At 30.5% G+C, this 62,487-nt stretch overlaps 7 protein-coding genes, 1 long non-coding RNA gene and 2 other non-coding genes across 14 annotated transcripts; 3 read left to right on the top strand and 7 right to left on the bottom strand.

Annotated features, from left to right (window-relative positions):
* Positions 1-5,196: 5,196 nt before the first annotated feature.
* Positions 5,197-10,687, bottom strand: LOC101259227 (psbP-like protein 1, chloroplastic). Of its 4 annotated transcripts, none has more exons than NM_001347337.1 (9): positions 10,565-10,687; positions 10,259-10,346; positions 10,066-10,177; positions 9,248-9,331; positions 8,990-9,072; positions 8,568-8,690; positions 8,336-8,407; positions 6,311-6,407; positions 5,197-5,491 (listed from the first exon to the last, which is right to left on the bottom strand). In NM_001347337.1, the coding sequence occupies exons 2-9, from the start codon at positions 10,322-10,324 to the stop codon at positions 5,388-5,390; spliced, it is 741 nt and encodes a 246-aa protein (NP_001334266.1). In that variant the 5' UTR covers positions 10,325-10,346; positions 10,565-10,687; the 3' UTR covers positions 5,197-5,387. The 4 variants fall into 4 exon arrangements, with proteins under 4 accessions (NP_001334266.1, NP_001334267.1, NP_001334268.1 ...); NM_001347338.1 differs by having other exon boundaries at positions 5,203-5,491; positions 10,570-10,687; NM_001347339.1 differs by having other exon boundaries at positions 5,205-5,491; positions 10,259-10,335; positions 10,570-10,687.
* Positions 10,688-11,342: 655 nt separating this feature from the next.
* Positions 11,343-14,103, top strand: LOC101259522 (pentatricopeptide repeat-containing protein). The gene is made up of 2 exons (XM_004236018.5): positions 11,343-13,195; positions 13,768-14,103. Exon 1 carries the CDS (start codon positions 11,586-11,588, stop codon positions 13,152-13,154), a length of 1,569 nt encoding a protein of 522 aa, XP_004236066.1. The 5' UTR covers positions 11,343-11,585; the 3' UTR covers positions 13,155-13,195; positions 13,768-14,103.
* Positions 14,104-17,304: 3,201 nt separating this feature from the next.
* On the top strand, positions 17,305-20,109 carry LOC101259823 (COBRA-like protein 1). Its single transcript, XM_004236019.5, has 6 exons — positions 17,305-17,542; positions 18,218-18,297; positions 18,514-18,970; positions 19,117-19,276; positions 19,380-19,657; positions 19,737-20,109. Exons 1-6 carry the CDS (start codon positions 17,437-17,439, stop codon positions 20,030-20,032), a joined length of 1,377 nt encoding a protein of 458 aa, XP_004236067.1. The 5' UTR covers positions 17,305-17,436; the 3' UTR covers positions 20,033-20,109.
* A 221-nt stretch (positions 20,110-20,330) lies between these two features.
* LOC101260119 (COBRA-like protein 4) lies at positions 20,331-22,999 on the bottom strand. 2 transcript variants are annotated; one of them, XM_026030099.2, is made up of 6 exons: positions 22,869-22,999; positions 22,003-22,082; positions 21,475-21,931; positions 21,247-21,394; positions 20,893-21,170; positions 20,331-20,816 (listed from the first exon to the last, which is right to left on the bottom strand). In XM_026030099.2, exons 2-6 carry the CDS (start codon positions 22,027-22,029, stop codon positions 20,533-20,535), a joined length of 1,194 nt encoding a protein of 397 aa, XP_025885884.1. In that variant the 5' UTR covers positions 22,030-22,082; positions 22,869-22,999; the 3' UTR covers positions 20,331-20,532. The 2 variants fall into 2 exon arrangements, with proteins under 2 accessions (XP_025885884.1, XP_004236068.1); XM_004236020.5 differs by lacking the exon at positions 22,869-22,999 and adding an exon at positions 22,167-22,477.
* A 10-nt stretch (positions 23,000-23,009) lies between these two features.
* On the bottom strand, positions 23,010-25,006 carry LOC101260415 (COBRA-like protein 4). The gene is made up of 6 exons (XM_019213065.3): positions 24,727-25,006; positions 24,549-24,628; positions 24,024-24,480; positions 23,802-23,949; positions 23,495-23,730; positions 23,010-23,398 (listed from the first exon to the last, which is right to left on the bottom strand). Exons 1-6 carry the CDS (start codon positions 24,782-24,784, stop codon positions 23,172-23,174), a joined length of 1,206 nt encoding a protein of 401 aa, XP_019068610.1. The 5' UTR covers positions 24,785-25,006; the 3' UTR covers positions 23,010-23,171.
* Positions 25,007-29,054: 4,048 nt separating this feature from the next.
* MIR482a (microRNA MIR482a) lies at positions 29,055-29,146 on the bottom strand. The gene is given in 1 exon segment (NR_108009.1): positions 29,055-29,146. It is a non-coding gene; the product is annotated as a microRNA MIR482a (primary transcript).
* An 11,947-nt stretch (positions 29,147-41,093) lies between these two features.
* LOC138347309 (uncharacterized) lies at positions 41,094-41,616 on the bottom strand. Its single transcript, XR_011220114.1, has 2 exons — positions 41,506-41,616; positions 41,094-41,424 (listed from the first exon to the last, which is right to left on the bottom strand). It is a non-coding gene; the product is annotated as an uncharacterized lncRNA (long non-coding RNA).
* Positions 41,617-43,443: 1,827 nt separating this feature from the next.
* Positions 43,444-45,436, top strand: LOC138347308 (probable UDP-arabinopyranose mutase 2). The gene is made up of 4 exons (XM_069295314.1): positions 43,444-44,281; positions 44,397-44,647; positions 44,722-44,890; positions 44,971-45,436. Exons 1-4 carry the CDS (start codon positions 43,970-43,972, stop codon positions 45,295-45,297), a joined length of 1,059 nt encoding a protein of 352 aa, XP_069151415.1. The 5' UTR covers positions 43,444-43,969; the 3' UTR covers positions 45,298-45,436.
* Positions 45,437-45,705: 269 nt separating this feature from the next.
* Positions 45,706-45,777, bottom strand: TRNAD-GUC (transfer RNA aspartic acid (anticodon GUC)). Its single transcript has one exon. It is a non-coding gene; the product is annotated as a tRNA-Asp (tRNA).
* A 241-nt stretch (positions 45,778-46,018) lies between these two features.
* LOC138347307 (squamosa promoter-binding-like protein 6) lies at positions 46,019-51,849 on the bottom strand. The gene is made up of 4 exons (XM_069295313.1): positions 50,594-51,849; positions 50,288-50,382; positions 46,535-47,380; positions 46,019-46,376 (listed from the first exon to the last, which is right to left on the bottom strand). The coding sequence occupies exons 1-3, from the start codon at positions 51,229-51,231 to the stop codon at positions 46,539-46,541; spliced, it is 1,575 nt and encodes a 524-aa protein (XP_069151414.1). The 5' UTR covers positions 51,232-51,849; the 3' UTR covers positions 46,019-46,376; positions 46,535-46,538.
* Positions 51,850-62,487: the final 10,638 nt, after the last annotated feature.

The following is a 62,487-nucleotide window of genomic DNA, read 5'->3' as shown; positions in this document are numbered from 1 at the left end:
AACAAATTAAATAATCAATAAAAAATAATGTTATTATAACTAAATTCAACATAACTATTGTTTCTGTTTTTATACACTCTATTAAATAGGAAAAAAAAAAGGTAGTGGTAAAAATCCATTTAATGTATATAACATACAACATCAAGAGAGTAATATACCTTAATCCATGTTGAGGAAACAAGATCCTCATAAGATCTACTTAAATATAAATAAAAACCTTTTATACTCTCCTAAACAATTTTTAAACTCTTCTAAACATCTAATTAAAACTAATGATAAAATGAGAACTTGTCCCTTTTATCAACTTTATTCTTGTTAGCTTTATTTTGTGCTCTCTATTAATTCTTAGCTAGAAAGCATTGGCTTTTGAAATATTAAAGTAAAGCAAACAAAACTACTGAGATTCTTTTTGCTCTCTCTATTGCTTAAGGGATTTTTTTTTTTAAAAAAAATAATCAGATAATAACAAAACAACAATGTGGTAGAGGAGCAAACAAATGATTGAGGAATAAAATTATATATGGTATATATCTATATTCTAAGTAGCTATCTATATATAAAAAATTGTACTAGTTATTACTAGAATAATTTTATTTTCTATATAATTATATATACACATACATAATAAAGCTTTTCTCCTTTTTCACATTTGTTTATATATAAAAAAAAGAAGATGCATTGAGGATTTGAATATCCAATATTCATTGTTTTGTTGTTTACACCATCCAATTAAATGCAACTTGCCTTGGCTTCTTCTCTTCTCATCTTTTATTTATTCCTTTTTCTTGGTTTCTCGTTTTTCGATATTCAAAGCTTATATTAGAGCTCAATTAAATTTAGATTGTGTGAAAATGAAATTTCATCTTCTCCATGAACTAATAATGTAGTGCCCATTTTTGAGCAATTCATCACGTCAATGTTCAATAATGGGTTGGCACAAGACTCGTAAAACGTACAGACTAGAATTTTTTTATCGATTTTTATACAATTAGAATTCAACCACTGTTTATTTTGGTTAATTGGGTTTGGAATCTATTATTTATAATCGGGACCAGTGAGAGGATCAAACTATTAAAGCAAGGGCTTTTGGAGTTTCAATTTTCTTACTCTTTCGATATTTTGTATTGAATATCTTGATTAATTCAATTTAGTACTACGTTAAATCGATTAAAGAGGAAGCTCTCCTTAGAAAGATTTTTATTTTTCATCATGAGACTTGAAACGGCCAAAAAGATTTTTAGATAAGAAGAAGTATGAGACCCAATATTTAGCCCCTCTAAACCCTTACCATGATTGAGAAGAATATTATTAATTTTATATTTCAAAAAGCTAAAATAATATCTCATGATAATATATATGACGTTTCATAAAAAAATAAATAAGATCTTCATTAAAATTTTAACTTTAGACAATTAATTTTATTGAAATGCCTCTGTTTATAATTCGAGCATAGCTACTTATTTTAAATGAATTCATAAGTTGACACTTTCATCTACCCCTAAACATCCAAAAAATGAAATCGAAATAATAATTGAAAAGAAATCATAATAGCTTTTATATTTCTTTTTAAAAAAGGAGAAGACATAGGATCAATATTCGATTATGATCCACTAGTTATCAGTTCAATTTAAATAAACATAAAAACTCGAAATATGAACTATTTTATATATTAGTTTGATACTTTTTAACCTAACACGTTCATTTGACGCACCTGTTCATTAGTACCAAGTACTACTTATTAGTCTTGTTGTTTCTCATGGTGTGCTACATGAAAAACCAAACAGCATATCCGTACGCAAACTTTATCCAAGAACGTGTATGGTTGGGATTTGGGATGATATATAAAAATTTGGATCTTTCGATAAAAAAGATATGGCTAAAAGTTCGATAAAGAAATAAGAATATTGTAAGGGAAAATGGCATCTATGATTATTGGTTACTTTTGGTATACGTTCGATATTTATTTTGAGTTTTGATTTTTTTTTTTTATGTATTATGATATGAATAATATGATGAGGTAGGAATTGCAAAGGGAAGGGAATATATTACATATATAATAAGTGGACAGGGAAGAGCAATTATTCCTTTGACCACCAATAGTTTTTTTTCTTCCTATTATATATATATATATATATATATATATATATATATATATATATAAATTGTATTTACAACTTCTCTTCCAAGTTTTCTCCTTTAAAATTTGGAATATTAGCAACCTACACCACATAATTTGCATGGATTCTCTCTTGGGATTGTGTTAGATTATTTTCTTGCTTTATTAGATTTGTTAAGGTTCCCTTTGTATTTATTTAATATTATAATTATAATATAAAGTTACAACATGACTAATAAGTAGTTTGTTCCAATTCAAAGGAATAATTAAGCTCAAATTATACTAATTAACAAGTAGTTCTTATATATATCCAGGTTAGATAAGAAGAGCCTTACTAATATTATATCTATTTGTTAATTGTTTTAGTACAAATCAAATGGGCTAGTTATCTATATATCTATATATATATATATATATCTCACTCAGCCAACTATTTTATCAACATGATTAATTTTTCAATTAAATTGTAGGTGCTTAATCCAAAACTAAATCAAAAGGTTAATCAAGATCTTAAAGGGTGATTTAATTGAAGAAATTAAGTGTAACAATAGCCACATGGTGAATCGACATACTACCATATGAGGGTCAACAAGGAGTACATAAGTTGGATGCAATAAAAGGAAAAAACACCATGATGTCTTCTCCCAAATATTTGATTTTGGAACGACGAAAGCATGATTTTCGTTAAAACTGTTAATTTCGATCTATTTTACTTTTAAATGACCATTTCTCAAAATTAAGGGGACTTTGGCTTTTAAATGGAAGTTTGGGGATGAAAATGATTTTCATTCATTATGTCAAAGAGATTAATACATATATATGAAAAAAAATTATATTTACATAAGTATAATTTTCAATTATTTGCACATGAGTCTCTGCCTTCGTTTTTACTTTGTAATTAAATATAAATTAAAGTTATTTTGTTTTTTTTTTTATGAGTGGGGTTATGTACAAATATTCGTACAAAATATCTAGTGTACTTTTTTTTTTTTTCGATTTGGAGGCAATGGAATATCATATGGTGAATATCAAATAATGGAAAAGTAATTTCCCTTTGGAATGTAATGTGGAGAATAAATTCTTCATTGTGAAGTTACTCTAAATGATAAAAACACAACAATGAGAAGTGGCAGTGAATATACCACATATTTACAAATATGGGTACATCCAATAAAAATGAAGAGGCATGGCAATTATTATATTATAAAGTGTTTAGCTGTATACTGATTCTACTGATGATCATGAATTTCAAGCACATTTCTTATCATATTTTTTTATGAAGTTGACAGTCACTTACTTGTGGGATGCCCTATGATGATGATTCTCAGTCTCATCTTGGACCCCATCATAACTTGTTGCATGTACTATATAACAATTTATTAATTCACAATCCCTGAGGATAGTTAAGTTGGTGCAATATGAGGTATAATATACGTAAGGAAATTTATATGTTATATTTTTCTTTTGTTGATTGAGTTCGTTGCATATGACTTATCTAAATACAATTTATATCTTATATGTGATTTGTAAGATATTGCATATGAATAAATTTATCAATATGCACCCAAAGACTATCATTTTACGTGAGACTTTTTAGATTTCAAGATTCAAACAAATTTATATTTTGACCATAAATTTTGCATAGATCTTTTAAACATTTTGAATTAATTATTAATGTGACTTATGGTACTTTTTACGTAGTTTACAAATATATAAATTTTATTTCAAAAAAATAGAAGATTCCATGCATAACAAATTTTAACTGTTTAACTTATAAAAACGAAAAATGTCACGTAAATTAAAATAGAGCGAATATTAATTTATCTCTTGATCCCTAATCTCAACAGATATGATACTATTCATTAATGAATTAACCCCACCATATATAATTAAACTAATTAAGGGTCATGTAAATATGCGTGTGTTGTCAAAAGAGCCATACAATGAGGAAATAATTTTGTTTGCACTAAAATTGATTGTGTTTTATTTAAATTTTTTTTTATGCATCTCGTGTGAAAAGAGGTTACACAACAAATAATCTTAACAGGTAATTAAAAAAAAAAAGTGCTAAGATGCAACAACTGCTAGAAAAATCAAATTTTTCGAAAACTTTATGAATTTATATCTACAAAACTGTATAATTTTTATATTAATTTAGTCCCTATGTGCGGTTGATTATTACATACACTAGAGGTGCTTAGTGTTTGTAGGACATGTTAAATAAACCATAAACAAGGGGCACCCTTGCTTCTTATCTTTCATACATTGTATGTCTCTGTTTGTGAAAGAGCAAAGTTTATGCCAATTACAAAAAAAGTGGACAATACAATACAATATATTTGGCCATCACTATGTGCTGTTCTGAACCAATTTTGACACATATCTAAAAGGTATATTTATATGAGTTAATCTTAATTATTAAACAGGAGTTTGTGCTACTGGCTGCTAATGTGAATGGGGATCCCATGAAACGGCCTAACCTGGCCTTTTTTTTTGGCCCTTTATCTAGTGACAGCATTATGGCATATAATGATGTTTAAGGGCATAAATTAAAGGTAGCATGCTTCATCTGAAAGAAACCTAGATAAAGTAATGTTTATTATACATGGAAAAAACTGCTGTGTGGAACAGGGAAACATGATCTTGTACCCATGAAAATGACACAAAGCTTGCCTTTTTTATTTAGAGGGTAACTTAATATATATGTGTGTGTGTACGTACATATTCTTTTAAGATCATCATTTCCTGATGAGCTCCAACCAGGAATTTGGCTCAATAAAGAAAGACCACCAGGAGAAAATTATGGGGTCAAAGAAATAATAGAAGAATCATGCTTTAATAGAATTGCATGCCATTCTCATTCTTTATCTGTTAATTTAGAGCACATATGCTGTGAATGGTAAAAACAAATCACAAAGCTTTTTACGCATGATTTCAGGGCTTATACATGCCATGAAAATGATGTGCTCTAATAAAACGAATGTATGAAATTTTACTGTAAGAAAGAAAAATAGTCGTGTTCGTAGGGAATGTTTTCTTTACAATAAGGGCAGTACAGAAAAGAAAAGAAAATACAGGGATATTGAAATAGAACAATGAGTATTCTATAAAGGCTGCGGCCATAAAATCAGTAATGTTATTTTGACAAGCAATGGGTGAGAATAGGCACGACACTCATATCTACATTAATTATACAACCTCTGATCGCAGTTATTTAAAGATGAAAACTGGGATTTTAACAACAAAAAAGCAAGTGTTACTGAAGTTAATACTAAACATTGAAAATTTGGAAGGAATCAACCACAGTCTGTAGTCTATCCTTCATCTTCCCCCATCTCCTCTCATTTGCACCAGTTGTCAATGTATAGAACTTTCCTGCATTACGATTCACCATTCAAATATTAGCAAGTTTATGCATATTCAAGTCCACGTAAAAGCAGTTCTGAAAGACAGTGATTTTAGACGCAATGAGTTGTAAAAATAACAGGAGGGGATTAGGATAGACATAAAATGAAACCAGGGAAGTCTTGGGCTGACCGGCATTAGCCTTATGTTCAAATTAAACAATGGGAAGTTTATCGTCAGTTCAAGACATTTCATAGGAAAGATTCAAATTATAGATACAATGCACTCAGGGCTGGCAGATAAAATGAACAAATATAGCAGTTGATAGAAGTAGTTGTACTGCTTATATAATACAAGCTATTGAATGCATCAACGTTTTAGTTTTAAGGGGTTTGAACCCCCTCTTCCAATAACTAAAAAAGAAGTGAATTATTGGAAGAAGGCCTAATCTACTAGCATGCTGACAACAAAGACAGTCACTGATAGCAGATCACTTGCATGACTCATAAGTTTTGAGGTAGAAGTAAACTAATAAACCTTATTGTCCATGTAGATAAATCTATCTTTATACGTTAGCATATTATCCTATATGGGGATATAGGAGACTGAATCGGTTCTTGCTAAGTTGATGACTCCGCAGGTTAGGGGAAAATTACTGCATGTCATTTTTCAGGTTCAGAGGAATGTCCTCGAGATTTAAATTGCTGCATCTTTTAAATAGTTAGTGCTTAACTACAATAATTTAAGAACTTGCAGGTAACCAAGTTCTATTCCAGAACCAAGCCAGCAAAGAAGAACATTCTCCATAGCATGCACATCATCAATTAAAACCTAAGATACAATTCATACCATTGCCAATGCAGACTACAGTGAGGGCATGCCGAGTATAATTTGGGGCTTGTGCAACAAACTCGAACGTGTAATATGTTTTTCCATCAACGACGCGCTACAAAATGATCAGACAATGATCCCGAAATAAAATTAGATACATCCAATGGTTATGTAAAAGCTGATATTAGATAATACAAACATGATAAAAAGTAGTAAGCATATAAGGAAAATAATAGTTCGCAGAGTTGTGCAAATTTCGGGATGAATCTTATCCCAGTTCTCATTTTACTAAAAAAGCCATGATTTCCTTAGTCAGTAGAGCGCACCAGGAATATGCTTTCTTATGAAGAATCTACACATGGTTGAAGTAAAGCACGTAGAAAAGTCAAACTATGAAGCTGTTTACTGGCAATATCAAAATTCCATGTGCATCAGATTAACTGCCTTTCTTGATAGGCTAAAACTTTATTCCTTTCATTAGTACAAAGGTGAAAAGACGAGCTAGACGATCAAAATATTATGACTCTCACCTCATGACTGTAAGTTAGTCTCTCTCTCTCTCTCTCTCCTTCATTCATTGGGAGTTGTGTAGGTTGAAGTTTTTATCATTTCTTTTTTTTACAAAAATCTCATTACCTCCCGGAAAGACTGCAAAAGGGAGACGAACTGGGTGGGATTACTTGTCATATTTCCTTGTGATGTATTCAAGTATGAAATAGCTAAAATGTCATTTCTAACGATGACAGCAAAGGCAGAAATAGCTTAACTTTGCTCCAGTGAAACTAATCTAAGCAATTTATGACCTCAATCCAAGAATATCTAGAAATTGAATCATAAATATTGATCATCGTTTATCTTACATGATACAAATTGTCAATAGCTGATCCTTAGTAGATATAATTCAATACCTCATATAGTAACTAGTCTTTTTTAGTGTAGTAATTTTATCCAAAGCCAGATGGCTTCAAATATTTTCCAAGAATTGTGAAGTGGTTGGCATTTAAAACTAATTAGGAGGACAACAGACTCATGACTGCTAAACTTATTTGTCATTTCTTGGTACTAATCCAAAAACAAATAGGAATCATTCCTTGGTAGAGATTTTAAGAGAGGCCGCTTTTTTGTAAACCAAATTTCTCCTACACTTATGCTCTCTAAATAGACCTGAGTGCCACTAGAGAGCTATGAGAATGTTGGAACACAGGTCAGCAGTCAAAGTAGTGCACAAACTCATATGTCACAACATGAACTGTAAAAAGATGGAGATAAATATATGTTTTTCAAAGGCAAAGTTCAGAACTTCTGAAAAGGTTTACCTAACTAAAACTAGAAAATTTCAGGACTAACTACTACACAGAATTAGACCGATTATGTTGTTAGGGGTGGGGTGTTGGCCAATCTAGAATTCGCTTGTTCAGAAGTTGAAGGTAGAAGAAATAAGAATGTTCGGATAGATGTGCGGGCATACTAGAAGTGATAAGTTCAGGAATGAAGATATACATGGCAACGTGAGAGTAGCTGTCGTGGTGGACAAGATGTGGGAAACGAGATTGAGAAGTTGGCGACGATAGGTCTGAGGAGAGGTAGAGGTAGACTGAGGAAGCACAGGGGAGAGGTGATCGTACAAGACATGACACATCTGCAACTAATCGAGGACATGATCTTAGATTGAAAAGCATCAATGTGAAAGATAGTGTTAGACGATTAGTAGGTAGTAGAGTGTTTCCTTTGCACAGATATAGAACATCTGTATTTCTTAAACAAGCTTCAGACTAGATTTGGTTGTTGTTGCATCAACGTAGCTACACAATACATGAGCTTTATTTTTTGCAAGGCCGAATGGATTTTTTTAAGGGCATAAAACATTAAAATATGTTGACCAAATGATTCGATCCAGAAAGAAGATATATAAGTGAGTTAATTCAAAGATTCTAAGGCTGTGAAATGTTTATTCAACAGTAACACCAGTGATAGTTCAGCATGACAAGCAGTCAAGGATCAGTTACAAATTTTCAGTAATGGAAGAAATATCAAAATACACACCTCTGATGATTCAATTAGTTTTGTTTTCTGAGAAGGCGATGCTAAAAACTTTTTTATTAAAGTTTCAGCAACCTGCAATATGCATAGTTTGTGGTTAGGACACATTCATGAGTGCCCACAATCAAGAAATCCACCTGAAAATCTAAGTTCCATTGGGCAAAATAATCCAAACAGTTACATGAAGCCTTTTCATGTAAATGTCTAGGATAAGTGATTTAGCACTTTAACAAACCTGTTGTGGCGAACCAAAATCCCGTATGTCCTCTTTACTGCTTGGTACCAAATTTACACTAGCACTTTCTAGTGGTTCAATAACATCTTTGAAAACTTTATCTTCACCTTCAACAACGACTTCCTGGGCAAAGGTAGAAAATGAATAAAGAAACAGCTAAAGAAAAGTATAAATGGATAAGACAGGTTTAATTTATAAGAGGGTAAAGTGATTCAGAAATTAGCTAAAAAAAATTAGTTAAATTTTATAAAAGGTGACTAAATTTATTTTATGAAGTGAAAATCTGAAATCGCTAAACCCATAAATGCAGCTCCATACTCGTGTTTCCCAAGCAAATTATTTACACAACTATGACATTAGAACAAAAGACAGACGTAAATGAAAACCAACAGAGAACATTATAGTCATTAAGTGAAGATGACCTGCCACCCAAAAGGATAGAGGAAAGAGTATCCATCCTTCTTGTCTGTGACAGGCAGAAATCCCTTCTTATTTCCTGCAGCAACTGAGCCATATCAAAGGGTCTACTCTTAGGATTCCAGTCATTAAAATTTAAAGAATCAACAAGATACATGAATGGAAGTGTGACTGTGAGAAATGCATCACAACTTCATTTCGTCAAACATTAAAACAAGAATGTAGGGAATTAACAGGGTAAGATGCTGCATAAAGACTTTTACATGATGTTGGTATCTGAGAAGTCATCAGCAGCAACGGGACAATTGTTGGTCCCACGGCAAGAAATTGACGCCTCCCAAGTCTATCTGTAAGGAAACGGATAGAGGAAAATAGTGACTGGTCCTGCTTTAATGCCAAAATGTCAATCAACATCGGACAAAATTATAAACTGCCAGGACTATTCCCACATCTTATAATCAAAAGAAGAGCCTATAATGAGCATATCAGGAATCTGGGATGACATTTAATTCAAGATAAAAGAACTGAAACGGTCATCCAACAAACAACATTGCAGTTCATGTATGCAAAGGTGTTACTATCAACCAATTCATGCATTATTACTTATTTTTTTCCTTCAAAATAGAATAAAGTTTACTTCAAATTCCTTTATAAGACAGCAATTTTGAGCTCATTTTTCTTCATCATTAAAACATTATTCCTCTACCTGGAAGATGATCCCATTTATGCTCATCAAAATAGCAGGTAAAGCGAACCGAAATAACATAACCATATAAAAACTAGAGGAGATTACAATATTGAACTAAACATCCCTGCTTTTTTCAGTATAAGACTGTTCACTACGTTAAATGGGATCCCCCACAGAATTCTACAGGAACTATGAAACTGTGTACTCTTCCTTCACTTTACCTATAATTGTAATCATAAAACTAGAAATAAATTAAGACATTGTCTGAGTAAAGTCATTGAACTTTAAAGTTTTATACTCGGTCACATTTCATTTCTTTAGTCAAGGCCTTCTTAGATATAACTAATTTGACAGCTCGATCAGACTCTGTTACAAATTCAAAAGTAATCTAACCTTGGCAAGAGGAAGTGGAAGTTTCAGTCACATTCTCTGACCTGATAACACATCCAGGAGCCCTACGGTTGTGACCACTCCTAAACCACCCCAGTTGATGCATCACATCCACCTTTATAAGTGAAAATGAACTTTTAAAATTGGGATACATTATCAATGCTAAGCAAGATGGAAGAAGAATCCGACACGATACCTGAGATGAAGATGCATTTGGCAAGTACGCCTGACACGGAGTGATATAATTTTGAACTAACACCATCCCTCAAAATCCTAAGCAAAAACTGTGAAATCGTGAAATCATGAAAACAAGTATACACACTGTTTATCCAATCAAGTTAAATGAGTTCAGTAAACAGCTCAATTAGGTTTTTCCAATTGAATTCTCAGAGAACAAATAATCAACAGAATCAGTGACTCTAGTATCCGTACGTTCTACGTGCCTTTTACGACGATAAGTAAGTAAAATATGGAGAAAAGCATGAGTAGTTGATACAGTTACCGTACAATGTCGCTACCGGTGAAGAAGCGTCGGTTGCCGGGAGAAGAAGACTGAGTTGGTTTCAGTTTATGCAATCTTCACATCATCCAATATCTCCCTCTCAAATCTCAATTATCCACCCACCTCTCCTGCCCCTCCACCCATTATATTATATAGGGAAATGACTTAAATACCCTATACGTTATTTTAAATTTGAATAGGGAGTAAAATCATATTATTATCTTTATATTTACTTATGGAGTAATACTACAGTTTACTTTTGAATATAAATAATCGAAAATAAACATGCAAGTTAATAATGTTGAATAATGAAAATATAAGCATACCACGAATAAATTTAACGATAATAACTGTAACGAGAAATTTATTAGATTTAAAATCTACATGCTATAAAGCACAATTATTATAAAAGAAGAAGGTAGATATATAAGAAAATATTCATTGCAACGAACTAAAATTTACTATTCTAAAATATTTAATTAGTAATAATCAAAATTTAATAAAGAGGAAATGAAAGAGTGGTAACAGATTATGAATTGCCTTCCCTTTGGACCCTTGAGAATTGACTAGTTGGTCTGGTGAGTAGTTTCGCCCATGGAAAACGCACTAGATTTTCTAGTGCATTTTATATCTTTCGTAAAGTTTGTGAGCTATGTTTTGTATAGATTTATGAGTAATTACAATATAAATATCATTAATTTTACAGCAAGTTACTTTGTTTTCATGCTTTTTTATAAATTTTTAATATAAAAAATGTTATTAAAATTCAAACTTCTAATATTTATGTTTTATTTGCGCTTATTTAGCTGTAATTAATTTTATATACAATATATTCACATATATTAACTACGGAAAAACTAATTCCTATTTGTGAAAGACCCGTCAATTTTCAGGTTACCCGGAAGGCCCAAAACCCGAAAGACAAAGCCCAGACCCGCTGTAGCAGTAAGAGAGGGTTTAACACTCGACCATTGCCGTCGCCGCCCTTTCTTCCTCTCTCACTACACAGTACACACTAAAAATGCGTCGAATCACCACCCCATCAACAATCCGGACACTTCTCCGTCGCTGCATTTCTTCGTCGGCGACCAATCAAACGCACCACCTTCCTTGTTCCCAGATTTCCCTTTCCAAAACCCATTTTTTCACTTCACCACTTCCCCACTATGATTCATTTTCTTTTTCGCACTATTCTACCAGTTTCAGATCCTTTTCATCCCAATCCGGAAGGGATCAAGAAGAAACAACCGCTCAGTCTCTTTCATCTGAGCTTGTTAAGGAGCTCGATGCAGAATCTCTATCAATTCCACAAAGTCTCGATCTTTCTTTCTCCCATGTCAATTTGACGCCTTCCCTGATCCTTACCACACTCAATCTTTCCCCAGATGCAGGCCGGACAGTATTAGGGTTTTTCAAGTGGGTTAAGTCTAAGGAAAGTTTCAAGGTTGATGATGAGGTTGTGTCTTGCTTTGTGGATTATTTTGGAAGGAGAAAGGATTTTAAAGCTGCCCAGGATGTACTTATTGATGGGATAGGGTTAACGGGAAGGAAGACGTTAGAATCCATGGTTGATAGACTTGTTAGGGCTGGAAGACCCACTCAGACAGTAGCATTTTTTGAAAATATGGAGAAAGATTACGGTTTAGCGAGGGATTTAGATTCTTTGAAGTTGGTAGTTTCTAGGTTGTGTGAGCATGGATTTGCTAGCTATGCTGAGAAAATGGTTAAAAGTTTGGCTTGCGAATTCTTCCCGGACGAATATATATGCGATATGCTGGTAAGGGGTTGGTGTATTGATGGGAAACTTGATGAGGCACAGCGGTTAGCTGGGGAGATGTATAGGGGAGGGTTCGAAATTGGGGCTTCAGCTTATAATGCAATACTTGATTGTGTTTGTAAGCTGTGTAGGAAGAAGGATCCTTTCAGGCTTCAATCTGAGGCAGAAAATGTGTTGCTAGAAATGGAGGAGAAAGGCGTTCCTAGAGACGTCGAAACCTTTAATGTTTTGATTACTAACTTATGTAAGATTAGGAAAACAGAGGATGCTTTGAATCTGTTTTATAGGATGGGGGAGTGGGGTTGTAATCCCGATGAAACAACGTTTCTCACTCTTATTAGGAGCTTGTACCAGGCTGCTAGAGTTGGAGAAGGTGATGAAATGATTGATAGGATGAGATCTGCAGGATTTGGGGATGCGCTTGATAAGAAGGCCTATTATGAATTCTTGAAAATATTATGTGGGATTGAAAGATTGGATCATGCTATGAGTGTCTTTGCAAAGATGAAAGAGGATGGTTGCAAACCGGGGTTAAAGACATACGACTTGTTGATCGGAAAAATGGTTGCTCATAATCGGGTTGACAAAGCAAATGCACTATATAAGGAAGCCGAGAGCAATGATCTGGCAGTTGAACCAAAGGCCTATATGGTGCACCCAAAATATGCAAAGAAGAAATCCGCCCCTGCCAAGAAGGAGGAAAAGAAGAGGGAGACGTTTCCAGAGAAAATGGCTAGAAAGAGGACAAAACTAAAGAAAATTCGCCTTAGTTATGTGAAGAAACCTAAAAAGATGGCCCGACGAGCATTTTGATCCCTTCTGTATTGGATGATTTTGAGCGAGATTTTCCAATGGTATGTTGACATTATTTCCCCCTCATTTTGTTATGTCTTGACCATACTAGAAATAAAATTTTGGCTTACAACAATGCTCTCTACCTTATTTTTTTGACCTTTAAATTTGTAACTCATGAATGAATTTATATTTTTGTATCTCATGAATTGATTTAAAACTATAAATTCTGAATGTGTCTGTCTATTCTTGCTATAGTTGGTAATGATGCGTACAGAACAGACTTGCCATCATCTCTCCTATAGTAACATTCTTATATACTTTGGATGAACTTGAGTTGTATGGGTTCTCGTTTGACAGATAAATCTATATAACTTGTGACTAGATTAATTGACAGTCCTTGGTGTTGAATTCACTGTGCATTGTCTGTATATGCGCACGTGTATAGTATTGGTTTGTTTGAGTTGTGGATGCAAGAACAGTAGCACAGGAAGCTCAAAATGATTGTTGGACTCCTCACCCTCCGCTATGCCCTTTAGTCTTAAAGCTGACCATATCTTGTGCATTAAGTCTCTTCTCTATGCTGTCAATTAGAATAGTTAATTTACTCTCTGATGCAAAACTCAAATCCCAGATGTCCCTTGTGGTGCAAATGTTGTCCACTTCAGCTAGGTTGTGGTTGTGTGGAGTATGTACTGAACTTGGCTGTAATATTCTATGGTGTTTTTGTGATCGATAACTCGGTTTCTCAAATGAGGCTTGCCTAGTTTGTGCCCTTCTGCTAGAGGCAACATGCTATTGAAGCTGAGATACAAATGATTCATCTCAAACTGGATTTTGTGGTTTGTACTTTGTTCTACTATTCTTTATGGTCTTGCAAACAACTTATGGTAACAACCATAACACAAAAAATGGTGAGACTGTAAACTCACTTTTAACTCATTAATTTTTCAACCTATGATTGACCTAATCATATAGTATTACTCAAACATTATTTTTGAAGATTCTTGCGTCTCAGATTATGCCATGTGTCATGTCATTCAACAATTTTTTAAAATGTAATAGTACAAGTAGAAGAAAAATAAGCCAAAGTACTTGACCAAGTATGAATAATGATAATTGCCACGACTTTTAGCCAGAAAACAATACATTAAAAACCCACTGTATAAATTCTCTAGGAATATATACTAACACGGTATTCTCTAGATATACAAACAAATTTAAAGTATCTTCACAAACTACATCAATATCACAAATAATTTTCACATGTAAAAGAGGAGATAAAGTTTTCTCCATCCAATATGGAATAATGTACAAAAAATTGTGTCAAATATCTCTCTTTAAGTTACAAAAAAGGAAGAAGAAGATGTGCCTTATTTAAATGTAGATTAATTTATAACAAACCATAAGAGTTTGTTGAGAAGCCAATTCTTATACTAATTTTGCTACCATTTTTTTAACTTTTTTTTTGGAAGGTCAAAACCATTGTTATATGATGTAGCGCTATATATATTAGTCATTTCTAGATACATACAATCTTCAATTTGATCAGAATTCCTTATAAGAAACAAAATTGACGACCTCAAATAATTTTTTTTTTTCTAAAGTTCATTTATACTTTTTTTAATGAATAGTTTTTGCCTTTCTAAGCCCAGAAAAGTCACGTGGGCAAGTAAGTATGAAGAAGAAAGAAAATTTCAACAGTTAGCCATTTTTAGGGTGTGTATAACCCTAATTAAACCTATTTTGGATGCTAATTACTCATTAATATGTTTCCAACAAATTTTAAACATATGAAAAATAAATAATTCATACAAATAAAATATGAAGAAACGTGATTTTATTTGTCAAGATTGTGAATACAAATTTGTTCCTCCCTTGATTCTACTCTCTAAGATGATTTATCCATGATTCGAGGGCTGTTAGTGGCGTATTTCTCGAACTAGGATGATTTAGATTTGACCTCTCTATATAAATAATTCATCAATTTGTGAAGTATTTGAGATCTTGATCTATTTGTGGATTTTTCAAGATGTCTTTTAAGGGAATTTAGTACCCTTTATATAGGTATAAACTAGGATTAAGAATTGAGTAGCCTCCAAGAATCATTATCTAAATTAAACACAATATGTAAAATTCCAACTCGAATTGAACGCATATCGTAGAGTCTCCGAAAATTTCAATATCTACCCATAATATTGCATGTATAGGGGCAGCCATTTACCCTCTCTGAGACTCTGACTCTTAAGTTGTCACATTTCCAGAGGTTTTCATTTTTTAAAAATAATTTACCCTTAATTTCTTTTTAAAATTATTTACTTTTTAAAAAGAATTAATATTAAGAGCAAATGAGAAAAAGTTAAAATACTTCTATCTATATTTTGTAAATCAACAAGCATTTTGCCACATATATTTAGGACCCATTTGACCCCAAATATATTTGGGAAAAACTTTGAAAAATGGTATTTGTCCATGCAATTTGTCATTATTTAGTAAATATTTTTATCAAATATTCCAAGTTTTCAAATACTAGGAAAAATAAGTATTTAGGTCAAATTCTAACATTTGGAAATTTTAAAAATTTAAAAGTTACCTCAAAACTCTTACATTTTATAAAAATTAATCATCATTTATTAATTCCAATTAATATTTATCTATCAAATTACTTCACTGATAATTATCTATCTTTGTTATTTATATCGAACGTGTCGAAAAAATAATTATTATTTTTAATGCATTATAATTCATGTTGAATCAGTGACAATTTCGAATTTGCGATTGAAGTATTGCCTTTGCCCCTATTATTATTATTTTGTTGTGGTTAATTATCATCAAATATGTTATAAGGTTATTTATTAACATAACATATTTATCATAAAATGACAATTAAACCTAAAGGTATTTTTCATAATTTTTAGACTTATATGTATAGGTCATATTTCTAAAATATAGTTAATTATTTACCCAAAATTTATGATCAAACACGTAATAATACTTTGTTCAAATCTTCACATAAAAATGATAGCCATGAAAATATTTGAGAATTTAGGGTCCAACAACCATTAATATGGGATGGAAAGAGTAATATATAAAATTTATTCATGAATTTTTTTTTATTATTAATTCTTCCGTTTCACAAAGAATGAAATTGATTTAACTTGACACAAAATTTAAAAATATAAAGAAGACTTTTGAATCTAATGGTCCTAAATTAAAATTAGGTCAAATCCATAAAATTACCCTTTAATCTTGTGTCCTTAAAGATGTTCACGTGAAAAATTAAAATTAAAATATTATTAAAAAAAATTATTCTTTTTTTTAAAAAATAAAAAATAAAATGAGCTATTTTTTTTTAACAAAGGGAGTAATTAATATGAATTACAAGACATGCGCGTGAAGCACTAAAGAAAAACAATTCTTATTTTCAGTATTTTTATGCGCGTGAAGCACTAAAAAAAACATTCTTTATTAAATATATTTAATATTTTTATTAAGATTTGACTTTATATCACCTATTTTATTGAACAAAATGAGATTTTAAATTGATACTAGCTAAATTTAATAAGTAGGACATTTATTACTTTTACTAAATGGAAAACGCTGAAAATTGCCTTGGAAACTACCATATATACTTGGGGCTCGTTTGATTCAAGAATTAATAAATTGCTTCAAAATTGGTATTTTCATTTTTAGTATAAAAGAAAATATATATATTATTCTCGAGATAAGTTATCACGTAATTCTTTTAGCAACTAAAGAAAGGATAAGCTAAAATTCTAAAATTAATTATTCTTTTATCTAACGTAACTCGTTTTTGACTAAAATTGTGCAGATATTAATAATATAAAGATTAATAAAGAGCGAATCTATGTATTATTTTTTTCGTTAGTAGTTATTTACATTCTATCCGATATAAAATAACACATAAACACTCTCACAATTCAATCAAGAATAGTTACGCGAGTTTTGAAATTGTCAAATAACAATACGTGAAAATTAATACTATATGAATAACTTATTTCTTATTAAAAAGGAAGCTTATTGACCATCCGGTGACAGTTGGCTCTGTAAAGTCTGTTTCACCCCTCCCTCCCCTTTCCCCATTTGAAAAACATTTAGTAGTCTTATATGTAAGAAAAACATCACAAATAAGGTAAACTCTTCTTTGTCACAACACATTCTAAAATTCCTTTTTTTTTTCTATGTCCATTCCCAATACAACACAAAAAAGTACTATTCCTCACCCTTCCCAAGTTTTTCAAAAAAAAAAACACATTTTTTTTTGAAATTTATTTACTCATCAATGGAGGTGTGTCTCTGTTCCATCTCAAGATCATCAATCAATAAATTTGGAAGTTATGCAATTTTGATAGCCTTGTTGTTTTCTCTTATGTGCTATACATCTACAGGTGATTTTTTTAATTTTTTTTCAGTTTTGTGGTCGTCTCTTTTACTATTATCTAGCTACTCAAGTGTTACCTTTTTAAAAAATGTAATCTTTTTTTGTTGTTATCTTTCAATTTTGATATAGCTGATTTAATTTGGACATAGAAATGTATATTTTGGGGTTTGATTCAAAATGTAACATTGTTAATAGAACTGTTCCATTGGAAAAAAACAGAGTCAAGATTACATAAAGGGATTATATTATAATAATCTTGAAAAAACTAGTTTTTTTTTTTTTTTGGGTATGGTTTGATTAAATTTTTGGTCAAAGATAGTTTGGATTTTCGAGTTTTTGAGTGTGGTTTCTTTATAATGTGCTAACATTTTGACCATTTTATAAAAGGCTTTTTTTTTTCTCCCTTTTTTGCTCTTTTGTGGTTTATCCTTCATTTTATCCTGAGTTTGTCTATGATTTCGATTTCGATGTGTTTAAATTGTTGTTGGTCAGGCTGATAAGTTGTTAGTTCAGATTACTCATTGTTGTTGGCTCAGTCATAAGGACGAGTACTAAGAATTTTATTTGTCTCTAGGAAGAACACATTTTGGTATACGAGAGATTAAATTGCTACTACTAGTCTACTACTATTACTTATTGTTTCGAGCTAAGTAGTTTACTGTTTGCTGCAATATTATTGCAGATGCTTATGATACACTTGATCCCAATGGAAATATTACTGTCAAATGGGATATTAAGTCTTGGACTACAGATGGATATATGGTGAGTGTATTTGCTCTTATTAATACTAATGAAATGTTCTTTCAGTTTGCATCATTTCTTAATCTATTTGAATTAGTGTAAAGTGGAAGTTCAATAATGTTTTTTGGGTAGGAATATTACTTGTTACTTAATATAACAATCATAGTTTGTAATGAAGTTTATCACAGTTGTGTTTGACCAAAAAAGGATTTTGTTTTTTTCCTTTGGATGAAGCAGGCTATTGTAACAATATATAACTTCCAAATGTATCGTCATATTGAAGCACCGGGATGGCAACTAGGTTGGACATGGACAAAAAAAGAAATAATTTGGAGTGCAGTTGGAGGTCAAGCCACAGAGGAAGGAGATTGTTCGAAATTCAAAGAAAATATCCCTCATTGCTGCAAAAGAGACCCATCCATTGTAGACTTGTTACCAGGAACTCCATATAACCAGCAAATTTCAAATTGCTGCAGAGGCGGAGTAATTAGCTCGTGGGTTCAAGACCCAGAGAACGCTGTTAGCGCATTCCAATTAACTGTCGGTCTAGCAGGAACAAGTAACAAGACAGTAAGGTTGCCAAAAAACTTCACTCTACAAACACCGGGACATGGATATACATGTGGACCTGCAGTGAAGGGGAAACCAACCAAGTTTCTAACACCAGATGGAAGGAGGTTCACTCAAGCGTTGAGTAAGTTATGTTCGTTTACTTTTTCAAGACACTAGTGACATGACACATCCGCAAATGATGCATACCTCTTTGATCATGAAATTTTCTGAGTCTATACTAGTAAAGTTAAAGGTGTAATCATATTAATTGTATCTTTTTCCTTGCAGTGACATGGAATGTTATTTGCACGTATTCACAGTTTTTAGCTCAGAGGACACCGACTTGTTGTGTCTCACTGTCCTCTTTCTACAACAACACAATTATAAACTGTCCCACTTGCACGTGTGGTTGTCAAAATAACATTACACAACCGGGAACATGCGTAGAGTGAGCAGACGCTATCTTTAATCGCATAGTCTCCCTTTCTTTTTTGTTTAAGTTTCCAAAAGTTCTTAATATTCATTTGATACTTTTGTATGTTCTCTGACAGGCCGGACTCTCCTTATTTAGCCTCAACACTTCTAAGTTCCGGAAAAGATGATGACAGTCCTGTGGTCCGATGTACTAAACATATGTGTCCGATCAGAGTTCATTGGCATATTAAATCCAATTATAAAGCTTACTGGAGGGTAAAGATTACAATCACAAATTTTAACTACAAAATGAACTATTCCCAGTGGAATCTTGTTGTTCAACACCCCAACTTTGAGAACCTCACCCAGATATTCAGCTTTAATTATGAGCCACTGCTCCCCTATGGTTCCATTAGTGAGTACTCTTTTCCCTTGACAACGAAATACAACTTACGTATACATTTTAGCTGTCTAACTGATTTCATCTTCTTCAGATGATACTGCTATGTTTTGGGGAATCCAATATTACAATGATCAACTAATGCAGGCTGGACCTTCTGGAAATGTGCAATCAGAGATCATATTTCAGAAAGATAAATCGAAGTTTACCTTTGAAAAGGGATGGGCTTTCCCTCGAAAGGTTTACTTTAATGGCGATAACTGTGTTATGCCACCTCCGGATGCTTATCCATACCTGCCAAATGCTAGTGCCTACAGTAGGCTTACTCTACTGCACTCTTTAGCTGGATTTTTGGCATCTCTTGTTCTACTATATTCACATAACTTGTAAAGCTAAAAGAAAGAAATACATTTGAAGAGTTTAATTGCTTCCAATGAAGAGAATTTTCCGGACCTTGTTTATATCAACATTGAATATCTTCAGTAAAATATAAAAGCATAACTTCGGCAACATCACCCTGAGGTTCCAAAATGTGAAGGTTTACTTGTGATTTTGTAGATGTAACCATTGACTTGGTGTGTTCCAGTTCGATTGCTCGAGGTTCAATATATACATTGTACTGGTGTGTTGGTGCACTAGACTGAGAATTTTGATGTACTCTATTGAGTATTCTTCAGAGAACTTCTTATATATGAAAACAAAAATCTTATATATAAGGAAAATTTTATCTCTAGTTATACAATAAAATGAACAAGTTTCCATTTCACTATTCTCTCTGCATGCATACAATATATAACAACCTAAGCAAACTCTTGTTGATGGAAGACAATCTAAATGTCATCAGAAGCACCAGTAGAATATATGTTGCTGCCATCAAATGGTTTTATCCATTACCAAGTGAGGAAAATCATCAAAATAGTGCAAATTGCAGTGTTTGAAAATGAAAATGGTCCTTTTTCAGCAGAGTTGGGTAAAATTGGGTATGAATCTGGTGGTGGAAGTTTGCATTCATCTCCATTAAAGTAGACTCTCCGGGGAAATCCCCATCCTGACTTCAGTGTGAATGTATTCTTATCCTTTTGCATAAGCACCTCAGACTGAACGTTCCCCGAAGGTCCAGCTTCCATCAAGAGATCATTGTAAAATTTCATACCATAGAACATGCCAGTGTCATCTGTGTAGAAACAAATGATTGTTAAGTTCCGTTCAAGCTTGAGAAAGAAATTAAATTCACTTTAGTATGCACTCACTAATGGATTGGTAGGGCACGAGAGGCTTGTAGTCGAAGCTGAAAACTTGAGTGACATTGTTGAGATTGGGATGTTGTGCCACAAGTGTCCAATGTGTATGGTTCTGCCTGTAATTGAAGTTAGTGATAGCAATTTTGACTCGCCAATAATCCTTGTAATTGAGCTTTACATGCCAATGCACACGTATTGGGCACATGTGATGGGTGCATTGCAGTAGTGGTTCATTATTCTTTCTTGGAGTGTTAATTCCCTTTCTTTTCAGTTTTTCGGAGTCTCCCCTGCATCATCAAAATGCACAGTAGACTAATTAGAAAACGTTGATGGAAAGTCTCAACGTATGCAAAGGATACCTACATGATGCAGTTGTGTTTATGGTTGCAACCACAAGCACAAGACGGGCAAGGAGTGATGGTGTCGTTGTAGAAAGTTGAGAAAGAAACACAACAACTCGGGTACTTCGATGACAGAAACTGTGAATAGGTGCATGTCACATTCCATGTCACTGCAAGTAGATATTACATCAACCTGATAAAAATACCGATGAACAGAGGAAAAAACAAAAGCATAAAAAGGTTAACTTACTCAATGCTTGAGTTTTTCGCCTATGATCTGCAGTGAGGAAAACTGTGGATGGAACTATCTTTGCAGGGCCACAAGTGTAGCCTGGTCCTGGACCAAGCAGAGTGAAATTCTTCGGTAGTTTTACTGTCTTGTTTGATGTTCCAGCAAGTCCAACACTAATCTGAAAGGAAGATACCGACTCAGAAGGATCTTCGCCCCAAGACGCGAGAACACCACCTTTACAGCAGTTGCTGAACTGTTGGTTGTAAGGAACTCCAGGAAGCAAGTCCACAAGTACAGGATCCCTCTTGCAGCAATGTGGTACATTTCCTTTAAACTTAGAACAATCACCTTGCTCTGTTGTTTGTGATCCCACAATGGACCATATCACTTCTTTCTTTGGCCAGTTCCATCCTAAAGTCCATCCAGGGCTCATAATATGCCGATACATTTGAAAATTATTCATCGTTACAACAGCCTGGATAAATATTTCAGGTTGTTACTACTCATATAATCATTTGCCCCAATCAGTATTATTAAGATACTTACCACATAGCCATCTGGTGTCCAAGACATGACATCCCATTTTATTGTGATATTACCAAATGGATCCAATGGATCAAAAGCATCTGAAGATCCAAAAGGAAGAGAAAAATAATATATAGTGGGAACACAAAAAGATAAAAATTCTTATCTATAAGCATGTACTTTACCTGCATGAGGCAAAACAGAAGACAAGACGACTGCGAAAAAAGTTAACTTTGCTAGAGGAAATAAGAGTTTGTTTAAGGATAATTTTTTGTGAAACATCCTTAGTATAGTATATCTGATGTTTAAGGATCTTATGTTTTTTTTCTTCTAAAAGAATGAACTTATGAGTATTAAAAGAGAGGGAATTTTAGCTGATCATGATGATGCCACACCTAATGGTTGTTGGGTGCTTTATGCCATAATATTATTTTTTCACTTCCACTCTATAATTCTCTCTCACCTATTTTGGTACCTTTCAAAGGGCCATCAAGTTGAGAAAGGGGAAGAGAAATGGGACATTTAAACACAATAGCTAAGCAGTCTTTTCCTAGGTGGGATATATTATCAGTTCTGATTAGTGAGTTCACTCTAGGCAAAACTGTCCCTTTGCAGTACATTTTAAGTCATAATTGTTCTTGATTATATATAGCAAAAATTTCAAACCTACTAGCTCTAACAGTGAAAAAAAACCTAACTTGATGGGAATATTAAGCAGTCATTATCGATAACAGTGGTTAAACTATGTCTTCCTTTTAACTTATTTTTTGAGATCATTTCTTGTACTGCATTGTTAATAGCAGGGTAATTGTGTTTCAAGTGAGCTTTTAACATTGTTAAATAAGTGAACAAAGGATGTGCTAACAATTTGAATGACACCGACTCACCATCTTCAGAGTTGTGCTTCTTTAAACTGATTTGCTCTAACAGAACCAATTCAGGACTAGTTTATCGAGTTGAAGTCAGAGCAGGTTGATCAACGTTTTATAGCACTCATTGAATATCTATAAGAAAATTGGAGTGTGCTCTGGATAAGAACCTTATTTTTCATAAAAGACTTGACTAGTTTTAGATATAGTCAAGTGCATTGTAATACTTTTTGTTCTTGAATAGTGAATACTTATCACTAGTTACAACCATCAGCTAGGAAAACCAAGAGAAACAGAACAACCAGAGTTGGACAATGCTCTTTATTTGGCGCCGGCAGAATTTGGAAGATATGGGCAAGATTCAGGAGATGGCATCACACAAGGATTGCCGTTGAAGTAGACCCTTCGAGGGAAAGCCCAACCTTTCTTCAGTGCAAGTGTTTTTCTGTCCTTCTCAAGTGTTAAATCTGAGTGGACATTTCCTTTTGGTCCAGCTTGCATCAGGACATCATTATATGCCTTTCTCCCATAAAACAAGGCTGTATCATCTGCATTATTAAAATATCATCAGCCTGGTGAACGGTGAAATGATCGAGTATATGTCTGTTCTGTTAATGAATCAAATAAAGGGACTTGGAGCTTACTGGTTGATAAATTGGGCATGAGAGGCTTGTATACAAAGCTGGAAACTTTAGTTGCTTTGTTGAGGTTTGGATGTTGAACGACGAGTGTCCAATGTGTATAGTTGAATCGGTAGTTGAAGTTTGTGATGGTCATCTTCACATTCCAATACTTGTTGTAGTTTGATTTAACATGCCAATGCACGTTGACAGGGCACATGTGTTTTGTGCATTGCAGCACTGGCTTATTTACTCCTTTCCTGCGATTACACTTCTCAGTTATGATCTGTTGAAGGAGAATTGTTCAAAGGTTTTATAGCTATAATCTTACATGACACAGTTGCTACTTTTACGGCAGCCACAAGAACACGAAGGACAAGGGGTGACACTTGCATTGTGAAAAGAAGACAAGGAGACACAACATGTCGGTTTGGGGGATGCTATGAACTGAGAGTAAGTGCAAACCACTCTCCATGTCACTGCATATTAAGCAGAAAGATTTCAGGCTTATGAAAACAGTATTTACTTTCAATGTATGGTTTAAAAGACTTACTCATAGCCTGTGTTATTCTTCGACCGTCAGGTGTTATGAAACGAGTGGGACGGATGATTTTAGCAGGACCACAAGTATAGCCACCACCTGGAGCAACAAAAGTGAAATTTTTAGGAAGTTTCACTGTCCTGTTTGTAGTCCCAGCAGCGCCTACGGCTATCTGAAATGCAGAAAGAGCAGCAGAAGAGTCCTTTCCCATCGATGCTATAACGCCGCCTTTACAGCAGTTAGCAATTTGCTGGTTATAAGGGGTATTTGGCAGCAAGTCAACAATTGCAGGCTTTTTCTCACAGCTGTGAGGAATGTTGCCTCTGAACTTTGAACAATCCCCTTGATCTGTAGCTTGTGCTCCCATCATGGCCCAAATCACCTCATTCTTTGCCCATGTCCATCCTAAAGTCCATCCAGGGCTCACAATTGGACGATACATTTGGAAATTGTTCATTGTCACTACTGCCTGAAATTCGAAAAATTCATCAACTTTAAAATCTCAAACTAGTAATAATAGTTCCAAGTTATACTTACCACATAACCATCAGGGGTCCAAGATATCACATCCCATTTGATTGTTATATTTCCATTTGGATCCAATGCGTCATATGCAGCTGTAATTCGAATTTTTTTTTAAAAAAATCAATTTTAAAAAAAATATGAATGCAATAGAAGGTCTAAACATCTCCATTTCAACAATATAATGAATTACCTGAACGAGAACATAGCACAAAAAACAGAAACACTATGGTATATGAGTTCAAGGACATGTTGGATAGTGTAATAGAAATTATGTTAAGCTTCTCTATAATATCTATCGGTCTTCACAACAGAATATCTCGTTACATCAATATATTTTCCCTAGTTTGAGATGCAATTGCTCATATCTATGTCATTGTATCTATTTAAAAATACTACTAATAATAAATAATAACAAAAAAAAAATAGAAAGTAGAAAATGCAGAAGTATGGAATAAAGAAATCATTGAGGCAGCTTCCTAGAGAAATACTCTGCATGCAATTGTCAAACAACTATTAAAGAGTTGACTTTGACTTGCAGCGAAGACTTTAGACTTTTTGTATTCTCTTCGTTCCTATTTAGTTGTTTGGAAAAAACTTTACACCACTCTAATAACAAAATTAAGTAATATATATATCTTACATGACAACTAAATTGGAATGGAGAAAGTATACATGTCTTAAAAGAAATTATTTTTTCAGTTTGTTTATCATACTTTTTTTAGATCTATTTTAAAAGAATGCGTCTTTTTTTCTTGACAGTATTGTACTTTCAACTTTTCATATGACATGTTTAAAATTGAAATTTTGATATATTTTACATATCTTTAATTTAAGATCACGGGATTTAAAGGTATTCATTGTTTTCATAAATTTCGTACTAAATTAATACAACACAAACAAAATGCTCCCTTCGTCCAACAATACTTGTTCACTATACTAAAAATAGATTTCTAATAATACTTGTCTAATTTATAAAATTTATAATAATTTTACACTTTATTTCTAATTTATCCTTATTCCTATAACATTTTTCAAAACATTGTATTAATTATATTCAGAAAATGATAAAGTAAAATTATCATTCTGTTGGCTTGAAAAAAAGAGTAAAATGGAGTCAGTAATAATGCTCATTACGTTGTTCAATTGAACTACACCGAATTGGTCTTTTTATTTTTCTTTAGAAAAAGTCTCGTAAAAGGATCAAACTTTATAATATTTTGAACAGTTAAAAAACTAAATTCGATAAACTATATAGCTAAGGAATTATTTTATATCTATTTTAATAGTTTAGGAACTATTTATGACATTTCTTCATAATAAACTCCTATAACTCATAATAGAAGTCAAAGACATTTCACTTGAACAATTCCAAGAGCCAGCAAGTGTTGAGAAGATGAAGAGATCAGGCTTGAAGAGCTAATAATTAGAGGATAAAGTAAGCTATAATTTGAAGATCATCAAAGTTTGTCACAAATCCTTCATACATAATAAATTGTTAATTTAATTCTAGAGAGCAAACCATCAGACTATGTAGTACTTCATTCATTCTAATTTATGTGACACTATTTGACTTGATATAAAATTTAAAAGATAATTAATAATTGAGACCTCATTAATTTAAATTCAGATATAAAAATAACACACTTCATCGGATGATTATTTAGTGCTCGTTTGGATATAGAATTGTTACAATATTCGAATTTGAAAATTTTCAAAACCAAAATCACATACAAAATTTAAAGGCAATTCAAATTGGTTTCATATCTAAACATGACTTTAATTTTTAAATCTCATTTTCAACTTGCAAATAAATATTAATATTTAAAAGAAATTTCACAATTTTATATGCAAAACCCTACTAAAATTCAAATATATTAATAAAAATCTAAGATATTTTTTCTATACTAACACACAAAAGATATTCCAAAATTATTTGAAAAACAAAACTCCTTCCAAATGACTATATGAATCCTGCGGTGAGCTTTCGATATTTTGATCGGGAATCACAGAGTTCAATTGTTTGATGATTGGTAGTAGATATCAAATATCAAAATTTTAAATTCTAATTTCGATAATTGATAAATTAAACTTCAATTTAATATGGTATTCGATAATATCGTATTGGAATTGTAGTCGATTGTATTACAAAATTAACACTATTTCTTCAATCAATTCTATTTTTTTACGTGGAGACAAAATATAATAAAAGATCAACAAGTAAGAAGACATCAAGAAAAATAAATTGATATAACTAAAAGACATATATTTAAGTTGTTAATGTTTATTCTTTAACTTTCTCTTTAGATTCATACTGATGAGTAATGGACATGTTAATATACGATCTTCAAAGTAAATAATTCGATATTTAGGAAATATAGGATACCAAATAGTACTAATATTCCATACCTTAATTAAATTCGAATACCATAATTTTAAAATTTTATTCTTGAATATCATACCAAATATATAAAAACTTTGATTTGTTTCAATAATTTAATTTTCGGAAAAAGGTCAAAATTACCTCTGAACTATGTGAAATAAACTACTTGTACCCTTCGTTACATTTTGGAATAAAAAATGCTCCTATTGTTATCCTAAGAGATTTATTTTTATTGACTTGATAAGCCACGTGAGATCAATCCTTCCATCTAAATATTGTCAATTAAGATTTATTATAAAAAAACTAAACTTTTAACGGTGATAATAATCGATACAAAAGCCCAAAAAAATCATCATACTATTCGAAGATTGAGGAACTCAATTATTCAATAAGCGCTAATAAAGGAGACGGTCCCCAATGTCGAAACAAAAAAGGTACAAGGTCAAAATAGTCCAATTGCATACGAATGTAAAAAAGTACAAGGTCAAAATAGTCCAATTGCCAATCAATGGCTACAACAAAATATGGGCCCACCGAAGAGGCCACACAGTGTAAACTTTTTCTACTGATGATTCCACTTTTAGTCTTCCTACGGGTCTTCTGAATCACCCTCTCTTCCGATGAAAACGCGGCATCTATCTTATCTCATTTTATGTGACTTATTTTTTTTAATCCGTTTCAAAAAAAATTATATGTAATTTAATTTTGATATGTTCATTTTCACTTTAATAAAATGATTTATAACTATACAAGTTTTTGTCTTTGATTTTAAACGATAAGTTTCAAAATTCTTTCTTTTAACAGCTTATAGAAACTTGCAAAGCGATCTTTTGCATATTTAGTAGGCGTTTGATCCTGCGATACCATCACTATATGAAATCGTGAGATAGAATTAGCGTTTGGAAAAGCAATTTTACGTTGATTCTGTCTCATGATATCATATCATGATATGTGTTTCCATATTCTCCAAATCTCATGATATAATTCGAAAATTGATCAACATGTTTATATTTGTTAAAACAACATTACATTTAGACGTACTAACCATTTATGTCATATGTAAATGGAATTTATAATCATATTATTACTTTTTAAAATTTATTATTCACACCGATATAAAATTTATCGTTTTCACCAATATATAGTCACTTTAACTCACACTAATTAATTGTTGAGTAATAAATATGTTCTTTTCATTTACTCCAACACCTAATTTATTACTTCTACCATGATTGGAAAATACATGTTCAACGTGAAAAAATTGTTCATATTATGTGAGAGAATTATATTAAAGACTAGAGTACTATAATTTATGTTTAATTTTTTTTATTGAGTTAAAGTTTGATAAATCAAAATTATATGAAATAATTATTTAAGTGAAGAACAAATAACTTTATAATAATTTATCATGCAATTTTATAATTTTATATAAGATTGAATAAATAATTAGGACTATTTCTGTAGTATTACATCTTATGAAATTTTTATGTTTATTAGAAAATATACCAACACAAAAATTTCATATCGCATATCCAAATAAAATTTTAATTTTATCTCATTATTTTATATTATGATATCATTTCATATCATATCATAATACCATATCTCATAACCAAAACGACACTTTCCCTTTCGTATCCCAAGAGGAGAATATTACTATTGCTGGTCAAACTCTCACATTTTGATTACTGAGTATCTATTTTTCTTAGAGAAGGAAACATGTGTTTGCTGAAGAGGTCTTAACAATACACGGAAAATTAATTTTATAAGCCAGTTATTGTTCAATTGAAAATTAAAAAGAAAAAAATACTTATTGTAAAGTGTTTTCCTAGTCAATTTAATTAGATGATATGTTTATTTGAGATTGAGAGGTCTGAACAAAAAGATCATGATAGACGTCTGATTTAGCTGCATCAATCCATCCATGTTTCAAGGAGGATAGTTCAGATCTCAACAGCGTAAATATTTTGAAACTTCACGTCAGATTTACCTGATGATAGCAGTAGTGAATTCAGAATTTTCAATTAAAGAATTTAAAATTTATATAAATAGACTCATAAAGAGGAATATAATTTTCCGCCGCTATAAGGTGGCTGTGCCCCTGATCGATCGATAGCATTCGAAAAGGGAGAGAATACCGAAAAACCATAGGAATGGGTGGAATTGGAAAGCTAATCACAAGAGAAGAAAAAGAAAAGCTTTCCAACTCACCGATCCCCATAGATTTTCGAAAAACTCATCTCCAATTTCAGATCTGCTAAACTGAACCTAATTTGTGTATGTGAATTACAATGCAGAAAAGAGACCTTTTATAAGAAAAAAAAAACATGAAAAAAGTGTGGTGCGGCAGAAAGAGGTAGGAAGATGAGTTGTTATTAGGCTGGACCACTCCACATCACATATGGATAGCCATTGAGGGGACCTTCTTGCAATAAAAGTTACTCCGTACTTTTTTATAATTGATTGATCCTTTTGTAATTATGGAATGATATTTGAGTGTTTTAGATCATAATTTTAAGGTTTAAGTAGCTCTTAAAGTTATTAACATAATTTACTTAGACGCTCAATTAAATCTTATACCTATTAATACCTCTAACATCTTGAATTCGAACCATTTGAACATTTTTTTAAAAAAAATAAACTAAAAATAGTGGGTGTGTAAAATACAATCGCGCTGACATGTCAATTTGATCAATTAAATAATGACATGTGTTATTTTTTAATCCAAAGTTATTTTAAACATTATATTATAAAGTAAAAAAAAAAATATTTTAAAGTAAAAAAGATGAAAAGAAAAACTTAAACTTAAATCACCTACTTCCCCTGCCTTTCACTGAAACCCAAAACATACATTTTCCTCTAACCCCTTTAATGGTGACCCTTCCTCTCTCTACACAATGTTATCTTCTATCCGACAATTTTTTCTTTTTATTAGTTTTTTATTAATTATAACTTTTTACTTTATCTCGTTTTTTAGGTAGAGAAAGATGAGGGAAAAAATCTCTCCAAAAAATTTATAAATTTCATTTGTATTTGTAGAAAAAAATAGAATTATTTTGATCTTTTTATGTTTCATAATCAATTAACTTTTTTGGATGAAGAAAACATCCTTACATTAGGCCAATATACATCAATTTAAAGTCAAAACAACACATTCACAATAAATCAAATAACTTCAATAAAAATTTGAGCAAAGTTAATAATTGATAGAAAAATCCTCCAATAAATTCAAACAACTGGACATCAATTTAACACTAAATTACTAAATTAACAGCAAAGATACAAACTCCAAATTTTAAGTCTTTATAAATTAAACATGAATGAAAATGACGATAGTAATGGTAGAATGATGGTTTCAATGGTGGTGCAATCAATCCTAATACGAATGGCAATGGGGCCAAAAATATAACAATAATTGTGCTAAAAAAAAGTTAAGTATCCGGAGAAAATAAGAGGAAGAGATAGTAGGAAGGAGTGCCAAAAAAGATGAAGAAATATTAGGTTTTTTTCAAAAAAAAAAAAAGGTCCAATTTAATACCTTCACGCGCCTAAAGGGTGTGGATTACAACAATGTGTCAGATACAAAAAATGTTCAAATTTGAAATGGTTGAAGTGTTTAATAGGTACAAGCTTTAGTTGAGATGTCTAAGTGAATTGTGTGAACAACTTTAAAGGACCTCACATGACTTAAGCCTAATTTTAAATTAACGATATCATGTAAAATAGGACGGGAGTACATATTTTACTCAATTATCAGAGATTACTATAAATTGTAATCAAACATGATACTTGATGTGCTAAATCTTATAAATAGTAATTAAAATATTATTAAACACAATAGTATCAATATTTTATCTGTTCATTTTTATTTGTCATATTATATTTTTTGAAAGTCAATTTGATTAATTTTTAAAGTTAAATTAGATTACTTTAATTTGATATTTTAAATTAAAAATTTAAATATTTTAAAAACTATACAAAAAATACTATAAATAGTAATTATTTTTCACATATTAATATGATAAAAAAAATGTATTATAAAATATTGATCAATTTTTTTATAATTTTACTTAATTTTTTTTTTAAAAAAAATGGACAGAGATAGTAATTCACTATCTAATCAGCTACTATTAAATAACCCCGAGTGCATTCTCATACGCCTATTCGTGCCTTGAGTAATACTCTGGTCCCCTTTTACTAACTATGGAAAATTAGTTAGGGTTCGATCATATTTTGTCATCAAATTTTTTTTAAAAAAAAATTATTTTTAAAATGAAAAATAGTATTTGAGAATTGAAGTAGAGTTTGATTATGAATACAAATTGAAGCTTCTTTTGACTTTTTCTGTGAGTAATTTAAAGTGAAAAAATATTTTCAAATTCTTAAAAAATTTGATTTTAATTATAGTTAACGTCAAAAACACACCATAATCTTATATATATATATATATATATATATATATATATATATATATATATATATATATATATATATATATATCAGATTTTGATTAAGCACATGTATAAGAATATCCTCAGAATATTCGTCTACTGAATGTAACGTGGGACTCATGTTAGGGCAGACTCAAGGTAATCGGGGGCTTAAAGTGCGGCTTAAAATATAAATAAACTGTATATATATACATATTCCCACAAGCAAATTGGAATTAAGCAAATATAATTGTTGACTTGATATGCACAAAATTCAATAAAAAAAATCTTTTTGTCTTGGAACCCTTTTAAACTTATTATACTGAACATATTTATCATAACTACAACATGTTAATAAAGGCAAATTATTTAAAACAAGAGCAAATAATAAATAATATTAAAAGATGAAAGTATATAACCCAATACAATTACAAGAAATGTGAGCTTTAGTTATTCACTCAAGCGTCCTCCAAATGTCTTCAAAGTGTTTCATAAACTAAAGTTACAATATAAACATTTATGCCTTTATATATATTGTTACATAAAACAACATATAATTATCATAAACTAACATATTTAACCATTATATCATATGAATAACGTTGTTAAAAAATATCCTTTAAACTTATGATTTTAAGTCTGTCATAATGACATCTCTTTCATAACTATAACATGTTATTAAGGGTACATACAAATTGGAAGAGTTAATTTTTTAAAAAATTTCTTTTCTTTAATACAATAACAAGTCATTTAGATCAACAATTTACATTGAATCCGAATAGTTATTTCTATAAAAATCTCAATGAATAATAGATAACAGCGAGAGAAAAAGGATAAAAGCCCAAAAACCCATAGGAATGGGTGGAATTGGTAAGCTAAGGGAACACATATAAAAAAGGAAAAGCTTACCGACCCACCCATTCCCAAAAGTTTTTGTTGGGCTCAACTCCCATTTCAGTTTAGCTGTGGAAGCCTTTATTAAGTTGTAACATTTTTTGTATGGCATTTAGGAAGAGTCATGTTTGATAAGGGACTTGGCTACCTACTTATGTATATAATATATATATATATATATATTGTATACTGTATAGTTGATAAGGTTGACATTTTTTCATTAAATTTTGAGATAAAGCTTGGTTTTTTGTTTGTTAGTGTTGAGGTTTTGATTTTTGTTACACTAATTAGAATCTTCGACCAAGACAAAATGTTCTATTTCTAATAGATATAAAAAAATTGTTTTGAATTTCTTTATCTTATTTAATTATATTGCAAGTTATTTTTGGGACAAAAGTATTTATTGACGGAGAAGAATTTTTTAATATTTATAATTGCTATAGATTTTAATTTTCATAGTTCGCTTCAACTATTCAATTTTGTATAATTGTATAAATTCATTTATACAATTATAATTTGTATAATAAGATCTGTATCTGTATAATTATAAGTATAGAAGATGAAAATATATTTATTTGTATCTATCGCTTTATACAAACACAAACACATTTTATATTGATATATATAAAATGACTAATTGTATATCGAAAATAGTTAATTGTATATCGAATCAGATAAAAAAACAAGGAGATGTTTGTTGTGAACTACAATTAAATAAACTATAACTATAGTATTTAATTTAAATTCATTTTTATCCAAACAAATTTAAATTGAATTTTAATTCAATTGTGTTATATTAATTCATTATAACCCGCCTAAATTTTAGGGAACCTGCTTTACTCAAGTGGAGTGAGCTGATTTTACTTGGGACTCTAACACTCCAACCCCATTCATTACAAGTCAGCTCCTTTTGTTTTCTTGTCAACAAACAAGTCATCTGGTCTTTCTGGCGTCTGGTGGCGGTGCCTTGGATCTACTACTTCCTCCGTTCGTTCAGTCTATTTTTTTTTTTACAAAAAAGAAAATTACAAAAGTTTTTATCTTATTTAAAACACATTCATCTTAAATTAAAATAATTTTTATAATATTTTATATTTATAATATAAGAAAAAGGGTTCCAAACACTTGTTTTTAAGCCAAAAGTCTCTTAAAATTTGTTTGGTGGAAATTGGAAAATCAGTAGGGAAATGGATTGTTAGGCCACCGCTTGGATTGTCGGTCTCAAGTGCATGCAATGGAGACCTTCCCCAATTCGAATAAGCCAATAAAAAGACATGCCATAATATAATACAGCTATCCATATAATATCTTTAATCTTGATATAATATAGGAATGAGTGTTTTTTACCTATCAAATTGACTTAATTCAGTGTAAAGATCAATAGCTGTTGCAGACTCTGAAAACTCACGGACACCATTTGATTTCAAAGTCCGTGTCCAAGCTCGATAAATTCGCCTATGTTCTCAGTGTTATTTATGGAACAATTAAAAAGTCATACTACCTTTTCATAATTTAATTGTTAAGATAAGACACCTGAATCTAACTCAACTCAAAAGGGAAAGGTTTGTTCAAGTCCAAGATCAAATTCCCATCCAAAAGAAAGCATGAACAACAACTTGGGATGGGCCTCGCTCCGATATCATGTTAAGATATTATATCTAGGCCTAACTCATTCCGAAAAATTTGCTTATGAGGGGAGGTTTGTCCAAATCCATATAAGACGGACTAAATTTCCAGTCACTACAACCTCTGTTGTTCGGGTGAGCATTCTGTTATGAGCACTTTGTGCACATTGGACAAACCCCACTGTCACTGTGATAGCCTGCAAACCACACAGAATATGATAACAGACATTTAACACAACGATGCTTCAATTCTTGCACGATTTGATTCATTAGTCTTCACAAATCTTGTCGTGAAGTGCATATTGTAAAACTTATTAGTACATTCCTGTTTATCAGTAATTACCACAACAGAACAACCAGAGTTGGATTATATGGTGCCGGCGGAATTTGGAAGAAATGGATAAGATTCAGGAGATGGCATCACACACAGATTTCCATTGAAATACGCCCTCTGAGGGTTCTTTAGTGCAATTGTTTTACCATCCTTCTCAAGTGTTAAATCTGAGTGCCTATTTCCCTTTGGTCCAGCTTGCATAAGGATATGAATTATATGGCTTTCTCCCATAAAACAAGGTTGTGTCATCTGCATAGTTAAAATATCATCAGCCTAATGAACGGTTTATAAAACAAAACTGGAAACATGAGTCACGTTGTTGAGGTTTGGATGTTGAACGACAAGTGTCCACTGTGTATAGTTGAAGTTTGTGATGGTCATCTTCACACTCCAATCAATCTTGTTGTAGTTTGATTTAACATGCCAATGCACATTAATAGGACACATTTTGTGCATTGCTCGGTTATAGCTAGGGCCAATTTTCACTTGCATCAGCACATTCATAACAGAGAAACTATTACTACTACTAGTACTAATTGAAGATATGAACTAAAATCTTACCTGACACAGTTGCTACTGTTGCGGCAGCCACAAGAACACAAAGGACAAGGGGTGATACACAGCATGTTGGTTTTGGAGCGGCTAAGAACTGAGAGTCACTCTCCATGTAACTGCGTATAGTTCATTATTTACTTCCAAACTTGTGTGGAAAATAAAACTTTACTCATAGCCTGTGTCACTCGTCGACCATCATTTGTTACGAATTGAGTGGGGCGGATGATTTTAGCAGGACCACAAGTATAGCCACCACCTGGAGCGACCAAAGTGAAATTTTTGGGAAGTTTCACTGTAGTGTTTGTTTGTATTCCCAGCAGATCCTACACATATCTGAAATGCAGAGTGAGCAGCAGAAGGGTCCGTTCCCATAGATGCCATAACACTGCCCGTGCAGCAGTTAGCAATTTGTTGGTTTTAAGGGGTATTAGGCAGCAAATCAACACAATTGAAGGCTTTTTCTCACAGCTGTGAGGAATAATGCCTCGGACCTTTGAACAATCCCCTTGATCTGTAGCTTGTACTCCCATCATGGCCCAAATCACCTCATTCTTTGCCCATGTACTCCCATCATGGCCCAAATCACCTCATTCTTTGCCCATGTCCATCCAGGGCTCATAATTGGACGATACATTTGGAAATTGTTCATTGTCACTACTGCCTGAAATTCGAAAAATTCATCAACTTTAAAATCTCAAACTAGTAATAATAGTTCCAAGCATAACTATCATGGGTCCAAAAAATCAAATCCCATTTGATTGTTATGTTTCCCTTTGGATCCAATGCGTCATAGGCAGCTGCAGTTACAAGTAAAAAACTTCCAATTAGACTATATACAGAAGCTATCAAGCATGAATTTTGCATGTTGAGAGAGCTAATGTTGGGATTAAATTGCAGTACCTGCACAAGAAGCATAAATGTATATGAGTTCCAAAAAATGTTGGACTCCATGATGAAATACAAGAGCAGCTTATCTTCTGCAGTAGTAAAAGATGGAGTTGACTTTGGCTTGTTATGAAGACTTCTTTTTTTGTTGTCCGATTAAATCCAAATGCACTGTCGAAAAGTCGCACTGTGTGCATTCCCCAAGCCAAAGTAGAATCAAAAGAAATACTTCTATAAATTACTAGTAATGTTGCTTTCATCGGTTCAAAAGTATTTTTTAATAAAACTTTCTCCAACACATCCAAGAGGACGTTTGTGAATACATGAATAATTTATTTCTCCATGATGAGACGTCATATATATTCAAAAATAATTGCCCAAAAGGGCTATTGCAAAGTTACTGGATACAAGGCAAGTGAAATTCTTAGCAAGTACAAATTTAGTGAAGTTTGGAAAGATGCTCCTTAACTTCGGCCTCTGTAAACTGAGGAACTTCATCTGTCATGTTACATTTTTCTTCAAAATCCATCTCAAGAGCCTGTAGAAAATCCTCGTCTATCTCCTCTTGTCCTTGCATTCTTCGTTCTGCTCTAATCCAATCTTTCAAACACTCTGTCCTTTCAACCGATTCATCACCCAATAAGTCCTCTTTCTCCCATATTTGCACCTCATCCTGTTTAAACACTTTCTCTAGCGAAATAGTAGACACAGGAACTGCTAGTACATCACGTGCCATTCTTGAAAGTAACGGAAACTTCTTCGTGTTCCCTTTCCACCATGCTAGTAGATCAAATTCAGACTCATCAATATCATATTGTTGCTCCAGATACACACTCAGCTCATTAGAATTAGCTGATCGTTTCGATTCATGTGACATTACAACTTGTTGTTTCCAAAATTCGCAACCTGGAAAACGCTTAGATGTTGTTGATGAAGCAGAAGAGCTAGGAGCAATTGGGGCCTGTTTGGGTTCAGCTGCAACTTCATAACCTGAATAAATCTTATTAGCTAATTTCAATAAATCATCTTTATGAGAACACAAATCTTTTTCACCATAGTTCAAATCCAAATTCTGATATAAACATTTCAATGACATTTCTATATGCTCTAATTTCATCATAGGGTCTAGCAGTGCACCAAGTAAATATATAGGATGTACAGGGATAAAATGTTTGATAAATTCAGCTTTCATATCAGGCAAAAACTCACTAAAGAATAGATTATCCTTATATTTTAAGAATATCGAAGATATGTCACTCAAATAAACAAGTACGGAATTACAGGTAGGATTATAAGAACCAGAAAAATGTGAAACGGCACTATGAAACTTTTGTAAACAATCAACCAACACTTCACAGATATTCCAATTTATGTCAGTCTTTTCATAATAATCATCATTATTCATAGATTTAATTTCATCATCGTCAGCAGCATCAGCAACAATAGCTTCATTGAAAGCTTCTGTAAGAATATCTTTCTGTTTCAAAGCGCGGACCAACATATCATAAGTAGTATTCCATCTAGTCGGAATATCAAGTATTTGAGATTTCATTATGTGTTTATCAGCTAAACACCTTCTGCTAAATTCTGTATTTCTATAACTACAACATATAATATAACGCATCGCTCTTCTTATTTTCTTAATTTCAGATTCAAAATGAGTAATTCCATCTCTAACAATTGAATTCAGAATCTGACATGCGCATCTAACACTTTTATGATTCAATTCCCGCCCAGCTGATTCGTTAGTATTCTTACTCATTTTGTCTTTAAAATACCAATTCACAGCAAATACCCTATCATTTATACTGTAACTATACATCAATTTAGCCATTATCTTAATAACTGTATCAACATTGCGAAACTCCTTAGTTAATCCTGTTTGATATGCTAAAATCCGTTTTTGCATAATAAAGTTATCATCAATCCAACAAGCAGTGAAGCATACAATGTCTATTCCTGGCCATTCAGTGGGAACTATGTCAATACCTAATGCTACACTACAAGAAAGAGACTTAAAATTTTCAATGAGATGACTTCGACACTTAAAAAACGGTTTTCTGATTTCCGATATGATAACTCTCCTAGGAATAGGCTTATACGCTGGAAAATGAGCATACCGCATATAAATTACAAGAGATCTTATGAAATTTCTAGTGTAAAGTATTTTGATTCAACACATAACAATTTAACAAGTTCAGCACGATCAATTTCTTCTGAATATTCAGCGGGATAGTAGAAAATTTGAATGTTTTTTTCTAGAGAATCAGTGAAACTCGTACTGTAAAGTGCCTCAACAATTATAAATTTAGCTAGTTCCCATCTGTCACGTTTTTGACAATATTTAAATTGTTCACCAGTATTAGGATCAATTTTGAATTGTACAGCATTACTATCACAACTTTCATTAACAGAATCAACATCATCATGAGCACGCATAATTTTTAGTCGTTTATTACTGGGTGATGCAGACATTGTTAGATAATTAATTAATCAAACGAGAGAGAAAAAAAAAATGTAGAGATGAAACGATTGTACCAAATTTGACGAAACACAACAAAAATATGTAATTAAAATAAGCTTGGTGTAAGAAAGAGTTTTACTTTATCAAATTTTCTAAATATTTTTAGTTAGAGTCATAACTTATATTTTTTATATAAAACAAAACTTTTTCTTACACTTTATTAAGTGTATAAAGTAGAACTTTTGCTTATACTTGATAAAGTGGAAGAAAATTTCTTAATTTGTAAAAAATTGGAACTTTAAATGGTAGCCTAGTAAAAAAATAATTGAAAAAAAATTGGAACTTTAAATGGTAGCCTAGTAAAAAAATAATTGAATGATTAGCATTGTGTTTGGGAGGACAATTATAATAAATGGTATTTCCTTCATGTATAATTTCGTCATCTCAATAAATTGAAACTTCAATTTTAGGGGTAGAAGACATTTTTTTATATATTGAAATGAAGAAAAATAGAAGACTTTATGTTGTAGTTGCTATCAACTATGTTTAAACGTCCTTAAATAGAGATTGGAAGATTTTTCAGAATAAAAAAATAAAAATATATTATGTAGCTTTTTTCCTTTTTATGATATGTCAAATCATATAATTGTACAAAACTTTGAAAACGCTTCTTCAAAGTGTGAAATATATTCCTCTTATAAAGTGTAAGCTTTTCTTTCACTTTATAAAGTGTAATAAAATGTTCCACTTGTAAAGTGGAAAAAAATTCCTTTATATTAAAATACACATTAAGACACTAACGAAAAACGTCTAGAAAATTAGATAAAGTGAAATTTTTTTCTTCCACTAAACTTATTTTTGTTACATACTAAATAATGACTTATTTTGATTACTTTTATATTTTTGTGACTTATTTAGGTTCCGAACTTGCTACTTCACTTTTAGCTTATCAAGTTTTTATTTTTTGAATGTTATTTAACACAAATTCTGACTTAACATCTCTATTTGGATGGTTTTTTCTTATTTTGGTTTTAAAATAAGTATTTAAAAATGTTATTTTATTTTTTACTTAAACACAATAAAAATGCATTGATTTAAGAACATTTAAAATGAGTAAATTCAAATAGATTAAAGTTGTAATTTTTATTATTTTCATCTTATTAAAATGAAAAAGATTATAACTTACAACATTTTTGAATAATTTTTGAACATTAGAATTTAAAATACTTAGTTTAGCTCTAAAGAATAATTAAATTAATTCTCGTGAAATTTAAAATGACAAGTAAAACTAAATGGTAGGAGAATAATGGGGATAACTATTAAGAATTAATTATGAGTTTGTTACAACGAATGTGTTCAAGAAATTTTTTCCTATGATGTTTATTTATGGATAATTTTTGACATCAATTGATCAACCTAAAAAGTAAGAAATGTTTGGAATATAGTATAACTTATTGAAATGAATGTATATGATTAAAATAAATGATATATTTTTTATATGAGTTAAACTATATGAAGTTTTATGTGTTAAACTAGATGAAGTTTTAAATAATATGAGTTAAACTATATGAAGTTTTATCAATATTTAAGAAGCATGTTTTGGATGATTTCTATCTTTTTTTATTATTTTTATTTATCTACTATCTCAAAAATAATTTTTCACTTCTGCTTTTCACATTTTATGTTTCAAGAAAAGATTTTTAAGATTTTTAATATTTTCTATTGTCGTAACATCCTTGACTTAATTAGCCAATGTTGACTGATTTTTTAAGTCTTAAGATCTGTATTTATAAAATATTGATACGGACGAATATTGATATTATTTATTACAAGCTTGATGAGTTAATTTACTTGGTAATATTAGATTCACCTTTGGGCTACTATTACATTTAAGCATAATATATATATTAGATTTTAAATTTGGTTTCAAATTTTAATTTTGACCTTTAACTTTCATAATGTACAAATAGACACTTTAACTATCCTATCTTTCAATAAAATAAACACGCGATTTTGAAGCCAAATTGCGTGAAATGCAAATTCTCTCACATGTATTAGTGAGTCAATCAGTGACTGCCAACTAATTAAACATTTTACGCGTCTTTTTTAAAAAAAAAAAAATCTTACATGTCATTTTGAAATTAAAATTAATTGTAATTAATATAAAAGAGATTCATTAGGAGTAGAATATCATTTCAACATTTTTTTTAGTGAAAATTTCATATATGGCAAACTTATTAGATTAAATAACATTATATGGGTATAGTTTATCTAATTACTTTATATGGGTATAGTTTAGTTATTTTAGGTATCTTTAATTTTGTATATAATGTTTTTTTTTATATACAATTATATTTTAAAAAGTGGTTTGTAACTGAAGCGTTAAATATGCTAACAATAAATTTAGATAATGCCACAATTTTAGGGAAACGTCCCTTTTTTTAAGCTAAACGTTCAAATTCAAAAATACATACATACATATATATATATATATATATATATATATATATATGAACTTACCTTTTTTTTGTATATTTATATATGTACATGAATATATTTGTTAAACGTGACATTATATACAAGTTTCTAAATGACTTTTTATATACTCCAATAATATATAAAGTTAATATATACTAACTTCAATAATTTGTATATAACTACTACAATATACAAATTATAATCGCATATGATATTTTCCCGTCTATATAACTAAATCCAATTACTTTGTGTACATATGTATATAAAAAAAATAATGAGCCTTTCATATACAATTTCCTACTACCAGCTATTAAAACAGACATGTACATATCAATTTTTGTATATGCATATAAACTTAATATATACTAACTTCAATAATTTGTATATAACTAATAGAATATACAAATTCTAATCATATATAAAAAAAATTCATCTGTATAACTAAGTCCAATTACTTTTTTGTATATATATACAAAAAACAAAAATAACATAAATATGCAATATACTATATACAATTACTAAACATGCAATTATACTATATACAATACTTAAGTAATATTTTTTGTATATTGACATCTAATTAACCAAAAAATTGTATCTAACTTTGTGTTTTAATACAGTACCTCATGAATATTATGTTCATCAGATCCGACAACTTCAGAAGCATTTTCCTCTGATTCAATGTTTACAGCTTTCCTCTTTCTTCTTCCTTGTACTATTTTAATGCCTCTAGCATGGCATTGTTAATAGCTTGTTGAACTGCCGTAGGGTCGTTTTTTTCCTTTGATCTAAGCTCTTCCATTGTTTGTTCTTGTATAACTTGATTTGATTTTCCCAATGACCCTACATCAAACCCAAAATCTTGAGTTAACCCTATTGAAAACGATGGTAAAATGTCAACAACATTGACATGCAAAGGAATACCTCTGGTAATCCTCAAAGATGAAGATGATTCATTCATTGTGTAACCAATTTTAGATCTATCAAGAACAAAAAATCGATTATTTCATCAAAATATATGGAGAAAAAAATAAACAGAACACATATACAAATTTTGAATAAGTAAAAAAAAAGAAGAGGTAAATAACTAAAATTAAGGAGTACTTACGAAATTGACTTCAACTTTGGAAGGGAACTTCAACTTCGAGAGGGAGTAATCTAATTTTGGACAACAATTTGAATTTCAAACCGGATAGCTAGAGTATTAAATGTAGGAGAAAAATTTGGAATGTGACAAGGAGAGAGAAAATTGTTTTGTGTATAATTATATACAAAATTAGAAAATAATGTTTTTATACGATTATATAATAGGTTGTGGACCCCATTAAATATAGCAAACAAAAATAAACTATAATTATATAAGGTAAATAAATGTATCATGCCTTACATTTATAATGCGGTGGAAATCTGGAAATTGTATAGTTTGTATATTCAATTTTTCTTGGCCAGGTTATGAGTTGGTTCAGATTTTTTGTTTGTTGTTTTTTCTTCATAAGAATGAAATATCTCATTCTTCATTTTGCTCAGGAGGCAAAGATGTATATCCTTCATGTACTTTGATATTTTTATGATACAAAAGTTAGGTTGAGTCCCTACTTTAACCCTTTAATTATTTGACAGACTCAATTTAAAAGAACATTAAAATTTAAAGGAGAATCAATCATAAATTATTCACGTGAATAATTATCCTCCGACCCAACTGAATCATCCAACCGATATCGTGCAGAGATTTACGAAGTTTGTTGGTAAGATTACTTGCTACGTCGGTGGCTGCTAAAACACAAAGGGTGTCGGTGCCTATATTTTAGTCCAAACAAATTTAGGTAAACCCCCGTATATCAAGCTCCTATGTTTCCTTTTATTCTTCAAAACATATTAAATAGGAACTATTTTTTTTTATTTGATTAAACTTTCTGTTTTTACCATACATATTTAAAATTATAAAATTTAATTCTCTATTTACTCAAAGAGGTGATAGGGTCTCAATAGAGATACAGAGATCTGTAATAAGTAGATTAATTACGTATATTCTTATTCCTAAAAGTTATTTTGATACAAAAGATTTAAAAATAAATTTCGTATTAAATTTAAAAAAAATAATAAATTAAAATGAGAAAGTCATGACTTATAATAACGACATTATTTATTATTTCAACTTTTGTGCAATGTTTTCATTTGGAAAGAACGATCGATTTTTAATTTACATTTGAAAATTAAATTTCATATTGTATGAATTTTTGAAATACGAATTCAAAAAAAATTGAAATTTTAAGCGGAGTGATTTTGATTTGTGAATCATTTTGAAGTTCGACACGTGTTCTTGTGAAGAGGTAGTTGGGCCCATGATTAGGAGCCCACAACTTCTTTATAGGTTCCAAAAAGCAAAAAGACTAATTAGCCGGCCCACCTCGATAATCGAGCCCCTTCTCTAATGCCGGTCTTTGCACGTGCCCCCCCCCCCCCCCCCTTTACGTTTCATGTTTCTTCCTAGTACGACGCTTTAATTGCGCCTTAACCAAATCCATTGCAATTTTATATTCATATTTATAGCAAAATTTAATTAAATTTAAATTTAAATTGAAAATTTTCATATTGAAATGTGAAGCGCTCTTAACCATTCATATGGACGTTTTAATTAAAATTTATTTTTATTTTTTGTTTTTATACCTTTAGTTCAATTATCAAATATAAAGGTCATATATTTGCTTGATTTTATTAAACTAACACTTAATATTTTCAAAAATTATACTACTAGATATATTAAGTTCAAACATTCTAAAAAATCAATATCTCAGATAAGTCTTTGACTTAAGATTAAAGACTTGAGTATGTATATTTAATTTATCTTCCTTAATTTGCTCTAGAATTGTCATATCAATGAATATATATTTGTTTTTTTTAAAAAAAAAAAAGGTAAAAGTAGAGGAAAGATATATTCATTTTATTAATTTTTCATGAATCAGAGTCAAAAGATTGATTTAATAATAAAATAAATATAATATTGACCAAGTAAAGTAAAAGTAACCGTCTAATTCACAAGTAACATTTAATTAAAGAAGGATAAAATTGCTTATTCTGTGGGGGTGTATTGGCCCTTTTTCTAACTTTCAAGTTCTATTTTTAAAAAACGAATAGGTTTAATATATTTTCCTTTTGCGTTTGTTTAAAATAAAAAGCCTTTTTTTTTTCTTTTTAGACTTTCTCTCTTTATAAAAAGAAAAATAATTTTAATTTAAAAGCCTATCATTAAAAAAAAATGAAGGGAGTAAATCAATGAGATGTTGTTGCATCATGTGACACAATATGTAGCAATTCCTCTTCTTCTATATAAACTCCGTCTCTATTTACACATTCCTCACACAAACGCTCCCATTTACTCTACACAAAAATGGCAAAGGCTTCTCCTCTTTTGAAAGATGAGCTTGACATAGTGATTCCCACTATTAGAAACCTTGATTTCTTGGAGATGTGGAGACCCTTTTTTGAGCCTTACCATCTTATCATTGTTCAAGATGGTGACCCTTCGAAGGTCATTAAGGTCCCTGAAGGGTTTGATTACGAGCTCTATAATCGTAATGATATAAACAAAATTCTGGGTCCTAAGGCTTCTTGCATCTCGTTCAAGGATTCTGCTTGCCGTTGCTTTGGTTATATGGTCTCTAAGAAGAAATACATTTACACCATTGACGACGATTGCTTTGTAAGTTTACTTATTCTGCTGGGTTTTGATTCGAATTTCATTATCTTGCTAGTCCCTGTTTTTCCCGTCGCATCTGTTTTTATTTCAGAGATAGTGTATTTGTTGTTATTGACAGGTAGCTAAAGACCCAAGTGGCAAAGAAATTAATGCGCTAGAACAACACATTAAGAATCTCTTGTGTCCGTCGACTCCATTTTTCTTCAACACTTTGTATGATCCCTACAGAGATGGCGCGGATTTCGTCCGTGGATACCCATTCAGTCTCCGTGAAGGTGTACCAACGGCAGTTTCACATGGTCTTTGGCTTAACATTCCTGATTATGATGCACCGACCCAGCTTGTCAAGCCTCTTGAAAGAAACACGAGGTCAGATAGCAAACGCGGTCATCCTGTTATAAATATTATTATTAATCTGGACACTAACTTAGCACTGTCTACAGGTATGTTGATGCTGTTATGACGATCCCAAAGGGAACTCTCTTCCCCATGTGTGGTATGAACCTGGCATTTGATCGTGAGTTGATTGGCCCTGCTATGTATTTTGGACTCATGGGCGATGGACAGCCTATTGGACGCTACGATGACATGTGGGCTGGATGGTGCATCAAGGTATAGTATTAAGAGGCAGATCCATTGATTTTATTGTGATACAATTGAATGGATTAGTTACATTTCGTGTTGTTGTATAGGTGATATGTGATCACTTGGGAATGGGAGTGAAGACAGGTCTGCCATACATTTGGCACAGCAAAGCCAGCAACCCATTTGTGAACCTAAAGAAAGAATACAAAGGTATTTACTGGCAAGAGGAGTTGATCCCATTCTTCCAATCGGTTGCCCTTCCAAAGGACTGCAACTCTGTCCAAAAATGCTACCTTCAACTCTCAAAACAAGTAAAAGCAAAACTTGGCAAGGTCGATGATTACTTCAACAAGCTGGCTGATGCCATGATCACATGGATTGAAGCATGGGATGAGCTCAATCCATCGACAACACCTAATGGTACCTCAAAATAGACAAATATCATTGTCGTTTTATTATTTTTTGTTAAAAATTATATTTTGCGGTAAGGTTGTTACTAGTCTTGTTATGCCCGGAGAGTTGAGGGACAATATTTATGTAATTTAATTTAATTGAAAAACCAACCATTACAAACTTTTCTGAGCTGCCGGCTGCTATTAGATTTTAGAAGCATATTCCTTAGCAAGTTGTCTTTTGTTTTTTGTTCCCTCAAACTCAAAATTTCCACAAAGTTTGGCATAGAGCTATAAGTTTGGCCTAAGAAAAATCATCACATTGGGACCGGCCTAAATAAATTGATTAGGCAATCAATTATAACAAACATTGTTAAAACAGTAAAAGGATGTAGACGTTTTGTAATAATAGGAAGATGCATCTTTTTTAAATAATTCAAAAAAATATAGCGCCGCTGCCGGGGATCGAACCCGGGTCACCCGCGTGACAGGCGGGAATACTTACCACTATACTACAACGACCTTGTTGCCAGTAATTTGAGTTTTGATGTAACATCATCCACCATTTCAACTCAAAATAGAGTGAATAACTGAATATAATAGAAGAAATCGATTCTCTGATACTTATAACGTGACAATTAATTATCATACAAATAACTAATCGCACACTGTTTGTGCTCATCCTTAGTTGCCATGCATAACATTATTTTCTGCATACACTCTTCGCAACAAGTCTGAGGCAAAGAGGTTTCCAGGGCTGAACTTTTAAAAGAAATAATGCACTTTTTATAATGAGTGATGTTCATGAAACACTTGAGCATCTATTCCATAAAAAAGGGTGCATATTTAGTACTACACAGATTAACTGAGACTTACAAGTCATGATTATTGTCAATTGTCAAAGAGAAAGAAAAAACATTATTATTGAATGAGACAGCACCATGAGGAAAATAAAAACAAAAAAGGAGCAAACAAGCAGTGAACATCAAGATTCCAAAAACTTACTCCCTGATACTTCCACCTCTGTAAAGCTGCGAAAGGTGTGTGCTTCTTGATTGAGTTGCTGCACACTACAGCAGTTCAACGCCCACCGATTATGAATTTAATCCAGACATTTGCATCTGCAAACATCAAGTGTAATTTAGGGCAAGAAAGGCAACATAACAAGGCATGATTACTTCATGCGATTTTAAAAAAACAAAGATCTTTCTGTAATCACCAGACTGAAACATGTGACAGGGTTGAGCAAAACATGTGATAGAGCAGCACTTTTTCCTACCTGCTCAAGTGATTCTGAGACCGGGAAAAGCATTGCCGTCTTGCTTCACTTGAACGGAAAACCTTTGGTGCTCCACACGCTGAAGTTGTGATGACAACTGGAGCAAATCAATAGTAGGTCCATCTTCACAAGAAAGTTGATTCTTAGAGTTCACCAAATCTGATCCTTGAATGACACGATTGATACCACAAGTGTTGTTAGGAAATATCATCTGGTCCAGTCCACCTTCTGCAGAATTGATCCCAGATGAATTGAATGTATTGGACATTCTACCTGCCGAAGCCTGAGGACCAAGTCCCAGAACATTTTTAGATGCTTGAGTCACATTGTAATTATTGTTTGGTTGAATGAGGGGGCGAGAAGTGGAAAAAACAGTGGAATGATTTGACGATCCCTGTGATTGAGATGACAGAAGAGAGAGAGCATTGCTGGAATTTGATATCCCTGATAGCCCCTGAATGGAAGATGTGTCCAATGCATGCAAGACTTCAGAACCAGTTGAGGTGGTGTGGAACAGAGAAGGGGAAACAAAATCTGATCCTCGCATATCATGCAGAGATGAGTTGGTACTCTCGTTAATTCTGCTTGTTGTTACAGCAGGTAGTCCATCATGGAAAGAATGACACCCTTTCTTGGCATGATATGATGTAAAATGAGATTTTGGTTGTAACTGTCCATTTGTAAAGGGCATGGCAAGTTGAGGGCTATAATCAACACCATCTTCAACTTTTACATTCTTACACCAGTCACTCATCTCATATTTAGGCTGATGCAGATAGCGGCTACTAAGTATGTCTTGGCATGCAAAGGGTGACGTTGCAAAAGAAGTTCCACGAAATCTGGTACCTGTCAAAACCTGGAGTGTGTTATGATACTGTACAGATGAATTTTATTTTATTTTTAAAATGATTTATAACACAATAGGAAACATCAAACACTTGTAGTCCAAAATTCACTTGAAAGAACATGAAACTCTTGAATTCAACATGCCAAATGAGAATGTTATGAAAGGATTATAACTTATGCAAGAAATTAGTTTTAAAAATTAAGCATATAGTTCTTTTGGTATGTTAAAAAGCAAAGCATATCTTAATAAGTAATAGGTTTAATATGCACTAGAATTTAGCTAGTTAACAGATTTGTGGTACCTAAATGTTCATCAATTCATAAACAAGTCGGTCTTCCTTATAATTGCATAATAGATGAAGATGTAACACATATAATAAAATATGATATATGAAATGAAGAAGTGCGTATTACGCGAAAAGAATAGTTGTTAGACTGGCATTGTTGTAAAGCAACAATATTTTTAGGAGATAATTTTGGACTTCTAGAGTCCAATATATCTACAAGATGTTAAAATAAAGTATTGAGATAGACACACACTCATACAAGATTGCACAAGATAAAATATGATCACATCCGACAAAGGTCCAAGAACATGGAGGATAAAATGAAAAAAATCGTAGCTTGACATGGTTTGCTCATATCCTATATAGATCTCCTTATGCACCTATTCAAAGGTGTGACACTATGATGATTAAATGTGTTAATGAGGATGACACACCTAAAATCACATTGAGAAGACCTTCCAGACGACCTACAATCTGAATTTAATATGAGCTTAACTAAATACAAACAGAATGAAGTCAAATGATTCATCTAGTTGGAATTACAGCTTCCTTGTTACACTTACATGAGGTCTAGCGCTTGTCAGGAATATTTCAATCTGGTTAGAGACTTATTCAGTAGTGTATGGTTTTTGATATGTTTGGTATGTTGAAGGAAAACATTGTAAAATAGTAGTAATTTTTTCTAAGAAAAAAAAAATAGAACACCAAAAACTATTTTTCTTGTAAAATATGTTCCATTTAAAGGGAAAAACAACTTCCTTTGATTATGTTTTTCACTGATAGTCCCACTTGAAATAGGTTATAAATTTAGGAGAGTTCTGGATATTGAAAAAAAAGTTTCTTTTGGAAAAATGTCTTCTGGAAAAAGATTCCATCAATACCAAATACAACCTTAGCAAACATTTCAACAAAAAAAAAGACTAGATATCGGAATAAAATGAACCATATAGGGCAGCATGAAACAGGAGATTAATATAGACAACTCCAACTAATTGGAATTGATGAATAGTTGATTGATTAAGAAGTTGTATTCATAGCCTGTGAATAAACATAAATTATGAAGTTTATAACGATAATTCAAAGGTATTAACTATCATAATTTTTCAAATATTATTTGTTGAAAGAAAGTTCTACAAATTATTGCATATACAAAACTGGCATTGTTTTTTCTTAAACCAATTAATGCTAAAAACATCCATATTGAGTATGACATTTGTCATTCTTTAAAACTTTTTAACACTACCTTCTATAAAATACATGATATATAGCAAATTAGCAATGTTGAAATGAGGTAAACTTATAGTATTTGATATATAACAATTTTTTTTTAAACTGTAAACATTATTTGATGTACAACAACCACAACACCTTATTGTTTTGATGGAGAGAAGAACTTATGATTAGCTTTTCAAAATATTTCCAAGACCATGCATCAAACCCCAAGTTTGTCGGAAACGGATGTATGAATCCTCATTATTATAAATGCCCTATTTAGGACCATAAATTTTCAATACTCTGTAGTTAAGATTATCTAACACTAGGAATTTTCTAATAATACTCTAATGGTTCTCTCTCTAATAAGCATTAATCTTCTTTTTGGTATCACCAATAACGATTTTCAACATAAATTATTTTCCATCTTTTGTTATATTTGCAAGGATATGAAGATACTCTAAATCTTTTGAGGTAACTTCTTTTCATGTGATTTTTGAATAAAGTAAAGAAAACTTTAGAATCTTGTGATTTTAAGTTAAAGATATGTCAAATGTATCAACATGCCCTTGTTACTTGTGGTATTAAACATGTCATTTGGGAAGTTGGAATTAAAGAATTGTTAAGAAAAAGAAAAGAGGCGTTCTTTTATAAATGGTTTAAAAAAAAGGGAAGTAGGAAAACCAAATTGAAATGGAGGAAGTATAGGCCTTGACAGTGTGTTCTATTTAGAATTGACAGAAAGCATCAGTAGCCTTGAGAATCAAGTAAACACAAAGCACCACCAAAAGTGGTATCTTTTACTTGGATTGCTTAGCATAAATTAAGTCTTACTTAAGACAAACCACATGGATTGGGGATCATCACTTGCAGTGGATATTCATGTATGAAAAACAGTGAGAGCCTCCTGTTTCTGCATTGCTCTGTATCCTGGCAATCTGGTGTATGTTTATCAGACTATTGAAAGTGGAGTGGCCATGCCAAGCAACCTAAAGTAGGTAACCACAAGGGGGAGAAGCAGAGGTGAACAGGCAGGTGAAAGTTCTGCGGGTACTGCTCCTATGAGCTTAGTATGGAATGTGGACAGGGGACAGAAATTTAAATGAGAGCAATGATACATACAAGATTTTTATAATCCTTGGCTTTTTGATACCTTGTTTTACATGATTGATTCCCTTCAATATAGATAAGAGATTAAGTCTTTCAATCATGGACAGATTTCAGTACACTCTTGGTGCTGTTTTTGGCGATAAAATGTACGAATAAAAAAACAAAATACAAGGATATAGTCTAGAAAATGAGTTGTCATGCATCTAAGTAAGTTTCATATTAGAGAATGAGAACTATAATATGCAAAATTAAGAACTACTTGTACAAAGAAAATGACTGAATCAGCCTGAGTGCATACCAGTATGAGGGGGCTTCCTTCGCCGCTCATTATGACCAGCAAGACGTTTCCTGCAGCTACGTTTGCCATCATCAAACTCAGCCAGTAGATGGAACCTACAAGTAAAGTAGTAACACTGATTAACTTGAGCTGCAATAGCTAAGAATTGCAAATAAAGATGCTATGATCAATCAAATTATTCACAAAGGTTGAAAGAGTATGGTCTAAAAGAGATTCTATATAGTTCATAATGGATCTAAATGAATATATTAGAACTAGTATTGATTGATTGCACTTGCAAAACTTAGAATTCAGATACAATAGTACCTGCTACATTGCTGGCAAAACCGCTGCTCGATGCCATTTACGATAACTTTAGCAGTCTTTGAGTGAACCTCGCACACTTTATGCCTCTTGTGATAGTCCTTACAGGGGCTGAGATCCTTGCCACAACCTTGAACCTGGCAAAATGGTTTGTGGGAGTTCAAACCTCCTGCTCTCATTCTTTTAGCAGGAAGAATTGACTCAGCAGAAGTAGAGCTTGACAAAGTCTTGGCAGATTTGAAAATATTTCCATCTACATGATGATCAGGAAATCTTCCAAGTTTCAAATCAATCAGTGATGAGTCTCTGGAAATTGAATCCACAGCTGAGCTTGATAGTTTAGAACTAGATTTATCTTCCCCAGAAAATGCACCAACTATACTCCCACCACCTCCACCCCAGTGCTTACTACTAGCAAAGCCATCTCTCATTTGGTCAGTAAACATAGGTTTTCTCATCAGATTTGGAGAACCCAACTCATGAAATCCTTGATTATCAGTTGTACACATTCCATAGCTACTTTGGGTCTTCAATTCCCAACCCATAACTCCATTTTTCACTCTCCTCATTCCATCATTAACAGAAACTGATTCCTCTGATACAAAACCCTTCCCCCCTGAAAAATAGCTCCATGACTCCATTTTTTTTTAAACCCTATTAACACCCAAAAATGTACTAGTGTTTTAGTCTTCCTCCATAACACACAACCAGATATAAATTAGCAATTCAAAAACCCAGTCATTTACAAAAGAAAAAAAAAGGGACAACTCATAAGTCCATAATAAGTGTTTGCAATCAAGGAGCACTGAAGAAGAGGAGTAGACAAGTAAAATACTTGCCTCCTTAGTGGAAGCACAGAGATAGTATTAGCAAGAAAAAAGTAGTACAGTTGGGTGAAAGCAAAAAAGAAGTGGTCCAAACTCAAACACTAATACTAAAAAGAAAACAAAATGGAAAGCTGCCAAATTGGGTGGTTTGGGAAAGGAGAAAGTGCTGAGTTTTGTTAAAATTTAGAAATGGAGTCTCTGGTGATGAAGACACAGACACACACACACATATATATATATATATGCATTAATTCAGCGAAAGAGATGGAGACACTGCCACTATATACATTCAATCTCCATTGTTATGTTAAAAAGATAGATAGAATGTAAGCCCCCACTTCCTGCTACTTTCCTTTGCCAGTAGGTAAATTGTTATCCAGACACCTTTTCTTTTTTTCCCTTTTTTTAAATATAAACAAAAATACTCGCCCTAGAATAATCTAATTTAATTTTAATATAAATTTTGAAAAAGAGAAACTCTTATTAATTTTAAACAATAAAAAGTAAAAATAAATAAGCATTGATCGTTTTAATTTATTTATCTACTTTTTATTTAACATAAAATTTAGAAGATATTATTAATCTAAAAATTTTATGATTTGAGATATATTTACCTGAAAAGTTAGAATTGGAAAAGTCAAAAAGAAAAAGATAACTCTCTGCTTTTGTTTATGTAATACTTTTCATCTTACTTAAAAATAAAATAATTTAGTTTTGATTAAAAATTTATATATATAATTTTTTATTTTTTAAATTAAAATTTATATATTTATAAATTACTTTAAAATATTACAAGTTATGATAATTGAAAATATAAAATACTTAAATGATGTATATATAAACTATAAGAAAAATAAATTTATTTAAAATTTAAAATTTAAATTATGTTACATTATTTGAGACAGAGAAAGATATAAACGGATTAAAAATGAAAAGTGAGAAAATTAAATTTAAAATGGAGGGTTTTAAAAAGATATAAAGCAGGGAGCACTATCTAATCTTATTAGAAAAAGTAAATAACACTCCCTTTCATTTCTCATTTTCTTTTTAATCTGTTTCAAAAAAAATGATTTTTTTTATTTTGATAACAATTTTTCAAGTGACATGTTTAAAATTACTAAATTAAAAATTAATTTTATACATTTAACATAACTTTAATTTAAAATTACATAATTAAAAATCTTCTTTATTTTCTTAAATTTAGTGTCAAATCAAATTAGTCTATTCTTTATTTTGTTTGAAAAAAATAATACACTGTTTTCAGTTACAGGATGAGTATATAATACTTATATTATATCAAAAGAAAAGTCAAAAGCTTCGCGTGTTTCACAATTGTATAGATTTTTAATGTTAAACCTTGTGTACTTTTTAATTAAATAATTATTCACACGTTTATTATGAGAGGCCAATTATTATCAAATTAAAGATATGTCTCTGTGTTATATGACATGTTTCATGGTTGATTTTACCATGTTTTTAGAAGAAAAAAAATTAACACATGACTCTTCTTATTACAATAATCTAACTAACTAGAGTATATAAAATTGAAAATAGTACTCCTATTGTTTTTAGGTAATTTATCTTTTATGTAGTTTAATGAGTTATCAACATTGAAGTACATAATTTTTTATTATTTGTACGTTTATTAGTTTTTTTATTTATTTTCTGAAAAAATAATTTTATTAATAAATATCGTGCCCATATATATTTATTTTTAAAATTAAACTTTTTTCATGATTTGAAAATTATTAATAGCATGTTTCTCGAATTAAAATAGTTTAAACTTGATCTCCATCAAATGGTTTGTGAAAACTTCTTGAAGTAAAAAAGAATATGATATATTTGATCTCTTAATGAATATCCCCGTAATAGTTTATGAAATATTTGAGATTTGTTCATATGAGTGAATCATAAGAAAGTTACTATTTTTCTTTTAGTAATACCATTATCATTAAGTAGTTATATATTAACTTTCAAATTATAATTAATAAAAATAATTTTAATAAAATGAACCACTAATTTAATAACAATAATATAAGGTGAGTGAGCAAAAGTGTAGAGAGAGAAATAGTTGGTAAAGTACTAAAATAAGTAGTAAATTTAGAAGTGAGAAAAGTATCCTTCATTAATGGCACCTTAATCATATTCAAACGTACGACTATTCAATGAGAATATATATAATTATTATTATTATAACTATTATTATTATTTATTCATATACTCTTTTCAATTAGTTTTTTTAAAATCTTCTAACCATAATTTGTCAGCAACAAAATAGTAAAAGAATTTTAGAAAATATTGTGGCACTCACAAAAAGGGAAATAAAAAACATTAGAAATTTGCTAAATATACGCTTGACTGTGCTTCAACAAGTACAAGCAGCATAAAAGAAAAAAAAAGCTTGATCATATCATATTCAAGTTTTGGAAGAATAAAAGCAGTAAAAAACTTTTACTTTACATTTTTCATGAACCCTTTTGTGGAAATCTAGGGAAATTATCTTTCCTTTTAATTTAGGGAAACCATTTTCTCGTAACCAAATTATTTTTGGTCTCGTTGGGACATATTGCAGCATCAGATCGATTTGAAATTAAAATTTTATTTGGTCATATAATTTAATTTTTTTAAATTATATTTTGTGAAAATAAATATATATATATAACCCATCTTTTTCTAAAAAAAAATCCACAACTCTTATGCATGATACAACATTAAATCATAAACAAGTGTTAACTTTCTCATTTTCAGTTAATTCAGTTAGTTTATTAGCATGTTCACGTGGTTAGTTAGGATTGCATTCTGTTAGTTGGTGTGTGTGTATGTGTGGAAAGTGTGAGTGGAAGGTTAGAGGTTAGTTACTGCATTTCTGTATATATATATCATTTGTAGCATCTGTAAAGTGTGAGAATAACAAGAACAACATTCCTTCTTCTTCAATTCTGCTTCTTCTTCTTCAATTCTACTTGTTCCTAGAAACATCAATGAAGCTATTTCAAGCTTCTAGATAGAGTTTTTTCAACAAGAAATCAAAATATCCTAAATTAATACCTTAATAAATCACATAATTTCATTTTTCTTTTATAAATGGATATTTATAATTACATACATTCAAATACACGTAATTTTACAAAAACATACTAGTCAATAATATTGATAACAAATTCTCTAGACTATCTTCTTCTTCTCTTTTAAAAAGAATAATTAAAATAAATTCTATTACAAAGTATAAATTTATGGATCAAATTTTATTTTTTTTATTAAAAAAAAATGACAATACAATTTAAAATGTCAAATTCTATTTTTTAAAAAATTAATATTTGAAATCAGGATTCCGAATTACATATCAAATCGCCTCCTAAATAAAAACAAGAGAGTAGGTAGCTAAGATTTTCCTCATATAAGTTTCAAAGCTTTGTGTTGTCGTTTCCTTTTTTCTTATTCATGTTGTCTAAAATATAAGTTTGATTGTACTTCTTATAATTAGAATCCAAAAAAAGATATATAAAAATTTATTCAAGCAAAGCAAAACTATAGGAGTTCGTTATGGACCACTCCATAAATATTAAATGCCAAACACCCTACCAATGCAAGGTGTAGGCCAAACCCATTAAAAATATTTATTGTACGTATAGCTAAATTTAAAAAAAAAAAAAAGACTTTATGTATTTCAACTTCTCTTTAAAATAATATGTATATCAAAACAGAATTAAAATTTAAAGTTTATAATTATATATTTAAAACAATTTTAAATCAATACTTAACATGATAATAACTAATTATTTGTCGATATTTAATGAATATGTTCATACATTATATAGGGTTTGGAAAAAAGATTATCATGAACCCGCATGGTAATAATATGATAGATTTAATTTGTTGTTATATTATTATTATTTTGAAAGTCAACGTTTTTCTTTCTTTTATTACAATAGTTCTTAAAAATATTTCTGAAAATATAGTTAAGCTAAAGACAATAGGTAGTGTTTTATTGTGCTTTTGCAATTTTTAAATATTTAAATTTATATGAAATTGAGTTGACTTTCGTATATTATAATAATCATAATCCTGAGGGAGTAGAGAGGGTTTAGTCGGTCATTTATTTCATTTGGCCCATCCTAAAGTACTGTTGAATTTTAATTAGTTTTTTCCAAAATTTTTAGTACCAAGTAGTATATATTTACTTTTTAGTTATAAACGTCTCGATCAAAATTAGTATACTTTATTATAAATTCGATCGAATCAAGTAATTTTAGTTTAATTTTTTTTTCGTAATAGTCTGTGTAACAATGCTTTTCAATTTTTTCCTTCCTATTTTGGCCGTAACAAAAAAAATTTAATATAAAAAAGATATGTTGATTGTGATATAAAAAAGACAATTTGGCACTTCCAATCAGGGGAAAAGCTAGGTAGGTAGGGCCGATTAGGGGTTCACAAATTCATTCGTTATAAAACTATGATTATATGTTATAGATGTTGAGCTTTTTTCGATTTCTTTTAGAGGTTTAATTCGTTATTTAATTAAAAAAAAATCTGACTCTGTCATTACTTTCGATTCCTATATCTAGTCATTGTGCAGGAACTAGTAAGCCATGTGGTATGTGTCCACCACCATGCTAAATACCAAACTATAGGTCCAAAATACAATTGAGCAGAGACATACATACATCTATTTCATTATCTTTTTGGCTGCATTTGTCAAATTATTTGTTTGTTTTTGTTTTTTCAAACAAAAAATGGTGGACCAGCCGGGTGGAGTTGTTTTAATAATACATGACAGTTGACATGCCAAGTATATCATGTTTCACGCAAAAACATATTTTATTAAGATCCGATGTATTTGATAAATTATCTGACACAATCAAATCTTTTCTAATAGTATCCTTTATAACAATTAAGTTTCTAAAAGTAATCGACTTTCAATATATGTTTATACAACACTTTCTCAATAACAATTTTTCACTATCCTTCCAAAAAAAAAATTCATTTCATTTGTGTGGACAGTAGAGTTGATGTTGGAACCAATTAAATTGGGGTAATTTTTGTACAACAAAAGGATCTAAATAGGAGGGTATAGATTAGTGCAAAAAAAGTAGAGTTGGTACAAATTAATTAAAACTGAAACTTAAGTTATAAAATTCTAAGTCCAATAACGATGGATCATCACATATATATGATATATACTCTACTTGATAATTACTATACTTTGTAGTACATAATAATGGTTACGATGGGGACCATCCTTACACATGATTAAAAGTTTTGGGACCAATGATGAGTGGTTAGGGAGAAATTTGGGTACATATTCAACCAAATAAAAAAAATCTCACTTCCTTCGAAATCGTGGACCAATAATATAGTTTTCCTCCTTGTAATCATTTTTTTTGTACTTTTCTAGATCGTCTATAACAATAATAATATATTCGGTATTATTCTAAAAAAAATTACACAAATTATATGGCACACTTAATTTGATTTAAAATTCCACAAATTATATGGCACAATTAATTTGAATTTTTATCGATTTTGACCATTTAAGGAGAAGCATTCTCTACACTGATAAAAAATCATTAATGTAGAGTGGAACAAGGAGGCAATGTATCATTACCAATGAATTCAATATCAAAAAACTTCAAAGTTGAATCCATTAAATTTAAGAGCAAATCATATTGTATAATCAACTATTCCTTATAATAATAATAATCTCTCTCTATATATATACACTCACTTCGTCCATTTTATGTGAGAATATTTGACCAAATACGGAGTTTAAGAAATAATGAACAATTTAAAATATTTATCAAATTTTCTTTAAAAAAAGTAAATTCACTTTTTTGTCTCCTAATAAATGTATTAGAATTTGAAGTACTATCTTTAAAATTAAGTGAAATTAATAAAGATAAAAAAAAGAAATGAGGACAGATAAAATGAAATGGAGAAAGTATACATACATACATACATATATATATATATATACATATATATATATATATATATATATTATATTTTACTAGCGAATATATTTATTTTGATTGACTAACCGAGTATGTAACTAAATTTAAAACCTGAATCTATGAGCCAAGGAATCTCATCCATGATCCATCACACCAAGCTTCAAAATAGGAAGAAAAAAAACAAACAAATAATATATATATATATATATATATATATATATATATATATATATATATAACGTTTTGTCTATGTGCGGCACCCCAGAAATTTTATTTTAGAGAGTAAAAGTGTAATTATTTATTTCTAAAGTTAGAAATTGAAATCCATGAATAAAAATCAACGACTATTTATTATTCGATCGCTATTTTCAAATGGCATATAGAAAATATGAAAGATGAGAAAAGAAAATCATTTCCTCATGTTATCAAATTCTCTATGATTAGTGTCCGTACTACGTATGAAGAAATATTATACACGACAAATTAAAGGTTGTTTGATTAGTATAATTTGACTTTGACTTGTCATATAAATTCTCTTTTTTTGGTGTTAATTAGTCTCCATATTTATTTCATCTGATATATAAGTCTTTCACCATTAATTTTCATGATAATTATAGCGTTTAAGTAAGACTTATAAGTACTTAAACAATTAATTTATTAAGTTGTTATTCTTAAGTTTGCGCTACAATGTCATTTTTTTCAAATTTCGTTATTTGAAAAGTAAAACTTCTCCGAATTAATTAAAAGTCATTGTTATTAAAGAGTGACTTTATTGTTTTCACAAAAGAATTGCAATCAAATTAATACATTTACAATAATTTTCTAAAAAAGGACTTACAATGATATATATAAAAGTCTAATCAAGCTTGTCTACATATAATCGTATCGTTTATTTCAAATATTATTTTTTAACTGTTATTGTGAAATATTTTATTATATGAAATTGTGAAATAAGAAAATACAACTTTTCATGTACTGGTTTTTTTTTTTTTTTAAAGTAGAGATATTAAAAAGATTGGCCAGCAGAGAACTAGATGGATGAACATTAAAACCCTCCCCCCACTATATAATTTTTCAGGGCCCCTTCTGAATTGCTCAGCCTTCTGCTTTGCTGAGGCTAATCCGTTGAGATTGTTTCATCTTTAATTAAATATTTTGAATTTTAATTATGAATATAAAAATATAATACTAAATTAAACGTTATAATGTATGATTTAAATTTAATCAAAGTTTAATCGAATAAAACAAAATTTATAAAGTCTCTTAAAGTTTGAAGTTTACATACATCCTCACAAAAGTTACAGCCTATCCAATTCCACCTTCTTTCCTCTATTATTAGCTCCATGAATGTGAAGTAGCTTTTGGTGCATTGGTAGGGTATATAATGTATATATTTATTATATATACTGTTATATATTTTTACTTTGCTGACAAAATATGTTATTGAAACTCAATAAGATTGTGACTTGTGACTAGTGACACCTTTTTTGTTTTTTTGTTTTTAATTTTAAAACTTGGACATCACATATACTGTGAATAATGATATCACATGCAATGACACAGCTTCATGTAATAAAGGTCTTCAGACTATTCTTTATCGAGACGAAAAAAACATACTAAGTGAAATTTGAGCCTTTTTGTTGTTTAAAACTTATGATTGATATTGAAATCGAAAAGTGTCGATTGATCAGAAAATTAAAAAATTATAATATTTTTTATTTTAAAATAAATTGATTTTTTTTATTTATATAATTAAAATGTGTATTAAGATTAAAAGGATAAAATTTTTCTAAAAAGCTGAAATAAATTACACTAGTTACTCTCTCCTCTATACCTTATTAGATAAGCACTTTTTGTTTTATACGATTAGTAAGAAATCATTAATAGGTTAATCAACTTTGTTATTTTGCTTTTTTGTTATTTGTATTAATTAGCCTCTTGAAAAGAAAAGAAAATTTAGATCTACAAAAAATAATTAAACTTACATAGTCTGATTAAATGTATGGGCAAAATGGGGGGAAATACTAATTAATTCTATCTTGATTTAGTAACGTACTTCAAATAATATAAGGCATATTTTTACTAAGATATCCATCTTATATGAGACAGAAATGATGTATTTATATTTTCACGAAGAGTAATAATAAAATTTTTGATTTAAATTATGTCCATCTCATATGAGACAAAAATAGTACATATTGCTTTGTAATTCAATTGGTATGAAATATAAGGAGTACTAAATATATTTATAGTTTCATAAAGAGTAATAATAAAAATTGTGATTTAAATTATGTCCATCTCATATGAGACAAAAATAGTACATATTGCTTAGTAATTGAATTGATATGAAATACAAGGAGCACTAAATATATTTATTTTTTCAGAAAGAGTAATAATAAAAATTATGATTTAAATTATGTCCATCTTATGTGAAATAGAAATAGTACATAGTGCTTCGTAATTCAATTGATATGAAATATAAAAGTACTAAATATTTTTATATTTTTAATATATAGGTCAAAACTTAATAATTTCATTGCTTGATCGTGAATGCATGAGGTTGAAACTTGCACAAAATCAATAAGTAAATATCATTACCTAATTAATTAACTCTTTCATTTATTTGTCTTAAAAAGTATAGTCATCAATGAGAATTATGGTGTTTGATGAACCAATTTGAAATATTAATGTAACATCAATGATAATTTATAATGTCTATCTTAAAGATATAGTTAAAAGGAGACTACCTAATTTGACATAGATGCTTCAGAAATAACTAAGCTAATTACCAACGTATAAATGTTATACTTTAATTATATTCTCAACTAACTTTACTTTCAAAAACCAAATACATAACAAACTCATGTTTTATTTCAAAAGAATTAAAACAACTCACTTGTCTACTTTCACTAACATCCATCATTTTCTAATCGGCGTTGTAATTTATTACATACAATTTAAATTTAAGTTATCTGAATTCAATATTCTCCATAAATTGTACAAATATATTACTTCTTTTATCACAAAAATTTCATTTATAAAAAAAATTATGATATAAATTGATATTACTTTGTAGATTTGTCCTTTTAGAGACACTATTGAAAATATAATAAATTTAAAATAAAATTATAAATATAATAATTGACTATCTTGAATTCATCACCTAGAAGTTGTTTGTTATTTATAAGGGACAAAAGTAGAGAATTCAAGTAACTCTCTTCAATACTAAGCAATTTACTTATTTTAGACTATGAATAATAATTTAATGATTTATTTATTTTAAAACGGAGAAATAGATGATGTAGTATTCTTTTTTTAAAAAAATAAAATTGAACTCATTACTTTAAAAGTACAAAAATAAGAGTTTGAGTGGGGTGAGTGTGTGTGGTGTGGACAATTCAAGGAAGGAAGGTCCCACAGTTTTGATAAGTCAAAAGCAAAGAAAAGGTGCAACAGTCCTTTATGGTTGTAGGTTAAAATTGAATCAATATATAGTTAGTATATATTTGAATATAAAGTTTGCTTGCTTGATATCACAAATAATTGATCTACATTTTTACTTTATTAAATAAATTATTTGATTATAATAAATTATATTATTTTAACATAAATATCGAATACAAATAAATATTTTACTTTATTCGAATCTAAGTATGCTATCTTTCCATCTATATTGGATTATAATTCGTTGTTTTATATGAAGCCACGTCTATCCTAACCAATGAAATGGAGTTGATTTGTCCCTTTCTTTTACTTTATGTGAATGTTCCCCCATGTGACCATATAAATGTAATCAACAACCACTTCCCTAAGGTTATGAATATTCTACATTCCTATCATACAGTTTGATTAATTGAGATTCATATTATATTTAATCGGAGAGCATAAATATTTAAGTTTTAGGAGAGGAAATTTTATTATTCACATCATACTCTCGAGTCATTTTATAATTTTTAGTATTCATTAAAAATGTTTGTACTTTTTGTGTTTTAAATTATTTGTGTTAATGTTTTAAGATATTATATCTTTCTTCGTTGAATATTTGCTCTAGTTATGTGTCATCAACCAATAATTAAGGTGTTTGTTATCTTGAAAAAACTATTTATTACTATTATAGATAAAAATGGTAAAATGATAATTTTATCTTAAACTTTGAAAAATTATAGATAATTTGAGACATCTATTTGTAGAGATCTAGGCAGATAATTTGAGATGTATAAAGACCTATTTTGAGTTATGGACACACAGGCCAAAACATGTGTGCCGGGCGTGCGACCCATCAACCTACTAGCAATGGGGTAGATAGCATAGCATGTTGCAATAAAAACTTGATTCGAGGCGTCAGCTAAACGCTACCGTCTGTTCCAAAAACAAAAGCCCCTTAGCACTCCGGGGGGACGGAAGTATTTTTCGTGTAGTGTGATAAAATAATATTTGGTATGCTAATTACACTGCATTTTCATAGACCCCATCTCAATGTTACTTCTTCAATTCTTAGCAAGATTCAAGAAGGGGCTTTGTAGATGGGCCTGAATGTCGGTTCAAAAGAAAGCCCAATATTCACCAAACTAATATGCTAAAGGAAAAATTAGTAAACTAGTCAAAATAAATAACATATTTAGTAAAAATATTCATACTTTATAAATATTAGTAATAATGTCAAAAATGTCATTATTTTTAAAAATTTATGTGTCCCAGTTTTCTTCCTATTTTATCTCTCGTTTTCAATTAATTCTATATATCTTTTTTTTAAAAAAAAATTATTCTCTCTCATATTTATCTTTTCAAATTGTTAATTCTCTCTCCCATTTAATTTTTCTCTTATGGTTATCTTTTCTGATTTCCCTCCAACATTCAAGTTGCAAATATTCTTTTGCCATATATTTTGGTTGTTTTTTTAATCCAAAATTGAATCAACAAGAATCCCTTTGATTAAGGTATCTCTAATCTTTATCCTATTTTCAGATTTTTTTTCTAATTTTATTTTTGTTTAAATCTTAAAAAAATGTTGTTTGTATTTTTCAATTTCCGTTATGATTTATTCTCCAATGGCTGAATCCAAGAGGCTTACTAGAGGTATTCATCTTAATCAACCAATTTCTGGTGATTTTTCATCCTT

This window comes from Solanum lycopersicum, chromosome 3 (genome assembly GCF_036512215.1).
Source record: "Solanum lycopersicum chromosome 3, SLM_r2.1".
Lineage (NCBI taxonomy): Eukaryota > Viridiplantae > Streptophyta > Magnoliopsida > Solanales > Solanaceae > Solanum > Solanum lycopersicum.
The sequence above is the reverse complement of the archived record's forward strand: the minus strand, read 5'-3'. Positions and strand labels throughout refer to the sequence as shown.

What these genes read in the sequence shown, in the direction of transcription:
- LOC101259227 (NM_001347337.1), bottom strand. Translation starts at nt 10,324, where the DNA reads ATGGTGTTAGTTCAAAATTATATCACTCCGTGTCAGGCGTACTTGCCA. An exon ending in CAAATGCATCTTCATCTCAG is followed by an intron (nt 10,178 to 10,258) that starts GTATCGTGTCGG and finishes TCACTTATAAAG; the next exon opens with GTGGATGTGATGCATCAACT. An exon ending in TTCCACTTCCTCTTGCCAAG is followed by an intron (nt 9,332 to 10,065) that starts GTTAGATTACTT and finishes GTTTCCTTACAG; the next exon opens with ATAGACTTGGGAGGCGTCAA.
- LOC101259522 (XM_004236018.5), top strand. Translation starts at nt 11,586, where the DNA reads ATGCGTCGAATCACCACCCCATCAACAATCCGGACACTTCTCCGTCGC.
- LOC101259823 (XM_004236019.5), top strand. Translation starts at nt 17,437, where the DNA reads ATGGAGGTGTGTCTCTGTTCCATCTCAAGATCATCAATCAATAAATTT. An exon ending in GGACTACAGATGGATATATG is followed by an intron (nt 18,298 to 18,513) that starts GTGAGTGTATTT and finishes TGGATGAAGCAG; the next exon opens with GCTATTGTAACAATATATAA. An exon ending in GCTCCCCTATGGTTCCATTA is followed by an intron (nt 19,658 to 19,736) that starts GTGAGTACTCTT and finishes CATCTTCTTCAG; the next exon opens with ATGATACTGCTATGTTTTGG.
- LOC101260119 (XM_004236020.5), bottom strand. Translation starts at nt 22,263, where the DNA reads ATGTTTCACAAAAAATTATCCTTAAACAAACTCTTATTTCCTCTAGCA. An exon ending in CATAAACACAACTGCATCAT is followed by an intron (nt 21,171 to 21,246) that starts GTAGGTATCCTT and finishes TTGATGATGCAG; the next exon opens with GGGAGACTCCGAAAAACTGA. An exon ending in CGTGCCCTACCAATCCATTA is followed by an intron (nt 20,817 to 20,892) that starts GTGAGTGCATAC and finishes GTTTCTACACAG; the next exon opens with ATGACACTGGCATGTTCTAT.
- LOC101260415 (XM_019213065.3), bottom strand. Translation starts at nt 24,784, where the DNA reads ATGTCCTTGAACTCATATACCATAGTGTTTCTGTTTTTTGTGCTATGT. An exon ending in AAGAATAACACAGGCTATGA is followed by an intron (nt 23,950 to 24,023) that starts GTAAGTCTTTTA and finishes CTTAATATGCAG; the next exon opens with TGACATGGAGAGTGGTTTGC. An exon ending in AAAAGTAGCAACTGTGTCAT is followed by an intron (nt 23,731 to 23,801) that starts GTAAGATTATAG and finishes GTGTAATCGCAG; the next exon opens with GAAAGGAGTAAATAAGCCAG.
- LOC138347308 (XM_069295314.1), top strand. Translation starts at nt 43,970, where the DNA reads ATGGCAAAGGCTTCTCCTCTTTTGAAAGATGAGCTTGACATAGTGATT. An exon ending in CCATTGACGACGATTGCTTT is followed by an intron (nt 44,282 to 44,396) that starts GTAAGTTTACTT and finishes TGTTATTGACAG; the next exon opens with GTAGCTAAAGACCCAAGTGG. An exon ending in GGGCTGGATGGTGCATCAAG is followed by an intron (nt 44,891 to 44,970) that starts GTATAGTATTAA and finishes GTTGTTGTATAG; the next exon opens with GTGATATGTGATCACTTGGG.
- LOC138347307 (XM_069295313.1), bottom strand. Translation starts at nt 51,231, where the DNA reads ATGGAGTCATGGAGCTATTTTTCAGGGGGGAAGGGTTTTGTATCAGAG. An exon ending in TTTTGCCAGCAATGTAGCAG is followed by an intron (nt 50,383 to 50,593) that starts GTACTATTGTAT and finishes CTTTACTTGTAG; the next exon opens with GTTCCATCTACTGGCTGAGT. An exon ending in AAGGAAGCCCCCTCATACTG is followed by an intron (nt 47,381 to 50,287) that starts GTATGCACTCAG and finishes AGGTTTTGACAG; the next exon opens with GTACCAGATTTCGTGGAACT.